The following is a 72,089-nucleotide window of genomic DNA, read 5'->3' as shown; positions in this document are numbered from 1 at the left end:
ACAATAAGGACTCTTGATGTACTATCCCAAATGAAGACTGACTCTGGAGTGAACTCAACTATCTTCCTTGATCCACTATGTGTAATTTGATAAATTGAGAGAAGGTTTGTAGACAAAGATGAAACATACAATACATCATTCAATGTGCCACCCTAAATGGCAACTAAAAATTTCCCATGGACTAGTAGGGAAGTGTTATTCCCCATGAGAATATGAGTAATGGGAGAAGCCTCAATAGTGGAGAAGACCTCTTAAGAAGATGCCATATGGTGAGAAGCACATGAATCCAATACTCAAGGGACCTAGGAAGGGAATGCAATGGATGCTCGTAATGCATGACCCTATCCAAAATTTGGTGTAGATGTCGACAAGATAGAAGAAGATTGAAAAGAATGCCCCTATGAGGTAGAACAGGATGGAGTGGAAACAATGCTCTTCTGAAGAAGAGCTTGCAAATCTGCAATCTATTTCTCATAGCCATCAAATCTCTTTTGAAAAAAATGTGACTCATGATGAGGTTCCTTCTAACAATAGAAACAATTAGGAGTCTCAATCTTCTTTTTCTCCTTCTTAGAAGAGGATGATGAACTAGTAGAGTGCTAAGGAGAGGAATCTAATATCTTCTTTGACATCTGTGTATCCTGAGGTGACTTAGCAAGTAATGCCTATGACTATGAACCTATAAGTGAATCCATTTGAGAGAGCTTGGATTGCTCACAAGTTAACCTATCATAGAATGTCTCAAAAGAGGGCATAAGATGTTGTGCACCTAGATAATCCATAGTGGAGTAGAAGGTAGAAGTGAAAATTTGATAAGGACCTTGAAGCTTTAAGAGTATAAAAAAGATACACTCATCATTTGACTTTTTCCTTCCAGCAACCTATAAAATAGATCGAAGGGACTTGAATTTCATCAAGAAGTACTCAATGCTGGTGAACGATTCAAGAATCAAGGAGTAAACTCTGCATCTATCTATAGAATCCTAAACTAATTCATTGTGCCAAACATGGTGAAAAAATTGTCCCACATAGCCCTCGGTGTATTCAAACCATCTAGGTGAAATAGTAACCCATCTAAAATATTCATTGCAATGAGGCACATTACCTCATCCATCTTATTGTGTTACATAAGAACCTCATAAGGCCTCAATAGAACTAACTGAGTTGCATCAAGGTATGACCATAACCCCTTTTCCATAAGCAATCTAGTCATCTGTCCTTTCCAAGTATGGTAGTTGTGAGGTGTAACGCAGGAAACATAAAAGTCTACCATTGAGAGAAGAAGACAAAAGTAGAAGGGTCGATTCTAAAGTAAACTATAGAAAAGAAAATGCTCTTGCCCACAATGTATAAATATATCCCTCGAAAGCTAAAGAAACAACTACTAAAAGAACAAATATTGAGAAGAAAACTTGGACGCTAGCTGTAGGCAAGGAGAAAATAGAAGCCTAAACTTTAATGCAAAACTTTGGAGCTCAAATGGCCTCATAATAAAATGAAACCTACATAATTGTCTTTGGCTCAAAACCAGTTTTCTACCACTTCTTTCAGATCAAAAAGAGACCTTTGTATGCTCAAGTTATGGCACAGAAAAGAACTACTCCTCCAAAATTAAGCTCACTAGAAAAATATAGTCACTAGGAAAAATTTGACAACCATATGGCCATCAACAGCTCATTGCTGAAAAAAAAAAAATTGGCTACCAAAAAATGATGCTAGCTACCAAAAAGGTGACTTCAGCAGCTAGAAAATGACATCAACATAGAAAAAATATTTGTTGGTTGGAAAGATGATGTCACAAGATGGAATGATGATGTTAGCAACTATGAAGTGATGTCACCTCCTAGAATGATGATGTCGTAGGTGCATGTTGCCAAGTGGTGGTGGCTAAGTGGTATGCCACTAGTAGTGGTGACTAGAGGGCAGCACTATATCGGTGGAGGATGTTGGAGGGTGGCCCATCAATGGCAGTCAGGTGTTGGTCACACTACTAGTAGTGTACTAACTGCGGCCGAGCACTGGTCGGATGCAAGCAACACTATGGTTGTAGTGGGGTGGCACTTTGGTGACTGCTTGGAGGAGTGGTCAAAAAAGCCTTATTTGATTTTCTTAAAAAAAATCTTGAAAATCATGTCCTTACAACCTTGCCGAGGGCCAAATTTTTTTTTCCAGAAGCTACAGTGACTAAAAATTGAAAATTTTATATGACTTTTTACTATACCAAGCCTTCTAAGCATGATGGCATCATCTAATTTTTCCCAAAGTGTCCTAAAAAAATGTGCATCCTCCCAACTAAAGAAAAAACCTCAAAAAGATAGGGGTTTTGTCTCTGAATCATAGCTTCAAAATCTCTAAACCAAGAAGTAGTAGGGATGCACTAATACCATGTAGAAGTTATGAAAACCAACTTCATAAATCGCCAAAAACAACTATATACAAATAACCTGTACTGAAGAGAAACTAGAGAAGGAAAAAGTAGAGCTTGGAAAATCTCAATAGTATGAGAGAGAAAAATGTATTCTAAGATTATGTAAAAGAAATTACAAGAGTTCAACCTTAAAGGTGAACAAAACCCTAAAGGGAAATAAAACTAGGTTGCAAAATATAATTAATATAAAATATTAATTATATGTACCTAAGAGATAGCTTAACTAACTAGAGTAATAGACAACTTAATTAATTAAATCAAGATGATCTAATTAATAAGCATAAAAGAATAATTAATCTAACATGAAAGAGGGATTTAAGGAGATTCATCCTTTTAATTCCAACTCTAAGGTAACTAGATCTAGGAAGATTAGTGCCACCTAAGTGATAAAAGACCACTAATACAAACAAATATCTAATATTTATAGGGTTGGAGAACAGATACCAAGGTCTTTAAAATCCTAATTTAGAAAGATATATAATGTAAAATTAAGTAGATGCATAATGTAGAACTATGATATATATAAAGCATTGACAAAGTGTTTTGCTATGAAAGAGGGAAAGTGATATACCTTGTGAAAAACTAGAAAAAAAGGCCTATCCAACAACCTCTAAAAGGGCCGATTCTTGCATTTGGATTGAAAATACCTTGTAGAAAAAGCTCATAAATCATTCACCTAGATGTTAAAGAAGACTTGTGTAAATCAAGCATGGGTTGTGATCATAGTTAGCCCATCAAGAGCATAGTGCAACCCTAATAGATAGTGTGTGATGCTAATTTGATCTATAACATGTTCATGAATCTAACATACATAATCTACAATTAAAAAAGATTTTTTTTCTCTTTTGATGGGGGGTTTTCCTTAGTCAAACTCTAGTTGTGGAATTAACCTTGAATTAAAATAATTGAATGACATAAAAGTAAAGTAAATGTATGAATTCACCTTACAATAGTAGGATCTCTCAAATTGAATGTAGTGTGGTCATTTCACCAATTGATTTGGATTAAGCAAGTGAAGATGAATGGATGTGGAAGACACAACAAAGCATCTTGAAGACTATCTTTCAAGATAGACTCCTTCAATGGCTTGAATTCTTGAATCCTTGATCTTCAATTGAGAAATTTCTTCAATGATGCTTGAAAACATGAATGCTTGAGTGATTGAGCATGAGTTTTTGATCTTGTAAGTGCTTGATATTATGAATTATTGATGTGAAAATAAAATGAGAAAGCTCCCTTTTATAGAGATCTCAATGTGGTCAATGCCTTGAACTTTAAAATGAGGTGAGACCCATCTTAAAATGGAGTTGTAAATGAGATTTCATAGAAAGGTAAGTTAGGGATTATTAATTTAAATTAATGAAGGACTAACCAAAATTATAAAATCAAAGAAGACACATAATATTAATTTATAGTGGAGATCAACTATTATCTAAGATATGAACAATTTTAAATATTATTTTAAATTAATTAATAACCAAGAACACAATATTTAAGAAAAATAAAGGTCTAACCCATTTACATAAATTCTAAATTAATAAAAGTTACAATGAGATAACATGACTTATTTAAATGTAGGAAAAATAGAAGACAAATGCAAATAAATGATAGCAATGGATTAAATGTGTGTTGAACCTTCATTGAATTGGTGTACTTCAAATTCAAGATGGTAGATTTAGTACCAACATTAGAGAGAGTATGAACCTAATTGAGACTCTTGATAAAGTAGAGAACAAGCCATGAGATAATATTACTACAACCAAGAAGAGCAAGAATAAGCTAAGGCCCCAAGGGATTAATACCTTCTTAACACCAAGATAATAATAAGAGAGAAATCACTAACTAAAAGAAGTAAAGAGAGGACAAGAGTGATCATGTTGCCCACTAGAGTGTTGACCATAGTATGAAGCACATGAAAGAGTTGTTACAAAAGATGGGATTGAAATTGTCTAATAGGGTGGTAACCCACTAGTCAACCCATTAGAAGTCTCATCCATAGATCAATGTTCTTTGTATCACCATAGAAAGGTCCTATAAGATTGTGTTAGGCATTTATGGGACATAGAAAACTATTATGTATTACCCATATACGAGATTTAGCATATGTCTTTGCAAAGGAGAGAGATAGAGACCCAATGTCAAGCATGCTCTCTTCCTACAAAGAACACATATTTTAGGATTATGCCTAATCCATAAAGGGAAAAGATGTGCTAAAAGGATAGATGAAGTAGAAATGCATGGATTCAAGGCTAAGGAAGAATACCAAAAATCCATAGCTAAATTACTCTAATCCATGCTCAAAATATTTATTTACTACTACATAAAATTGATTAGACAATGCACAAGGATAAGTCAAATGGTCTAGTAAGTGTATATCGTGCTAATCAACAAAATCTAGGACATATGAAAATAAGGGATCATGTATGGCCCCCTTAAGATAAAAAAAATATTTGCTGATTTTAACATCACAAGGAAGTGATGAAGAATGATAAAGTTATTTTAGCATCAAGATATATAGTGTCAAAAAGCAAGTCCCAATACAAACCAAAGAGGCCACAACACCTATGAGGTCATGGAAGGGTAGAGTGCAAGGAGACACAATGTAAGAAGTGAAAAAGTAAACACTTCAAAAGGATATCACACTATTATGAGTCTCTAAGGTAATTAAAATATCTGCCATCAAATCTCGGTTGCTAATAATATATGAGTGGATTCAAAATGATAGGCAAATAACACTCAACAAAAGGAAATAGTTGATACTTGAAAGAATAAAAAATATGGATAATGTTCCCTTGCCTCCCAAGCATAGGAAAAAAGAGAAAAGAGAACCTATTGTGACAGTAATAAATTAGACCATGTATGAAAATGAGCCCCCAAAATAGAGAGTAAGACTATTACATGGCACAAAGAAACATAGTATTGGCCTAAATATTAATTAAATAAATGTAGATTAACATTGATCTCATCATAAGAAGATATGTGACTAACCTTATGATTAATAAGTTACTAAATCTTGTAATGTAAATCTTGAATGTCATTAAAATAGTGATGATGATAACAATAATACATACAAAATGAAAGATTCATAAGTTCTTTATTATGTTTCTTTCTACATTTAGTTCTAGTAATCACCTTAGCATGGAGAAGCATTGGACAAACAAGATCTTGATTAGTAGAAGCTGATATAGGAGAGGATGTAGACAAAGGATTAGTTTTTTGAACACATCTGAATGTATGAGCTGCAATGTTGTTCAAAAAATACTTTTGACTCCCACTGCTTAAGGGCATACTAGGTTTGATAGGTTCTTGTTAGCTCATATATAGACCCTTATTTAAAATTTCAAAACTCAAGTAAATTTCCTATTCATAATGGCATGAAATGAAGTATGTGGGCTTTCTTAATGATCCTTTGTAAGAAGAAAATATTTCAAACATGATCATATTCAATTTAAACTCCATTTTCAAAGGTTTGAAAGGTTCACCAAGATCATCAAGATCAAATAGTATGGTAGTTTCAAGATAGGCCAAACAAAACTGGAATGGTTCGAGATGGATTCACAAGGTTCAAGATAGTCTAAATTCATTCACAGAACTTCATAAATGTATAAAGGGTTAAAAATAGTATTATTGGGTTCATCCAGATTTGAACTTGTTCAAACAGGTTCAAAAGATTGACAAGTTCACTATGGTTCGGTAGTCCTGACATGTTCAACAATTGAACAGTTCAAAATTATAGTTCAAAAGGGAACAATTTTAGTGGTTCAATATCATGTGAGTCACAAGTGTTAGAAATAGGGAATATTTAGAGGGGGGCTGAGATAGTATTCTACAAAATTTTGTTGCCAACTAAATATTATTTATTAGTTTGAACCATGCATAAGCAAGTAAACAAGTAATGTTGAACAATAATAGTAACAATGCATAAAGAGAACTCATAACACCATATTTTGTTAACTAGGGAAACCTTGGCCAAGGGAAAACCCTAATGGGGATGATACTGACTAGATGATATACTAATATGAATGTTCTTTGTTAGAGGATGGACCATGTTAGGAGTCTATAAAAGCATTCAGTACATAGGAGTTCCTATTAGGAGACTTTTAACCCTTGTTAGGAGATTCCAACCCTATTAGGAGTTATAGTACAATTAATGCAAGAAGAGCTCACTGCCCAAACATGTAATTGAACTTTAAGTTCCTCAAATATAGATGTATAGATGTTATACCTTCTTCTCAGCTGATCTTTGACCTTGGCTCAATCTTGGACTACAAATTCAAGTTCTCAAAAACTTTTCATATATCGCTTCACAAAAAGTTCACATATCAATCTCGCAAGATATCCTTTGTATAAATACCATGCCTTTTCACAAATTGCTACTAGGCTAGCTAAGAGCACAATATACTTTTCCACCTTAGATAAAACATCTAGGATGTCCGCCCTAATTGGTCAAGTAATTGTTTTGTAAATAAAATAATTCCTTTTTCTTTCATTTCGATGTCTTGTACATCTTAATTATTATTCTTCCATACTATTCAAACTAATGTATGAGGTTATACATGTCATTAAAAACATGTATACTATCTCTATCTGACTTCACTTTCACAGATAACATCATATAAACAATTTATACAACAAATCAATACACTGTTGTAAACTAGTTTCATACTGAGACAATTTTCTATGTAAATAAAGATAAGTATCATTATTTCCAAGGTTTACTACATGTATGTACATCATCTTCTTTCATTAATGAAAAAAATTACATCACTACATATAGCCAATTGTAAAAAATCTACCCCTTTAGCATCGATGGCAACAATGTAAGGAAAATTGGTTAAGTGACAAAACTTAACAAAACTCACAATACTTAACATCTATTACATTAGATATAATTCATATTAAAAATGTTCAATTTCTCCCCCTTTCAATATTATTATTACATACATAAATTAATAGACAATTTTCTTATACAACTTCTCCCCTTTCACATCAATGGCAATGGTTGGAAAGTCAAAATCTATAAAAAAAAGTTCTATATGTCTGCTGTCAAAAACTATCACTATCAAAATATTTGTCTACTACCTCAAGTTGCTATTATCTTCATACTGTCATCAAAATTTGTATTCAAGCTATTCATACCTTTCTCCCATGCATCCTTTGCTTCTTTGGCATTAGTGAGCATTACACATGAGGCATATGATGGAAGCTCAACTACATTAAGGTCAAAGTAGGTGAAATTGGCATAAGTGTTCCTAGCTTTGACACATTCTTCAAACTATCTCTCAATGGATGATATCCTCAAAGCAATAGAATCTCTGAATTCTGATAGCCTTCTCAAAACTGGTTCTTTTTTAAGTTGTATTTTCTTGATGTGTGTGTGAACACTAACAACTTGTCCTTCCAGTTCATCAACTCTGCAAGAGCTTTGTTGTATCTAACTAGTTAAAGCTTCAAGGTCACTCAATTTCCCTTGAATCTTAGTACCTACTATCCAAATCTTGGGTCAACTTATGAGATAAAGAAAATTTGATGTATAGTACCTTTCCAACTCATTGACATCTCTTGAGTTCCTTGATAAAAGTATCAAGAATTAGTAAATCATTCCAAATGTTTTGACAAATGGTGCTAAAAAGATTAGCATCATGTGAAATTTGAGCCATAGACTTAGTAACATTCAACAAATTTGTAAACTCATCATCAAATAATTTTACAACTTCTTTAGCTCTTTGTTTGGGGTTTACTTTTGTGTGTTTTGTTGTTAATGTTCTTTGTAATCTATCATTTACCTCCATTAATGTTCTTTGTAGACTCTTGACTTTTCTATTCTTCTCAAAAAATTTTGTCAAGGATGAGATGAAGTTTGATTGATCATCATCATCACCAACAATTTTAGCAAGAGATATAGGAGAGAATGAGCTAGATGCTTTCACCTCAACTACTTTTTCCCTTTCTTTTCTTTTTCTTTCTTTTCTTCTTTCAACTTCTTCTCTTTTTCCTCTTCTCTCCTCTTTTCTTCTTCTTTCTACTTCTTTTCTTCTTCAAGAAAATTCACATTGGCTTCTTCAATCTTCTTCTTTTCTTATTCAAGCTATCTTTTCTCTTCTTCAATCAATCTCAAGTGATCCTAAATATCTTTGGAATGGGGCTCACACTAATTAAAACATGTGAAAGGGTTATTATTAATGTTAACTGTGACACTTGTTTTATCAATTTGCATAGTATCACCTCTTATTGATACTTTTGAAGTTTTCTGTATAGTCGTAGGATTTTCTTCTACCTTGATCATCATTTTATTGATAGCAAAAAATAGTTTCATTTATTATTACATTCTGATCACCACCCATAAATAGAATTGGCCTCATTTTGTCTTGTAGATAGGGTGATAGTTTACCCATAAATTTCTTTACTTCTTTTTCATCTTCAGTCTTGGACATAGTTCTTATCATTGATTTTTGAAGTTCCATATCTTCCTCCCAAACTAGTGCCTTCTTTGTTATAAGTTTTTCATAGACTTTCTTATTGAAAAAAACTTTAATGTCTTCAAGTTTTAGGTTATTAAGAGTCATATATCTCATAATAGAGATATCAATCTATTCTTCTCAACATCACTATTAAAATCATAGAACATATTCATTTGCACAAGGCTTCCTTCGTTAACAATGGTTGTGTTAATATTCTCTATCTTTCATTTCAAGGGATTCCTTGTTTTACCTACTAGCTACTTGGAAATAATAACTTTCTCTAGCAATTTGTCTTCTTGTTCCTCTTCTTCTTCATCATCACTATAGTCTTCAGTTTTCAACAATGTCTTCTTTCTTTTCTCTCATCTAGTAGCTTGTTGCTTAACTCTTTTTGACTTGTAAGTCTCTACTAACCTTTCAGACTTCCTCTTAGGTTTACTAGGTTTCTTGACTGATATAGCAGCATATGGAATGCATTGTTCTATAGGATTTTTTGGAATAGATACATTGGATGCTTGACCAACTGACAAAGGTGTCACATACACTACACCTTATTAACTAGTTTGCTTGAGTCTTGATATTTTTTGTCTAACTACATGTGATTCTTCTTCTAGCATACCTAACTCAAATAGTGCTTTCCTAAATATAGTTGCAACCTTGTTATGAGTTGCTTTCTCTAATGATATTTGGTAAGCTAATTGAGTTATCTCCTCATACATTCCAAATCTTTATGATGCTTGATCTATATTAGATTTAAACAATAAATCAATATAACCAATAGCTATATCATCACTTAACTCGTAACCTAGGGACTTAAGAAATCTTTCCCAAGGTTCTACTACTTCAATATAAGTTAGGCATGTATCCACCATAAAACATATATCATTCTTAAATATGTCAACAACTATAGGGGTAATTTTCAATCTTTATTTGATCTCATTCTCAAATTTCCTTTTAATCAAATTTCTGTTGTCCAAGATTTTCTTTGTGGGATCACTTTTGCACACATCTATTATTTTGTCCATACTACATCAAGTTCATAGTAAAAGTGATATCTGACTAAGTCTAAGTCTTTCAGATGCTCATATATGGGCTTAATAGTCATATCATGATTGAAAACAATTTTCATATCTTTGTTCATAAACTCACATCTGGAATAGTTTCAAACTTACTACACAAGTAGCTTCCTATGTCTTCCAAGAAATCTACATTGCTTAGAGTTGTTGATAAAGATGAATTAGGGTTTTACTCAAGGGGTTTCACATGAAAAATATTTAATTTGGGTCCTCAACATTCTAAATAACTGACATATCCATGATTACACTGAATATAAATTTATTGAAAAAAATTGTGCGAAAAAATTATAAAATACCTTCTTTGGAGTAAGGTTCTGCTCAAAATCACTTTTGCCAAATCACTTCTAGGTGCTTTAGGCTTCTGAGATGATCACAATGTAGAAATTAATCAAGTTCATATTCTATTTATTCAGATAGAACTTCTATTAATTGCATACTTTGCCAAATTGTAAAAGCTATTAATTTCATCTGAAATAAAATATATACTCAAGATGTTCTATTTGATCTTCTAATGCTATCCGAGGTTCACCATAGATTCCTTTCATCATGAAAATGATCCACAAAACTTCACTCATTGAAATTTTCTGTAGAAACGTAGATTTTATCTATTATCATAGAATAAACTTTATCTGTTATAATAGTAACTCTTATTTCCCTTTATAACTTGTTTTGATAATCTCCAAATTGCAAGTGAGCTTATATACAATGCAAGATCACAAGGATACATATTCTCTCAACCTCACTACTCATACCTTGATCTCTAAATGAAGTTGTCGATTCTAGTGTTGTGAACAAGCTTAATTCAATTAAGTTGAGTGAAACTCCATTGTTGACTTCAATTTTCCTATCTCGACATTATCTAACTTTTCCTCTAAGGTATCTAATCCCTTAAAAAATGTCTCATTAAGTTTTTCTTGAAGTTCAGTTACTACATTTTTTTTATCTTCACTATCTTTATTAGTTTTGAAGTTACTTTCATGATTCATTCTATCATTTTTGAAGTTCCTTCCATTATTTCTTCTATTTCCAAAGTTTCTTTCATGATTCCTCCTATCATTTTTAAAGTTCCTTCCATTATTCCTTCTCTCCATTCTATAGTACTTTGATGTATATCTGAAGTTGTTCAATAACTGACATATTGGGGTTCTACTTCTAGGATTCTATTGATCAATAAGTGCTTGACAAATCTACACTATGTGTCCAAAGTTCTTACACTTATAACACACAATCCACTTTCTTTATTCATAAGGTCTTGTTTCTCTTGATGTTCTTTCATTAGATCTTCTTCTACATATAGAGTTAGTGTTTCTAGACATTCTACTATTTCTTTTGTTATTATCTTATTTAGGTTTCTTACAATCAATTGCTTTATGACCAATACCATGATAGTTATGACAATAAAAGTTCATAACATGATTAAATGACTTATTTGTACAATCTCTTTTTCATATGACCTATTTCATTACATGAAAAATGCTTACCTCAAAATGTATACCTAGTTTTGTTAAGAGATTAAACTTGCTTAGGTTCATCTAATTCTTAGTTTCCTTCTCTTGTCCAACTTATTTGGATTTATCAGAAGATTAATATGATTCAATCTTATCATTAGATTTATCTTTCTCTTTAAGATCTGATAATCTTTTAGGTTTCTTTGTAGATATGCTAAAGAGATAACCAAGGCATGTCTTATCATAGGCAGGTCTTTATATTGACATTGATTCATCAAGATTTTCTCTGCTAGTATAAAGCTTTTCAAGCTATAGCTTGCTCTAAGTTAATTCATCTTTCACAATAGTGTTGTACTTTAGAAGTTCTTCATGATCAACTTTCAATGCTTTAAGCTTTGATGTCATATTTGTTAGATTGGTTCTAGGATCTGAATTTTCAATCTTCAAATCAGATTAAACTTTGCTAGGATCATTCTTTAGACTCAACTTTAGATTGGTAATCTTTAATTCATGTTTCAAGATCTTGTACTCTATTTTCAGTTTTGAATATTCAATATCACTAGGTTTAGATTCAATAGATTTAGGCTTCTATTTGAGATGTTCAATCTTGTCCTTCAATTATTTAATGTATAATTTGGAGTCTTCATACCTATCTTTTATCTTATCTCTTTCTTCAATAAGGAGATCAATTTGTTCAAGTTCCTCTTCAAGATTCTTCATCAACTATTCCATGTCTATAGGGATCTTACTCAAGTTGTTAAGCCTTTTCTAAGTAACTATTCTTTGATACCAATTGTTAGAAATAAGGAATAGTGAGAGGTGGGGGGAGGGGAGTGTGAATCAATATTCTACAAACTCTTTTTATCAACTAGATATTATTTATTACTACAAACCATGCATAAGAAATTAAACAAGTAATGTTGAACAATAATAATAACCATGCATAAAAAGAACTCATAACACCATATTTTGTTAACTAGGGAAACCCTGGCCAAGGGAAAACCCCAGTGGGGATGATACCCACTAGATGATGTACTAATATAAATGTTCCTTGTTAGAGGAAGGACCTTGTTAATATTCTATAAAGGTATTTAGTACATAAGATTCCTTATTAGGAGACTTTGAATCCCTATTAGGAGATTCCAACCTTGTTAGGAGTTGTAGTACAATGGATGGAAGAAGAGCTTGCTGCCCAAACATGTAATTGAACTTTAAGTTCCTCAAATACAAATGCATAGATGTTGTACCTTCTTCTTGGCCAATCTCTTACCTTAGCTCAATCTCAAATTACAAAGCACATCTAGGATTTCAGCCTTAATTAGTCATTGGTTACAAACATCTTGTTAGAAATGTCATATGTTGCAACTTCACCCATATCTTCTTCGCTTGGCATCTTATAGTATTGATTTGTCCCTACAATATCATTAATAATAATAACAATGGAATCAAATACATGAATCTTAAGTATGTGCAACATAATACCAAGTATAAACTTGTGACCAATTAATCTCAAAATGAATATAACGATTTAACTTATTATACTAATCATTATGAACTGCAAATCGACATTGTTAAGAAAATTCCCAAACTAAGGTTAAAAGCAGTGTTCATAACAAATCTTCTTATTATCATACATGCCATTAAACTCGTCTGAGGTGAGACATTTATTATCATAGAACAATAGTATAAAGTCTTGATATATATCTATCATTTTCTTTGGTAATTGTTGTCTTTGATGTAGGAGAATTAAAGCACAAACTATAGGGAATTTTGATGCTAATAATCAAACTTTGCTAGAAAATGTGATAAAAAAGACATCTAAACTCAACTAATATTTCTGTAGGAAAAGCTTGTATAACATAATATAATAGTTAAACAATGACCTAAATTGATTATTTCTTTATTGTATTTGTGGTAGGAAATATACTATTGCATTCATTTTCACTCAAATTGAAGTAGTTTCCACTAATGACAAACTATTTTTTTTTTCTAAATGGCATATTTCTATAGTTTTTATATTTATTTGTATAATTTATATATTATAAAAATCATTTATGTCAAACATGATTGATTGAATTTATTTAGTGTTATAGGACCCTTTTTTCTAGATATATTTCCATATAACATTTTTTTAGGCAAGATTTCTACAATGCACATTACAAAACAAAGATTAATAGTAGTTTTTAATGGTATGTAACCTCTAGATTTAAAAGTTAAAACTAAATATGTAAGATTCAACAAATTTTAATTTTGATTTTTAATATAGTTTTAGTTCCTCATCTAATTTCTATTTATTCTTAAATTGTGTTAATAAAATATTTAATTTACAAACAAAAAATGTTGTAAATATCAATCATAAATAGTATTTAATTCATAAAAAATAATCAAAGTTGAAATCTAAATATTCAATCCTTTCAATACAAATCAATTTTGTATGGCATTTACGAAAATGGTGAATTTTTCCAAATATGCACAAAACACAGAGTAGGTGTCCGACCTTAAAAAAAGATCAAAAACACCTAATTCGCATCCTCAGGAAAAGAACAATCTCAAAAATAATGCAAAGGATCAAGTCTTAACATAGCACCTTCCTACCATAAAAAAATCGACAAAAACAAAGTATGTGGTCAAAGCCATGGATAAATTCTCCATCTTGGAGAAATTGGTGCAAAAGGAAAAGTAGGGACAATCTAATCATCATGAAGCCATGTCCATGCAACAAGAGAAGGCAGGAAAGTAGCTAAACAATCTACCTAAGTTTAGGTGTCCCAAGCTCAAACCACTTTACAGATCTTTAGGTTGGATTGGTTTTCCCATATCTCAGCCAATTATATTTACTATTGACAGTCTAGAAAATCAAATAAGGGTTTTCAATCTCACTAGGTATGCATGTTCAAACTGTTTTGATGTTTCCCATAAGAAAATGAGGTTTTGTAGGTATGATTCCATAGATCAATACCAATGCCATCTAGATCATTCTAATAGGTTATCATTTTCTTGTCCACCACCATTAGAAACTTCTCCTAGATCCTATATTCCCCCACTATCAAAGAGCTCTGGTTGAAAATTCTCAAGATTCATCCATTTTCAATAGGCAATTTGATATTCTAGCCCCATCAAATCCTAAAAAAATCATTATCAACACCAACAATGAGGAAAGCAAAGAGAGATAGCATGAATGTCAATCAGTCAAAGTTTTCACTTATTGGAATGGTCCCAAGAAAGATTTACTCAATCTCTCTAACTAGTTAGAGGAAAATTGTGAAGAACAGGTAAATATCTCTCACTTTTTAGATAGAATTCTCTATTTACACTATATGGATGAATATGTTAAAGAATATTTTATATTTACTTCTGAGTGTTTTTTTAAGGGCCATGCTATAAAATTTTTAGAGTGTTTCCTGGATTGTAGGGAAGAAGATTTAGATTTCATGTTACCAACATGGTTTAGCATACAGTCTCCGCCCCCAGTGCTACTTCACATAGAGATACTTAGGAAATTAGGATTTGCTATGGGAAACCTAATAGTTATTGATTCATCCTTTCAATATTGTAATAATGTTAAGATTCTCATCCAAACTAAGATCAATCAAGCTATTTGTATACATAGGAAAGTAATTACAAAAAAAGCATCATATGATCTAAATCTACACAATTTTGATGGTTAAATATTAGAGATTATAAGATTAGATGATGATAGAAAGATCGAATTCAAGACACTACCACTTACCTTAGATTTTAGCAATAAGTTCCCAATGATGATAATAAGTGTAAGGAAACTTGGCAAGAAATAATATAACCATTTCCACATAACCTATAATAGATCTGAAATAAATACAGAATTAAAATCCACATGCAAGAGAATAGACAACATACCCACAAAATTGTGACACAAGATATACCTTGGGAAACCCTCATTGAGGGAAAAAACCTAGCCTCCAAAAGCATCCATAACCATATATTATTCTGCAAAATTACCATTGCAATACAACCATGGAAGCCTTCATGGCCATAGCCACAACCGAGCAAACTATGTGAAGAAGCATGAATCCACACATCCCATGCCATGCTTCCAACCTTCACAAATGCTCCCTTGGCTAACCCGTCAAGCCTTGTCCTACTCGACTCTTTCCTTTTGTCTTCTCCTTGTCACACAACAATGACCCTTGTGGCTGCTTATATAGTAGCAAGTCCCACAAAACTACTAAGTGGTATTACGTAAACCATGTGCCAAAACCATGTGCTACCTAACCCACCGACCCCACATTTTATATTGAGCATTTAATTATTTTTCCCAATATTAAATAATTACATAAAATATTATCACAATGTTACAATACAACTCATCAAGTATATCCCATGAGAATCTTTACATGTTGCATGTCCATCTAGGTACAACATTACATAATAAAATAAAATAAAATATAACAATATTATGCAATGTGTGGAACACCCATTATCTCAACAATCTCCTTGTTGTTGTATACATTGCATAGGGTCAATCCATAGCCACATAAATGAACAAGGGAACAATCCCTCCCAGCAACATCCACCATCATGGAACAAAATACACCAAGTGCTCCATCTTGGTACCTGTAACAAAATCAAAGTATCCAACATCTCAAACATGAATAATCTCACCTCCTCTTAGTCCATTGCCACTAGACATACATAGAAGCCATCCAAAGAGAAATCCACCCAACCTGTCGCATTAGAAGATCATAAAATCCTATACCAACTGAAATTCCATGCGCACAAAAAAAACCTGATCCAAAGGTAATCACATGTATCCATAGTTGTCAAAATATCCATAGCTTAAATAGCACCCATAGAAAGTACCAAACCCATCCAACTATCCATACTTCAAAGGTATAATAAGTTAATCTCATATCACTAACATATCCAACCTATAACTTGCAATCACAAGCCTCAAGAGCAATACCTGCAACATATATCCCAAGCAGCTCCCACTGCAAAAGATAATGTCAAATCTATAACCAATCCACTCACAACATCTCAAAGAAGTGAATTCATGTAGTGTCAAGGACATCCACAATACATATATTAATTAACTGCAAGAAAAACTCTTATAACAATTCTCCAATGCTCTCCCAAGTTCTCCACAACCAACAGCGAAAAGAGATAAAGTAATAACCATGCCATCTCTCACATGACATACATGAGCACAAACTAGTGATCACAATCTCCAACCAATCTCAAATCCAATATGGGTAAAACTAAACATCCGTGAAGATAACCAAGACCAGAGAAACCATGCAAATCATAACCTGTATCATGTCCTTCTACACACACCTCTAGATGCAAATTGTGCAAGTATGATCTCCTCCATAAAACTCCAACAAGAAGCCTCAACAACACCCAAACCATACCATATAACTAATCATGGATGTAAGCCTCTCACAAGAAGATCATACTCAATAAACCCATTCCTAAACCAAGGAATAACCACTCCTAATCCAAGGAATATGCCCAATATAAAACCATCTCCCAAACTCAACTAGCATAACAACATATGCAAATGGAGATAACCAATGCTAAACCATCTCTCAAATGAACCCTCTAGAACTAACTCATGTACCATAACTCAAGATCCATATCCATGAAAGACAAGCATAAATATAATGCAATTAAGAGAAAAAATGATGGGCTATACCTCTCAAGTAGCAAACCACTGAGTAGACCAAGAGTGGAGAATGAGAATGCTCATCAAGATACCCAAGTCTCCAACCAAGACTCATCTAAGAATAATCTCCTCTCAAGTCCATATTAGGTGACTACCCCTTGAACTTCCTACTAAAACCATCAACTATCCCAACAAATACTTCTTTAATTCAAGAGAAATCAACATCACCATCGTCTCTAAGTATCCATGAGCACCTATAACCAATCAATCTATGCCAACTCTAAATGCAACATAGAAATATCATGAAGTATCTAGCTTTTGATCAGTGTACTCAATACTAAGAAACTAAACCAAGATCAATGCCAAAGTTCCAACCATGGCCTCAAAAACATAAACATGACAACATGATCTAACCATCTCAACCAAAGAGATAACATGCTCCACATGAACATACCATAACATGTCACAACTTTAAACACGTATCAAGAGTATACCATTACATAATAATGAAACCATCCTCATACTAAGGATAACATGCCAAATAAAAGTATAAACTGTACTTTTATCAAGAACCCCATAAGTCCTCAAGATGCAACCATCTACATACACCATGAAGAAAACCATCTCCACATACTAGGAAGAAAAATCTCCACACACCATGAAGATAACCAAGAACTCCATGAGTCCTCAAGATCTAACCATCTTCACACACCATGAAGATAACAAGTGCACCATGCAAATGTCAAAGACACTTCTGCAGCAATAGGATCTAAGACAAACCTCCAACATCTACAAACACTCAATAAATATATCAATGCCAACAACTTTGACTCAACTATGGTACCAAGTCATCGATGACATCATAAAATCCATCTCCTACATGAAGATCCAAATCAAACTAGGAACTAATCCTGCACTGTCACAAGCTCCCACTAAACAGTGTATCCAAGCTATCCATGACATCATGATGAAAAAATCTATCCTCTAAACATGAGAATCAACCAAGGCATCAAACCATCAAAAAACTCAAAGTGCACATCATGAGCTCCTAAAAAAGAAACCAAATAACCATGATCCTCAACCAAGAAGATATACCACCATAACCAAATTAGAAATCCAAGCTAATGAACATCAAGGATGTACCTATATATCCAATCATTTCATGCCAAAATCCATGACACCATGATCACATCCATGAACCGAGCATTTGTCTCTCAAAGTGTCTGACTTGACAGCATAAAATAGTCAACCACAATCCTCTACCATGACTGTACCTGGTATCAACATCTCATCCCTTCTACATGAAATTTTTTTTAGTAAATCATGTGACTTAGGGCATAGACAATCCAAATCCAAGCCACCAATCTGAATATGCATCAATAATGAAAGATCAATGGGCAAAGACAACCCATAAACAAGCTATAAATGCAACCCATAAGTATAGACCACTTACAACACTACACAACTTGTAGATCCAACAAGTCATCATACATATTCAAGCCAAACACTGATAACCATATCATCATGAGACCAATCTGAATAATGAACTGAGTATACAATGACATCAAATCTTAAATCTCCAATGCCATAAACTCACAATGTTACCATAGTCAAAATATACCATAAATTGTTCAGATAAATATATCAACAAATAAATAATGCCAAACTGGCACCAAATCTAAACCAATGTGTAGAGCTCTCCAAGAGCTTTCCGTTGACTACTTGAAGTCCAAAATCTGACTTCGTATGCCCAAGTTATACCCTAATCTGTGCTCAAAATAAATAAGATCTAACTTTAGGGCTCTTAAAACCTAACATAATGTCAAAATCACAGAACCAAACCTACACCAAGTTGTAGTGCTTTGAATTATCTTTTTACTAAGACAGCCTTTTTAACCATTTTCACTGCGATTTTTCATTTTTTATTGTGATAAAAATTTTGATGGGATTAAATTTGACAGCCATCATGGGCTAAAACTAAAAAACTCTTTCATTTCCTCTGAAAATGGCCAAACTAGGGCATATTATATATCAAAATTTATGAAAATATCAACCTGGATCCAATGGTGAGGTCTGTTTTTACCCAAGAGGTCATTTCTGCAAGCTCCCCCTAAAACTCTCATTTAAATGAAACATCCAAAAAATTCTTTTGTTCAAAAAATTTCACATACCCAAATATTTTAACATCCCATCATAATAGAAAACACAAAACCCTCAGATCTGCAATTAATTATTCATATATCTTGCCCTTTTCTTTTATCCTCTGATGCATTCCCATGGATTCAATCCAGGGTTACAATAATGAAACCATAGCTTTGATACCACTTGTAAGGAAACTTGGCAACAAAGAATATAACCTTTTCCACATAACCCATAATAGATCTAAATCAAATACGGAATTAAAATCCACATGCAAGAGAATAGACAACATACCCACAAAATTGTGACATAAGATATACCCTAGGAAACCCTCATTGAGCGAAAAAACCCGGCCTCCAAAAGCATCCATCACCATGTATTATTCTGCAAAATTACCATTGCAATACAACCATGGAAGCCTTCATGACCATAGCCATAATCGAGCAAACTATGTGAAGAAGCATGAATCCACACATCCCATGCCATGCTTCCAACCTTCACAAATACTTCCTTGGCTAACCTGTCAAGCCTTGTCCCGCTTGACTCTTGCCTTTTGTCTTCTCCTTGTCACACAATGAATACCCTTGTGGCTGCTTATATAGTAACAAGTCCCACAAAACTGCTAAGTGGTATTACATAAACTATGTGCTACCTAACCCACTAACCCCACATTTAATATTGGGCATTTTATTATTTTTCTCAATATTAAATAATTACATAAAATATTATCACACTGTTACAATACAACTCATCAAGTATATCCCATGGGAATCTTTACATGTTGCATGTCCATCTAGGTACAACATTACATAATAAAATAAAATAAAATAAAATAAAATATAACAATATTATGCAATGTGTGCAACACCCATTATCTCAACAATAAGAAAAAATATGTTTATGCCAAATGATGGTTGAACATAAGACTCCTACACATTCTCAAGAGAAGATGGACAGTCAATTAAAACTTATATGCATAGAAAGGATAGAGAATAGAGGGAAGGGGAAGTCGATACCAACAAAAATTTTAAAACTCAAGTCAGTTCTAGTGGCTAATCATAAAGAGTTCAGTACTTAAACAAGCTAACAAGGTAATGGGAAAGCAAGGATTAAATAAAGAAAAGCAAAGAGATTCCAAAAGTAATAAAAGTCAGAGCAAGAGTGCAACAAAAGATATAGAAAGTAGTGGGGAGAAAATTTTACAAAACTCTAATGGAAAGTCAACATCCAAAGAAATGGGAAAAGAGAAATCTAGATCCATTGACTATAAGAATCAAGAACTAAATATAAACTCCAACATAGACAATATGGACAAAGATTTAAGGCTAACAGGTGAAGAAATCAAAGTCAGAAAGAACCTAGCATTACAACAAACTAATGCATTATTTGGAAATGGAAAAGGTAGTATAGAGGATTTAGAGAATTCATTTCTATTTGAACTAAATATAGAAGATGAAGAGAAATAAAAAATACTAGTGGAATAAATTAAATCTGAACTAATTCATGTGTAGGTTATAAAGGATCAAATAGTAACACCTATCAAAGAGGTCCCAATTAGGTGGTTCAAATTTTGGTAGACTCCATCTGCCTCTATCGGTTCACTGTTTACCCCAACTAGTAATCAAAGGAGAAGAATGATGATGTGAAGGGTGCAAAATAACCTATCTCTAAAGATATTTAGACCATATCAAAATGAAAAGAAGATAGCTTTGATTGACTAACCAAAGAATTAGTTCAAGTGTTTAGCTATGAGAATATTGATAAAAGCACTATAGCTCAAAGAGAAGATTTAATACAAAGAGTACTCATATTAGGTGGAGATAACTATATAGGTGAAGATCTGAAAAGAGACTTGTTGAACATAGAGAATGAGGAAAAAAATAAGAGACTTTCTTAGATTAGTGAAAATGGAGTAGATACAGAGCACAGGGATAAGGTCATGGGTATGGACAAAAAAAAAGGTTTAGATTCATATATGGGAAAACAAACAAGACTAATAAATAAAATTCTAACAGAATTGGAAAATGGGGATGCAAAAAGGAAAGATAGCAACAAGCTGACTGCAGCTCAAAATGTAAGAAAAAACATGGAACAACTAGGGATCTAGATGAATCAGGAAGGTTTAGACTCACTTATGTGCAGCAAAGTCAAAGGTAAAAGAGAAATAAAATATTTGAAGGAACTCAAGGAAGTTGATGGCCAAAATAAAGAACAGCAAAAGATAGATCAAATATTTCATAATGGGGAGGGGAAGTGCCTTCCAAAGGATCCATGAAGATCAAAACATGGAATGCTAGGGAAAGACTACTAAAGAGAAACCTAAAAAAATTGAATCTCAAATAATTTTATTACAAGAAACAAAATTAAATAACTTAGAAGGAATTAAATTAGGAAAGAAGTTAGGTTTTTGGAGTATTTCTCTTCAAGAGTCTTTGGGTGCTTCAAGGGGTTTAGGATTCATTTGGAATCCTAGGAGAGTAGTAGTAGATATTTTAAATAGAAATAATATCTAGATTAGTGGCATAGTCCAGAGTCTAAAATCTAATCTCAATTTTATTCTAGTCAACATTTATGGTTAATTAAGCAACTTGGAGACAAGATTAGTTTGGGAAGATATCATTTTATTTATAGACGAATATAAAAATAGTCTGATCATAGAAGGTGGGGATTTCAATAATATTGTAAACTTAGATGAAAAAGTAGGTGGAGTGCAATAGATCATGCAAGCATCCAAAGAATTCAAAATATGGTGTGACTCCCATAATTTGATTGATATTCTATTCACTACTGGGAATTTTAAATGGAATAATAGACTGAAGGATTTTTCTTAAATTGCTGAGAAATTAGATAGGTTCTTCATTAAAGGTGACTTGGATGTTAATAATTTGAATTTCAATGCTTCCATTTTGCCAATTGTGAGGTCATATCATTTCCCATTCAGAATTGAATTCTCTGAGCCACATAAACCTACAAAGAATATGTTTAAATGCAAGAAAATGTGGTTTTTAGATTAGAATTTTTTAGGAAATATTTAAAAATGGTGGTCACTAGGTGATTTTGAAGGATCTAAGATGTCTATATTTTTTTCCAAAATGAAAATGCTTAAGGAGAAGATTCTTAAATGGAACAAAGAACACTTTAATAACATTTTCGAAGAAAAAATTGATATTGAAGAAAGGTCAAAGGAATTAAACTCTAAAGTAATTAAGAATGGCATGAATAATGATAGCTACATTTTAGAAAAAGAATTACTCGCCAAAAAAGAGGAAATTTTATCCAAAGAAGAATTTTTTTGGAGGCAAAAATCTCAGGAGAGATGGCTAGATGAAGGGGATCGGAACACAAAATTCTTTCACAATTCTACCCTCTATAATAGAGATAAGAATAAAATATGTAGCATTAAAAACCATTTGGATATATCAAATGAAGATCCAAACAAAATTGAGAATATTTTTGTGGATCATTTCCATAAAACTCCAAAAAAAATTGAAGGATCAAATAGAGAAGCTCAATCTAGTTTGCTCAAAGTTATCCCAAAAATTATCATAGTAGAAGATAACAAAGGTTTAAATAAACCTATCGCATTGGAAGAAGTTAGATTGGTGGTATTTCATATGAATCTGGATAAATCCCTAGGTCTAGATGGTTTTCATGCCTTCATTTTCTAGAAATGTTGGGACATTATTAGTCTAGATCTATGGAAAGCTATTGAATCATCAAGAAATGCTAGAGCACTATTATCAAAAATCAATCATTCATTTCTCACCCTAATCCCCACAAAGGAAGAGCTTGAGTGTCTTGGTGATTTTAGACTAATTTTTCTACGTAATGCTATTTATAAAATATTTTCCAAGATACTAGCTAATAGATTAAAGAGTATCCTTCTTAAAATTATATCTGAGGAACAAACAAGTTTTATCCTAGGTAGATATATTCTTGATGGCATCCTTATCATTCAAGAGACTATTGACTCTACTAGCAAGAATAAAGAGGCTTGCATGTTCATGAAGCTTGACATCCTAAAAGCCTATGATAAGGTTGATTGGCAATTTCTTTGTAAGACCCTAGAAGCTTTCAATTTTTCCAACCAATGGATCAACTTTATCTTTAAATGTATATCTTCTACTAAAATTTCAGTGCTTATTAATGGGTCCCTTGGAGGTTTTTTTGAAACCTCGAGAGGTATTAGACAAGGAGATCGTTTATCTCTCTCCCTCTACATTATTATGGTTGAAGCCTTCGGGAGAGAACCTATTGAGGTTTATAATAATAAGAAAATTGGAGGCATTACTGTCACTAAAAATATTTCTAATATCACCCATCAACAATATGAAAATGATACGATTCTACCTGGTATTAGCTTTGTTAAAGAAGCACATGAGTCAAAATCCATCATAGAGTGTAACATGGTAGCATTTGATCAAAAAGTTTTTGAACTAAAATCCAAGATTTACTTCCTGAATACAAACCCAAAAAGAGAAAATCAGATTTGCAATATCATGGGATACAAAAAAGGCTTGTTCTCATGTGAGTACCTGGGCATCAAGTTAGAGAAAGGAGTAAAATCTAGTAAGGTATGGGAGAGTACTTTGGAAAAATTGGATGCTAGGATTGGTTATTGGAAAGATAAATGGCTCTCAAAAGTTGCTAAGAGTATTAAGATAAGCTCTATTTTGTTAGCTATCCCTACTTACCCACTTTCCTATCTACCATTTCCTTCATGTCTCCTACATAAATTTGAGGCTAAACTTAGAAATTTTCTTTGGAGTGATTGTGAAGATCACAGAAAACTAGCTCTTATTAAATGGGATAATATTTGCAAACCTAAGAAGATGGGAGGACTAGGGATTAAGAATGTACAATAGCCAAATGAAGCATTATGGGCTAAACTCATTTGGCACCTTTATGAGGAGAGAGAACATAAGTAGGCAAAGATTATGTATAACAAGTATCTTAATCCTGATGATCCCTATCTATTTTCAGAATGAACACCATCCCTAAAGGGTCAGAGAGTTGGAATTTTATGATTAAGTGTCAACATCTAATTAATAAATATCTAACTTGCGATGTCGATAAAGGTAATCAGGCACTATTTTGGGAGGACTCTTGGGATGGGCACCCTCCATTAGACAATAATCTCAACCTCGTGTTACTCAAATAAAAATTAGTCAATCTATAGGGTAACAAAGTCAGTAATTATAAGACAAAGATCACAACGGAAGAATCTTCAAGATGGATATGGAAACCTCTTGATGACATAGATTTAGATCTGGTTGTAGTTAAGGCTTATGAAGAGATTATTCAAGGTAGGGATGTTAAATAACTTGAGAGAAATGATAAGTTTATTTGGGTAGCTTCGAATCATGGACACTATAGTGTGAAAGATGGTTACAAAGCAGTGATACACTCACAAAGATGGGAGAAAGTGGAAATTCTGCTTAAACTTTTTTGGGAACCTACTTGTTTGCCAAAGGTAGGTTTTTTCTTATCGCTAACATTCCGAAATAGGATTCTAACAATAGATAGATTTCATAAATTAGGCTATGAAGGCCCATCTAGGTGTGTTTTATGTAAGCTAAATAGTGAGGATTCTGATCACCTACTATACAACTATCCTTTCTCCCAATCATGTTGGGAATAAATCAAACATATGTTAGGTTGGTTGACGCCATTGCCTAAATCATTTAGTGATCTCCTCAAGGGTTGGCCTTCCAATCTGTGTAAAGGCATATACAATAATCTTTGGAATATTGGCCCTTCTATTCTGATATGGAAAATTTGGAGACAAAGGAATAGAAGAATATTCTATGACTCAAAGTTAAAGCCAGAAGAGTTAATACTAAAAATAGAAGCTAGCATAATTGAAACTACTAACTACCATCTTAGAAAATTCAGAAAAGAAGAAGGATCCTTTTCTATTTGGGATGATCACATAAAAGAAGAATTGGCCAAATCTGATTAACCCTCCTCTTGTTTATTTTAAGGAAAGTAAGGAAGCAAGGAAAACATGTAAATGGGTTCCCCCTCTGAAGGGTTGGGTGAAACTCAATTTTGATGGGGCAGCCAAAGGAAACCTAGGAATAGTAGGTATTGGTTGCATTATTAATGATGATGCAAGTAAATGGATTTCCAAAAAAGCAATGTTTATTCTTCCTACCTCTAACAATTTGGCAAAACTCAAAGCATTAGAAAAAGGTTTGTAGCTTTGCCTAAAGTTAGGATTATCAAAAATAGTCATTGAAGGTGATTCAAAAATAGTCGTAAATGTGATATGGAAATGAGCAACCCCCAACTAGTTCCTTAACTCTAAGTTAGAAGAAGTTGTTAGGCTCATAGATCGATTTGTAGAAACATGGCTATGTCACATCTATCAAGAAAGTAATCAGAAGGAAAATTATTTAGCAAATGAAGAAGCCAATGGTGCTAACTCCTTGGTTCTTAGAGATATGGTATAAACATCTCCAACTATAGGTTTTTCTTTATTTTTAGTTTCCTCTCTTTAGGTTTTACCTTTTTAAAGTAATTGGTATTTTTAGTACAGATAGTTAGCAGTTTTGAGTTAATCTAATAATAAATGTAGAAAAAGGTAAGTATATCATTATATAGTGTATATATTTCCACCATCCATGGTATTTTTCTAGGTTAGCAGTTATAAGTTAAGTTGCAAAGCCCCTAGATTTGTTACATTACCATATTCAATGGGAACTCTTAACTCTATCCTGGTTACATAGTGCTTGTTATGATTAATCCTCAGATGGCTATTCATCATTAATAATATAAGATTGGTGTCTTACTACTCTAGGGTATTATGACCCTTCTTTAAGGACGGTTGGTGGATGATTATATTTGAGTGACGTTAAGCCACAAAGACACTAGAGGAAGCATTGAGATGTTTCTAGAGGATTTGAGGTGATTTTGGTTTGTCCTTTTGTTTCGGCTTTTCTTGGTCCTTTTCACTACACATGTTGCTATAAAGATGGATACATTCATTTTTGTCTTCCATACCTCAAAAGTCCACACCATGGCCTTTTGGGGCAATATTAAATTAGAAAGATGGAATAGGGTGCTAAGGCAAATGGGTGGGATGATGCACATTGTAGTCAAGAGGGCACTAGGAGAGGGCTTCTTCAAATATGATTTCACATGAAAAATGAATAGAGATATCATCAGGATCTTCATCTGGTGTATGGCAAGAGCTGAAATAAGAAAATGGGAAATAGTAAGGTTCTGTTTGAATATCTTTGATCCTACCTGGTGCCATAGTTTGATAGAAGTAGGCACAAGACTAGACAAGATGCTGAGAGTGCCCCTACCCGAAATTTACATGAATCACCCTCCAGGGAGCTTCATCATGGCTAATATACCATGGTAGCCAGCGCTGGTAGTAATGGACAAGGTAGCCTTCAATAAGGTATGGCAAAAAATGGAAGCTTGTTTTCATTTCCTACTTGGAGAAAAATTAGGATGGATAATAGAATTGACTGGCTCAACAACTACCTTAGTTTTTTTAATGCTTATGTTCACTCTGGGGTTGGATTTGATAATCTAGAAATATTGGACTTTTGTACTCCCAATATCAAGAAATCTAGCAAGGAGAAGTCCACCTTTGAATTTGGGATGGTCTAACTCAAAATTGTTTCTAGTCATCCTTAGAATAGTAGGCTCACTATGGTGGGATATTCTATTTATTATTATCCTATTAGTGAAAAACTCTAAAGCCCAGGGCACCCACTTGAACCTTGTTCACTAGATCGATGGGTCCTAGGCACCTAGTGGGGCTCCTTCTAATTCTGTCATAATGCATCTCTCCTCCCCTACTATTTTAAGGGCTATATAATTGAGGTTTCAATTAATAAACATCATTTGATCCACCCACCCCAAAAAAATTAATCTTCTCATAACAACCATTCAAAATGAAGGGAGCCAGAAGAATCTAATAATATGGGCTCTGATTAGAGAGTCATGATTGTGCCCCTACTCTATAATAGAATGGGGGCCTCAAGGAGGAAATTGGAAAACCCTAATAATGTTGCAAAATTCATTATGGTGTTTAGAAAGAAATAGGGTGTGTTTAGTTTATAATAAGAGAGCTATGGTTTTCGAGTGTGTCAATTAGTCAGTTAGGTACTATATGTGGGCATAATGTTGTCTCATTGAAAAGGATTTTTTTGATATCCTATTACTTCTAGATGTAGCTTTAGTATAGTAGATATTTCTTACTTCCCATCGTGTTCCTACCTACCCGTTTCGGATTTTGCATTTTCTTCATAATGTATAAAAAGGGGGGATAGAGTAGTTCAATTTGTTGTATAGAGGACTTTGAAATATGTAAATTATGCTACCCCTAATATATAAAGTGGATATTATTAGTTATTGTGGCATCTTTGAATTCTAATACATGGCAAGGTTTTAGCAATTTTTAGTTAATATTAAGATTATGTGGTCTAGTTCTCTCTGATTGTAGTATGGGAAGACACTCAAAAATTTATGGACGGATTTATTTTGGTTTTATAGTAAATTAGTTTAAATTATTTGACCTTTTATGTTAACAGCCATGGGCATCGTAGCAAGGAGCTTTGATCACATATGAATTAGTAATGTAGTTCTATTTTAGGTATGGCTAGTGATTGATTTTCAATTAAGAGTAACAAGTCTGGCTACTCTCTTAAGCATGTTAAGGTAATTATTTGATCGATATGGTATGTGTAATCTCTAGTAGAATGTTCGTTCAAGTTAGTTTGTTACTTTGATTTTATTCAAATTTTCAGCATGCTCGAATGGGCCATAAAGATCTATTGTCTATGGATTTTGATTTTTTTGGTTTCAATGGAGGATGATAGCAACTTATGGTTCTCTATAAGTATAGAGTGATTTGTTGAACTTTGTAATTGTTTGGTAGTAGAGTTATAAGTTTTAAGAGGATTTTTAGAGCAGTTTAGTCTTCTATGTAAGGATTGTGATTAGTTTTTATTCTAATAATAGATTAATGTATTGATTATTCATATAACGTATGAATTTTCTATATATATGTCAATGCTGATTTATATTGACAATATTCTTTATAATTTATCTTAGGAGGAAATGATAAAGCATTAAAATGAATGAGGGGAGTGATTATGAGTAGATTTGGGTGGATAAAGTAGAAATAGTCTAATTGATCCATCCCAGATTGCTTGATTGTTCAATTAATCAGGTAGTTTTTGAATTAGTTACTTCTAACATATCTGATTGATCATATGTAAGGAATCTGTGTCTTTAGCACTCAGCCATATGTGGAGCATATAGTATCGGTTGGTATGGTCCATAAGAAACAACACATTATATGATATTAGATGTATAAATATTGTAATATCATGGATATTATCCATCTTGTTGTAACAATATCAGTTATGTAATATTTCTACTCAGCTATGCCCCTCTCATTTTGTAATAAAAAAGGACCACGGTCCCAGGCAAGACTAGAGGTTTTCTTCTCTATTCTTTCCTACCAATGCCTATTTGAATGGAGACATTGTGATGTATATTATTTTAATTAATAAAATCAAAGCTTTGGCCATTTATCGATCAAAAATATTTTTAAAAATCCTTTCAATACAATAATTTTATTATCTAATTATTGTATATTTTACAATTCTATTAATACATTATAATAGCTATTAAATCAAATTAATTAAATTATTATTATTAATTAAATTATTATTATTATATCAAACAAAACAAAAATTATATTATGAATATGAAAGTCAAATTTTCTACATTTTAGTATCCTCATTATTATATTTTTAATGAGTATTTTTTAGTTTAAATAAAACATTAATATTTTAAGATATATTGAAGTTAGTTATAATAGTAGGATGACATTTATATGATTAATTAGATATTGAATTCAATTTTAAAAATTATATTTTTTTCAAATGTTTAATTATTTAAAATAGAATGATGAGTTTTATCTTTCTAAATTAAAAAATTAGACTATTAATTTACTAATTTACTTAATTAAACTTATAATAAAACTTAGTAGTTTTATTGATACTATTCTACTCTACTTTCTACTTCATTAAATATTATCAAATTTAAATATTACTATTCTACTTAATTAAACTATAACTTGACGACAAACTTGTTAAATAATAAAGTAAACCTTTGAAATAAAATAGAAAATAAGTTTGTTCTAACAAACAAACATTTCTATTGAAATAATATACGTTTGCTGAATAATTATTTTAAACCTTGATTTGATAAACTGTCCAAAACATATCTATTTGCTAAATAATTATTTTAAACCTTGATTCCATTAACTATCCAAACCATATCTATTCATAAACCAGAGGTAAGTAAACAAATAAATCCATAGCACCATAAAATTAACCCCATATATTCCTTGAAGAATTAGTTTATCACTTTCAAACGACATATTTATTCTGTAAGATATAATTTAAGATTACAATACTAACTTAATTGGTCAAATAATTGTTACTCTGTAAGAGTTCTAGTTTCTGGGTTAGATTGTGTGCAGTTTTTTTAATCATCAATATCCAAAGTAGCTGGTAGAATCTTAGAAATCTCTGAAATTAAACAAGAGTCATAGATCAAGCTGAAAAAAATTATTAGACTGAATGGTTTTATTTTCATGTACGAGAAGATTCAGGATCAGGGGGTACCGTAATGTCAATAGTTCCTTCAAGCATCCGCACTACTTTTTTCATTGTTGGTCTGAGAAGGTAATCTTCTTGAATACACCAAAGCTCAACCAACACCATTCTTTCCAGCTGTGCTGCCTCAATACCTTTGCATTCCTGATTCTCAATCAACTTAACAAGTCTACCACATTTGAAACACTCATAAACTCAATCAGCCAAAATCATTTCATTTCTGGAACATTGATCTCAAAAAAATTTCTGCAACAGATAATTTCCAAAAGCATCACTCCAAAGCTATACACGTCCACTTTGAGAGTAACTGCATTACTTTTCTGCAACTCAGGTGCCATGTAAACGAGTGTTCCATGGGCAACAGTAAATGTCCTCGTTTGTTCTGCGCCAATCAATTTAGATATTCCAAATTCAGCTATCTTAGCATGGTAATTCTCATCCAGCAGGACATTTTGTGGCTTTATATCACAATGGAGGATAGGATCTGTGCACTCATCATGCAAGTAGACGATTCCTCTTGCAGTTTCCAAGGCAAATTGAAAACGCAGATACCAATCAAGATCTCTCGCCCCTTTAAATAAAACTTTGTCCAAAGAACCATTAGGCATGTACTCGTACACAAGAAGTCTGTGGGAGCCCTCATGGCAGAAGCCATACAGTTTAACAAGATTTTTATGATGGCTTCCCCCAATTATACCCATTTCTGTCCAGAACTCCTTTTCACCACTTTGTTGGTCTTGAATGACCTCTTTATCAAGTCTTTTCACAACAATTGCTCTTCCATTAGACAAAACACCGTTGTAGACCTTCCCAAAAGCTCCCCTCCCTATTTCTTCCTTAAATCCTCTAGTTGCGGTGTCAATCTCTTGGAGACTAAAGGCTTTCAACCCCACTGAATCAAACTTGTCATGTACTTTCAGGGCTCTCATCTTGGGGTGGCATATATAAAACCAAACAAAAACCAAGAACACCGAAAAGAGAAGGAAGCAACTGTTACCTCTGGTTTTACCGCCAAGGATTTAAATTTGAATGCGTGGCTCGTGCAACAGTTAGTCTTGGATTAGTATTACGACCAGCGAGTTTCTGGCCATCAGATCTAAGCGGTACCGACGGTTGGCGCCATCGTGCTATAAAGGAAATGCACAATATTTATGATAGCGTGATGACACCCTGTTGACATGTTGTAGGGGTGTATCCGGCGTTCGGCAAGTCAGAAAAGTTCTTTGATGCCCTTGGCGCTATGTCGCTATCGCATATCGGCTGGAAAATCTCCATAGCGACATAGCGCCCGGTGGAAATATTCACAGCGGCGAGTTTCAACGACCGGCAGAATCAGGGGTCATGGCGACAAATCAGAAGGAACCACATGTGCCAGGTAAGAGTTTCTGTCGGCACAGCTAACATAGTCGGGGTTTACGATCACCACCGTCGGATCAGCTTGGATCAATGGTAAGTGCCATCGTGCTATGGAGGAGTTGCGCGAAGGTTATGACAGCGACATCGCGCCCTGGTGACACGTGTCAGGTGGGGCCGTGTCTCAAGGCAATGCCAGGTGTATCGACATGGAGGGCGGAAGCACGAAGTACGATGAGTCCTCACGATCGTCGGATTGGTTCGCATCGACGGATGGCGCCATCTCACTATGGCGGAGATGCACAGATTTTATCATGGTGACATAGCGACCATCTGCCACGTGGATCGACAAGACCAAGTCTCACCAAAGATTGCCAAGTGTCATCCAGAGTGCGGTGCAGTTGCAGACATGGCGCCGAGTGGGATGGGTCCGGTCACAGATCGCAGAGTACGGCAGGTCAGAAGTTTCACGGCGGTGGGCAAACAAGTTTCACGGCCCGGAGGTTTCAAAAAAATGGCGAGGTGCAATGGCGCCAACGGAAAACCAATGCATTTTCCGATGGCGACATAGCGCCCAAACAGAAAGTTCACCGTGGTGAGGAATGATCAGACAGATGGGTCCCGCCGGTACTCTGCAGCACAATTTGTCAGCCCGGCATCAAGATAGCGAAGCAGATGGGACACGTGTAAATCTCAGGGCACGTGTCAGTGGGCGCTATGGTGCTATGGGAATTTGGTCTCAATTTTTGCATAGCGACATGGTGCTTAGCCGACATGTGGTCGCTCTGCGGATCAGGTCTTGGGTTGCCAGCAGATGTTTCGCCGAACCAAATACAGAAGTGCCATGTGTGTATGAGTCAGTGCACAGCGTACAGCAGGCCCAGTAGTCTCAGAAGGAATGGCGAGTCTTCATGATCGTCGAATCTGCAAGGATCTATGACTGGCGTTGTCTCGCTATCGAGAACTGCCTGGGAGTTAACATTGGCGACATAGCGCCCATGTGCCACGTCTCCTAATGGGGCCACATTTCATGTCGTCGGTGTAGTTAGATTTAAGTAACCATCAGACCAACGAGGAGACGCCACATATCAGTGGGCCCGGTGAATCAATAGAGAAGGAGGGTCGCGGGAGGTCAAGTTTTGTGACCATCAGATATACGGAGAACAGCGGCGGGCGCTATCTCGCCATGGAGAAACCGCGCGAATTTTATGATAGAAAGTTAGTGCCCGTGCACCGCATGTCCTCGTGGGCTTGAATTTGGAAGTGTAGTAAGTAGGAAGGTTGGCGGTTGGCGGTCATTGCGATCGTCGTAGTCGACGTGGCAGTTAACGTGAGGTTACAGCAAGATGATGAAAGGTGGCACAGTCAAGTTGAAACCCTTAGGCGCTATGGCACTATCGTGATCTTTGAAGACTTTTTCGATAGTGAAATAGCACCGAGTCGCACGAAAAGGGTGGTAAGTGCCCAGTCAAACGTAAAGGGACTGCTAGGGTGGCGAGATCGAAGGTGTGATTGGCCTGCATGGTCCAGTTGGCTTGTCGAACCTGTTGACTGATCGATTCGATGGATGCACGAATCATGAATGATGAGAAATCCAAGTTTTGCCACAATCCGATGGTGGGATTAATTGCCACCAACTCGGAATGAATGCCAAGCGCAGGAAGACACTCCATCCATCCGATCGATCCATCTACCATGTCAGGGAATGTTGCGGCACCGTTCCTGTCTTCTCCAGGCTCTTTCTCAAAGGGCTATCAAATTTCTTGGTATGCAGGCCATGCTCAATCAGATCTTTGATTGGATTCTCGGGACGGAAAGTTAATGCCATTAGGTGAGAAGTGAATGTAATGCAGAAATCTTCAGTTATGCCTAATCTATAAAGGCAATTTGGTGATCTGTTCTTAGGGTCGACTCTTCCTGATTTTCTCTGCTACTGCTTGCAAACTTGCAGTGTAAAAATCCCTTTGTCTCTGAGCTAGATAAGCATCCTGTATCATCTCTTTCAGCCATCAACGTGTATGTGTATTGTTTTGCCTCTCATTGATGTATTGTTGAGATCAGTGGTCTGCATACTGTATCTATCTTTGGCCTATTGAATAATATACAAGTGAAATCTTCTGTTCCTAGTGTTATTCAGTTGGTCTCCTGATCTGTATGTGGTTGTTGATCGATATAAGTCTGAATGAATGTATGACTTTGGATGTTACCCTAGTTCTGTAGTGCATATATGGGTAGAAATGAGTCTGAACACTCTGTTTTGGTGCATCACCACCTTAGATTAGACTAGGTAGATTTGCTTTAGTGCTCTCTTTCTCCCTTTTCCTTCTGAGAATAGATAGGTGCGCCTTGACAGTAAGAGGAAGCTGGCCTTCTCCGGAGACTCAACCTCGCAGTTCAAGTCCCACAGCTTGGAGGTTGTTTCCATGTTTCACTAGGTTGTCGTCGTGCATAGGCCTTGGACAAGGGTGCAAACCTAAGTGACAATAGTTTTTGGCATGCTCGGTGGGACTCATATCAGAAGATTTCAGGTCTAGTAGTGTCAAGAAGAAAGAATTCCAGAGATAAATGCTAAAGAAGTAGTGATGGCTTCAATTTTCAAGCCTTCAATAGGCTGATTCTTCAAGTACTTGGTGACTCTGAACATCAAAAAAGTCTAGTTCTAGACCAAGTTTGCAGTGATTCATGCCTAGGACTGAAACAAGGGCGTCTTCTAGAGGTAAATTTCAATATCAAGAGCTTTCTCTTTCAAATCCTAGGAGAAGAAGGACTAGAACTTCATTATCACCAGTTAGGGGTAGAATAACAGTTGATATACCTGTAAGATCTGTCTCTACTCCCCCTACTATTCGAACTCAGCCTAGATTCCCATCAACACTCATCAATAGAACACTTGTTTATATGGCACAGCTAAGAGTTCATGCTCTTGCCACCTTTAATGGTGGAAGTCCTCTGCTATTAGCCCAAAGACATGATATACCAGTATGTGCACTAAAAAGTATACCTGATTTTACTGGTGAAACTTCTATTTCCCCTTTAGAGCATATCCAAGAGGTAGCGAATGTTTGCAATATTCATGGTATTACAGAAGGTGATGTTGCTGTCAGACTTCTAGCCTCATCCTTAAAAGGAAAAGCATTACAGTGGTATAGAGGCTTAGCTCATGGTTCCATAACTGATTGGGATGGACTAGGAGCAGGATTATGCAAACATTTTGAGGATAAGAGTGACCATTTGTCACTACTAGAGCAGCTGACTACAATAAAAAGAGCCCCCCATGAATGTATGACAGATTTTAATTACAGATTCCAAAAGACATGGGATAGAATACCTACTATAGTGAAACCTACCCCTGGTAATGCCTTCTTGCATTACCTTAGAGCTTTCAATAGTGACATTGCCACTACAATCCAGACTATGGGAGGAGATACATTATCGAATGCTTATGAGACAACTATAAAAGATGAGAACATCCTAATACAAGGAGGAAAGTTGGCTCCAAGGCCTCCTATGTCTTTCTTTCCTGATGTTCCCAACCACCAACCAGCAATAACCCCCCTTCCTACAATTTCTACATCACAAGCCCTTACTCCAGTTCCCCAAGCGTCCACATCCTCAAACGGAATAGATGAACTCAAGGAAATGCTCCAAGGTCTAGTGCTGAATATAGATAAAAGAGAGAGGACTCTGGATAAAAAATTGCAAGAGCAGGGGAAGGAGTTGAAGGACCAAGGGAAGAGATTAGAGGATAATTTTTCTCTAATACAAAAAATGAGTAACAACGTGGTGGCCTTAGAAAGGCAGCAAACCCAAAGTGGCAAGCCTCCCCAATTACAACATCAGGCTCCAAGTGGTGGTAGGCCTCCTAATCATTGGAATAGCTCTTTTGATCAGAATAGGCAAAATAGTCATGCTGCTGCTTCAAGCTCAAATCAGAACAGAGCTTTAGTTCCTCAAAATAACTTAGCCCAAGATCAAGACTTCTGTCCTTCATGTAACTATTCTTATACCTATTGCCTATGTCAGAAGGTAGAATCTTATTTGGCCCTAACTATCTAGGAGCCCGCAATAAAGAAATCATACAAGGAAGATCATCCCAAGGAGGTCTCATATATTCAGAGGCAGGGTGATTGCTCTTTTATGAATCACCAGATGGAGGAGCATTGTAATGTAAACCAGGACTCCGTTGCTCATAACACAAGAAGCAAGAAGAGAGCTATGGAACATACTGCCCCCCTTTCTCCTAAGCAGGCCTCAACTTTGAGTGTTACACCTCATACACAAACAACAAGTGAGTAGACAAACACTTCACAATAGCAAAGGCAAGGTCCAAGAAAGGAGGACATAAGTGATCCCTATGTTGCTCCATCTCAACCTCTCATGAGTACAAATCCCAAAGTTTCCGCCAAAATTCCTAATGCACCCTTGAGTGTGGTAGAGAAAATGAAGAAAACCAATGTAAGAATTTCCATGTGGGATGTCGTTGCCACCATACCAATGCAGAAAAGGATGCTGCAGCAAGAATTGGAAAAGATTGAACCCAAAGATCAGTCATCTACCATGGAGAGTGACACTAGTTTAGTACAACCAGTGGGTGATGTGGAGACAAATAAAAAGGTTAGACCTCCTCAATTCTATGTTTCTCTGATTATAGGGGGAAAGTTAGTCCATAATTGCATGATACATTCGGGGGCTAGTAGCTTAGTAATGCCTAGGTGTGTTGCTGATGCTTTAGGAATGAAATATGAGCCCATTATTAGGGATGTGTTATAACTAGATGGGATTCCTATCAAAACCGTAGGCATCCTTAGAAATGTGAAAATGGCCCTACATGCATGCCTTGGTTGTACTGTGATTCAAGACATATCTGTTGCTGAAGTCAAGCCCTATTTTTCCATCTGTCTTTCAAGAGACTTCACTGCCCAAATAGGTGGATTCATATCTGTTGATTGGTCTTATATGTCATTTAAGACCAGATATGGGGCCAATGCTTCAATTAGAGCAGAACCTCAAGCCCTTCATCACACTGAACCCTACACCCCCAACTTCATTAATATGAATTGCCCTATTCTAGAGATGGATGAAAATGACATAGTAAATGAGCTTGCCACCTCCATAGCAGAGATTCTTGATTTCTTCTTAGATGAGTGGGCAAATACATGTCAGTTTGAGCCTATGTCAAAAACTCTTGAGACAGGGCTTAGTACATATTGCATAATAGAGAAGGAGGCTCAAGTTCCTGATCTTGTTGGAGCTAATGATGACATAAGTGGAATATGGAGTATGTACTTTGATGGCTCAAGGAATAGAAATGGATTAGGGGCCGGTGTTATGTTGATCTCTCCTGCACAAATTAGATACTACTTCTCTTTTAGGCTCCAATTCAGTTGTACCAATAATGTGGCCGAGTATGAATCTTTGATCCAAGGTCTCCTACTTGCCCAAAAGAGGGGAATTCAAGCCTTGAAACTATATGGAGATAGTGAGTTGGTAGTGAACCAAGTGAGAAATCAGAATATCACTAAAAATGGCTTGCTCAAGTCTTACAAACACAGAGTCTGGGATTTTCTTGAGGGTTTCCAAGCATTTAATATCCAAAGCATTCCTAGGAAAGAAAACAAATATGCTGATAGACTTGCAGCAGTGGGTGCATCTTATGATGTGCCAAGGAATCTTGAGGAAGAGAAGAAGCAACAAATAAAGGTGGTAGTAAGGCCTACTGTTCCTGATAATAATACTCATTGGCAAGTGTTTGAGTCTGATGAGCAGATTGTGAGTTTCTTGCAGAATGAAGCAGAATTTTCAGAAAGAAATCAGTCAAGACTACAAGATCAGTATGGTGATCAGATCATTCACCTCAGTTCCAACAAACTGCCCAAGGGTCTCATTTCCTTGGAGAGTTTCTTTAATCTTGATGATCAGTCAAGAGGCAAAGGAATAAATCTAGCTGCAGAAAAGGATGATCATGCCCCAGTTACAATTGCTGATGGAAAATCTCTTAACATGGGGAAGGTATGTTCGGAGGCTGAGCAAGAAAATTTCATTCATCTCAAGAATTTAATGATGTGTTTTCTTGGACATATGATGACTTCAAGGGGTTTGACCCTAGTTTGTTTTAGCATACCATAGATTTAGTTGATAGGGTCAAACCAGTAAGGCAAAAATAGAGGCCAGTGAATCCCAAGATTGAACCCTTAATGAGGAAGGAACTATCCAAGTTGATTAAGGCTAACATAATTTTTCCTATCAAACACTCATCATGGGTAGCTAACCTGGTCCCTGTAAGGAAGAAGAATGGAGAAATCAGATTGTGTGTGGACTTTAGGGATCTCAATCAAGCTTCCCTTAAAGATCACCATCCTCTCCCTTCTATGGAGCAAATTCTATCTAAGGTCAGTGTGTCAAGGAGGTTCTCTTTTCTTGATGGATTTTCTGGTTATAACCAAGTGTTGGTTAAAGAATCTAACAGATATAAGACAACATTTACTACTAAATGGGGCACCTATGCTTATTGCAAGATGCCATTTGGACTAACAAATGCAAGTGCCACATTCCAAAAGGCAATGGAGGTGGCTTTCAAAAGATTAATTGACAAGCTTATCTTAGTATACCTTGATGATATAACTATATATTCCAAGAATGTAGAAGATCATCTTGAGCATTTGAAACAGGTATTTCTAAGATGTAGAGAGTTTGGGGTTTCCCTCAACCCAGCCAAGTGTGTCTTTGCTACAAGCCAAGGAAAATTACTGGGACACATTGTATCTAAGGATGGATTGACCATTGATCCAGAAAGAACAAAAGCAATACTTGCCCTTACTCTCCCTAAACACAAGGGGCTGCAAAGTTTCCTTGGTAGGATAAATTTTGTAAGGAGGTTTATTCCTAATCTTGCCATCATGGTGAAACCCCTTACAGCCATGCTTAGGAAAGATATGGTCTTCACACGGACCAAGGAGGGGAAGGAGAGTTTTGAAGAAATCAAGGCAGCCATAGCCTTAGCCCCCACTCTCATAAACCCAAATTTTGAGAAAGATTTCATCCTCTACACTTTAGGTGGTGAGTCAAGTATTTCTGCTGTCTTGACTCAGACAAATGACAAAAATGAGGAGCAGCCCATAGCCTTCTTTAGTGAAGGACTCAAGGAATATGAAGATAAGTATAGCTTTGTTGAGAAGCAAGCCTTGCAGTCATTAGAGCCTTGAAGAAATTTAGACACCTCTTATTCCACAATAGGATCCATTTGTTGTTGCCCCATGCAAGTGTAAAAGACTTCCTATTAAGCAAGGACATCAGTGAAAAGAGAGCTGGATGGATCACTAGGGTAATGGAATATGATGTTGATATTCAGATTACCAAATTGGTAGGAGGGAGAGGATTATGCAAAGAAATTTTATCAGGTCAGGATTCAGATAAAGAAGTTGCTATGGTAATAACAAAGCAGTAGGAGGTAAGAAATGGTAATGGTCCTAAGAGTTGGATGGATGACATGAAGAACTTTTTATCAGGGAATGGATACCCTCAGGGATTGGACAGAGCTAAAAGAAGACAATATAGGCTGCAGTCAATTCCCTATGTTGTGATTGATGATATCCTATTCAATAGGGATTTTAATGTGACCCTGTTGAGATGTATTGAAGAGGATCAGGTTGAGAGGATGATTAAAGAACTTCATGATGGCTCTGATGGTGGCCACTTCTCTGCAAGAACAACCGCCATGAAGATCATGAGGGCTGGATATTACTGGCCATCAATGTTCCATGATTGTTATAGGTATGTGAGAAATGTGAGAAATGTGCTTTTTTTTTCAGGCAAACAGAGGCTTACAGCTCTTCCTCTTCATCCTGTTCAAGTGGATCAGCCCTTCGCCCAGTGGGGGTTGGATTTTATAGGCCCCATTAATCCTCCATCTAGTGTAGGTCATAAATGGATCTTGGCTGATACCGATTATTTCACTAGGTGGACAGAGGCAGTTTCCTTGAAGGATGCTACAGAGCCATCAGTTGTTGAATTCCTTGATGGAATTGTATCTAGGTTTGGTGCTCCTTCTACTATCATCTCAGACAATGCCAAATCTTTTGTTGGAACCCAGATTTGTGCATGGGCAATGAGTCACAATATCTATCTGAGCACATCATCAAATTACTACCCCAGGGTAATGGTTTGGCTGAATCTTCCAACAAGAATCTGATCAGAATCATAAGGAGAACGATAGAAGACAATCAGAGAGTCTGGCATAAAAAATTAAGGACTACTCTGTGGGCTGATAGGATAACACCCAAGAGATCTATTGGGAATTCACCTTTTGTGCTGGTATATGGTAGGGAGGCCACACTTCCAATCTCATTGGAATTCCCATCCTTGGAGTTGGCTCATCAGCTCAAATTGGTTGAAAATAGTTCCAAGTCAGTGAGAATGGCAAAATTCATTGAACTGGAAGAAAAGAGAAACAAATCTATGCAAACTCTAGAGATACACCAGCAGCAGATGAAGAAGAGTTTTGATAAGAAGGAAAGGGCCAGAATCTTCAGAGAAGGAGATTTAGTTCTCAAGTGGGACTCAGACAGAGCAAAATTAGGAAGGCACTCCAAATTTGATCCACTATGGAGTGGCCCTTATCTAATCTCCAGTTGCAAACAGGCCAATGCATTCCAGCTAAGCAGGCCAAATGGTGATATTCTGCCCATTCCAGTCAACGAGATCCATCTGAAGCCCTGTTTCTGAAAAGGTTGTGAATCCATGTACATAGTTAGTCTAGTTGCTTCCTGTTTGTTCCTATTTTGCAATAAGTGCGCGTGCACATGGCTCACTTCTTGAGTCACTAGTTCCCAAAGTTTTGACAAGTCTCAGGTTGCTGAGGAGGTCCTTTTTTTGTTTCCAAGTTATAGAGATAGAGCCAGAGTTTTGAGGGTTTTCAATGTTTTGATTTCCTCATTAAAGGTTAGGGTTTCTTGCAGCTCTCGGTTCCATACCTTCCAGGTCCTCTTTTCTGACTCCATGGCCCAATGGATCATTCTCAGGCACTAGTCATGCATTGAGCAGGCTCATGCCCCCTGCGAGTCGCCAGAAGTGTTACCTCTGGTTTTACCACCAAGGATTTAAATTTGAATGCGTGGCTCATGCAATGGTTAGTCTCGGATTAGTATTACGACCCACGAGTTTCTGGCCATCAGATCTAAGCGGTACCAATGGTTGGCACCATCGCGCTATAAAGGAAATGTACGATATTTATGATAGCGCGATGATGCCCTGTCAACATGTTGCAGGGGTGGGTCCGGCGTTCGATTGGTCAGAAAAGTTCTTTGATGCCCTTGTCGCTATGTCGCTATTGCATATCGGCCAAAAAATCTCCATAGTGACATAGCACCCAGCGGAAATATTCACGACAGCGAGCTTCAACAACCAGTAGAATCAGGTGTTGCGGCGACAAATCAGAAGGAACCACATGTGCCAGGTCGGAGTTTTTGTCAGCACGGCTAACACAGTCGGGGTTTACGATCACCACTGTCGGATCAGCTTGGATCAACAGTAAGTGCCATCATGCTATGGAGGAGTTGCGCGAAGGTTATGACAATGACTTCATGCCCATGTGACACGTGTCAGGTGGGGCCGTGTCTCAAGGCGATGCCAAGTGTATCGACATGGAGGGCGAAAGCATGAGGTATGATGAGTCCTCACGATCATCGAATTGGGTCGCATCGACAGATGGCGCCATCTTGCTATGGCAGAGATGCACGGATTTTATCATGGCGACATAGTGACCATTGGCCATGTGGATCGACAGGACCAAGTCTCACCATGGAATGCCAAGTGTCATCCAAAGTGCGGTGCAGTTGCAGACATAGTGCCGAGTGGGATGGGTCCGGTCGCAGATCGCAGAGTACGGCAGGTCAGAAGTTTCACGACGGCGGGCAAACAAGTTTCACGGCCTGGAGGTTTTAAAAAAAATGGCAAGGTGCCATGGCGCCAACAGAAAACCAATGCATTTTTCGATGGTGACATAGCGCCCAAATGGAAAGTTCACAGTGGCGAGGAATGATTAGGTAGATGGGTCCCGTCGGTACTCTACAGTGCAATTTGTCAACCCGGCGTCAGGATAGCAAAGCAGATGGGACACGTGTAAATCTCAGGGCACGTGTCAGTGGGCGCTATGGCGCTATGGGAGTTTGGTCTCAATTTTCGCATAGCGACATGGCACCTAGCTAACATGTGGTTGCTTTGCGGATCAGGTCTTGGGTTGCTAGCTGATGTTTTGTCGAACCAAATAGGGAAGTGCCATGTGTGTATGAGTCAGTGCACAGCGTACAGCGGGCCCAGTAGTCTTAGAAGGAATGGTGAGTCTTCATGATCGTCGGATCCGCAAGGATCTACGACTGGCGCTGTCTCGCTATCGAGAACTGCCCAGGAGTTAACATCGGTGACATAGCGCCCATGTGCCATGTGTCCTGGCGAGGCCACATTTCATGCTGCCGGAGTAGTTAGATTTAAGTAACCATTAGACCAACGAGGAGACACCATGTATCAGTGGGCTCGACGAATCAATAGAGAAGGAGGGTCGGGAGAGGTCAAGTTTTGTGACCGTCAGATCTACGGAGATCAGCGGCGGGCGTTATCGCGCCATGGAGAAGCTGCGCAAATTTTATGATAGCGAGTTAGCACCCGTCTGCCGCATGTACTCGTGGGCCTGGATTTGGAAGCACAGTAAGTAGGACGGTTGGCAGTTGGCAGTCATTGCAATCATTGTAGTCAACATGGCAGTTAACGTGAGGTTACGGCAAGATGATGAAAGGTGGCGCAGTCAAGTTGAAACCCTTAGGTGCTATGGTGCTATCGTGATCTTCAAAGACTTTTCTGATAGCGACATAGTGCCTAGTCGCACGAAAAGGGTGGTAAGCACCGAGTCAAACGTAAAGGGACTACTAGGGTGGTGAGATCGAAGGTGTGATTGGCCTGCATGGCCCAGTTGGCTCGTCGAGCCTGTTGACTGATCGAATCGATGGATGCACGAATCATGAATGATGAGAAATCTGGGTTTTGCCACAATCCGATGGTGGGATTAATTGCCACCAACTCGAAATGAATGCCAAGCACAGGAAGACACTCCATCCATCCGGTCGATCCATCTACCATGTCAGGGAATGTTGTGGCACTGTTCCTATCTTCTCCAGGCTCTTTCTTAGAGGGATATTAGATTTCTTGGTATGCAGGCCATGCTCAATCAGATCTTTGATTGGATTCTCAGGATGAAAAGTTAATGCCAGTAGGTGAGAAGTGAATGTCATGCAGAAATCTTCAGTTATGCGTAATCTATAAAGGCAATTTGGTGATTTATTCTTAGGGTCGACTCTTCCTGATTTTCTCTGCTAGTGCTTGTAGACTTGCAGTGTAAAAATCCCTTTGTCTCTGAGCTAGATAAGCATCTTGTATCATCTCTTTCATCCATCAACGTGTATGTGTATCATTTTGCCTCTCATTGATGTATTGTTGAGATCAATGGTCTGCATACTGTATCTATCTTTGGCCTATTGAATAATATACAAGTGAAATCTTCTATTCCTAGTGTTATTCAGTTGGTCTCCTGATCTGTATGTGGTTGTTGATCGATATAAGTCTGAATGAATGTATGACTTTGGATGTTACCCTAGTTGTGTAGTTCATATATGGGCAGAAATGAGTTTGAACACTCTGTTTTGGTGCATCACTACCTTAGATTAGACTAGGTAGATTTGCTTTAGTGCTCTCTTTCTCCCTTTTCCATCTGACAATAGATAGGTGCACCTTGACAGTAAGAGGAAGCCAGCCTTCTCTAAAGACTCAACCTCGCAGTTCAAGTCCCACAGCTTGGAGGTTGTTTCCATGTTTCACTAGGTTGTCCTCACGCATAGGCCTTGGACAAGGGTGCAAACCTAAGTGACAACAGCAACCCCTAAGGCTTATTCCAATGACCTCAAAAACCTTCCCCTTCTCTACCTTAATTTTTTGGTTTGGTGCCATGGTCAGAACATTGTTGCAGACTCAAGTATAAACTTTTACAAAAGTTATCTGTGTAAAGCTTACACGGTCGTACCCTATAGGAAGCCTATGCTTCCAACAATTCATTGTTCCATCTACGATGGCATAGATGACTACTGTACAAAAGCAATCAGCCAAGCATGCCTGTTGGCAAGCAGTTGCATTCATGGATGTGAAGTGCTCATATTTGCACCCATTCCAATCTGTCCAGTCGATCAGCTGCATTTTTGTGCCACTCCCATTGCAGTTGTGTAGTTGGGAACACAGTATTTGGGATTAATTCCTATTGCATCCATTTATATGGTTATCATTATCTACAAAATTGTGAGAAATATAAATCACAACTTTAAAATTTTCACTCGACACTCACTATTGCTGAGTGCCAGTTTGCTTGGCACCTTAAGGAGCCGAGTGGCAGTTTGCTCAGCATGTGAAGGTGCTAAGTGACAGGCAGCAGGTGCCGAGTAACTCAGCACAAGAGGAAGCCGAGTAAGCTCGGCACACAAAGAAGCCAAGTAAGCTCAGCACACAAAGGGAAAGCCAAGTAAGCTCGGCACTCAAAGGGAAATGCTAGGCTGCAGTGGATGCCGAGTGAGCTTGGTTCAAACTGGAAGATAAATATAACTTAGAAGAATTTCAATGTGAATACTTTCACCATTAAAACTAGAGAGCCAAAGCTTGAAGCTTCCAAAAAAACTTCTCAAATGCAATGAATAGAAAAGAATGAAAATGGATTCAAGTATGCCTGCTTGCTTTCTATTCAACTTTGATTAAACCATTACAAAATCTCAGAGCATACGGCTTCAACTAGAAAACCCTAAACTAGTAAAAACTTCAAACTTCAATAAGCTTTAAACTTGTAGCTCTAATGGTTGTAGACAATGGTGCCTAGAGAAATCACTACTTCAACAAGACAAATCCAACAACAACGAACTTACAAAGTGAACAGGGGAAACACATGCAACTGGAGACATTAGATCTACTAATCACTTTCTTCTTCTTCCTTCTCTCTGCTCTACTCTGATGAACTCTGAATTCTCTCTTCTTTGTTCTACTGAACTTCAACTTCTCTATCTTCTCTGAATGAGTGAATGAATGAAGAAAACATTCCTTTTGTCATATTTTTTCACCCTCTTTTCTTGATTTAAAAATTCACCCAATGCATTTATATTTTATGTCTGTTCTAGAGTCCGTCAAGGGTGGTAGGTGGGCGTTTGGCTCCAGGGGAAAATGACCATTGCACTTAATATTCCAACACTCCCCCTTTGTCCCAAGCCAAACAAACAAGGATCACTACTAATCCATATCAACTACACCAGGACACTCTCTTATGTGTACAAAACTTCCAATGCATAATGGCTTGGTAAAAATGTTTGCTAGCTGCTGCTCAGACTTGCAAAACTCCATCTTGATATCCTCATTCTCCACCAACTCTCTGATGAAGTGATATATGATCTCTATGTGTTTTCTTCTCCCATGGAAGACTGGATTCTTGGACAATGCAATTGATGAAATGTTGTCACAATAAATTTTGGTTCCATCCTCTTGCCTTTCATTCAAATCTATCAAGATCCTCCTTAGCCAAATTGCTTGACATGCTATTGCATTTGCTACTATGTATTCAGCCTCTACTGTAGATTGAGCAACAATAGGTTGCTTCTTAGATGCCCATGAAATTGCACCCGATCCCATATGAAATACATATCTGAAAGTGTTATTCCTATCATCTATACTTCTAGCCCAATCACTATTAGTATAACCTATCAACTTAAATTCATTTGTTGTAGTATACAAAATCCCAAATCCTTTGGTACCTTTCACATACCTTAGGATCCTTTTTCCCACTTGCCAATGGGAATCCTTTGGTGTTTCCATAAAGCTGAAAATCAAACTTATTGCATGCATTAGGTCTGGTTGAGTTGTAGTCAAATACATTAAACTTCCAACCATACTCTTGTATAGTGTTGGATTCACACTCTTGCTAGAGTCTTCCGTGCTCAACTTCAGACCTACTGCTATTGGTGTTGGGGCTGCCTTACTATTTTGCATTTTTAATCTCTCCAAGATCTACCTTGCATATTTTTCTTGAGAGATGAAGATGCCATCATGCATTTTTTTTACTTCTATGCCTAGAAAGTACTTCAAGAGACCTAGGCTGTCATTTCAAATCCACTTTTCATGGCCTCTTTGAACTCACCAATAAGAGCCTTTTCATACCAGTAAAAATCAAATCATCTACATAAAAGACAACAATCAACACATTTCCATTTGTTGCCTTGATGTAGAGAGTAGGCTCATCATTTCTTTTGCTAAAGCCATTGCTCATCAAATATGAGTCAATCCTAATGTACCATGCCCTTGGAGCTTGCTTGGGCCCATAAAGAGCTCTTTTCAATCTATATACTTTGTGTTCTTCACCTAAAAATTCATAACTAGGTGGCTACTCCACATATACTTTTCCTTTCAATATACCATTTAGGAAGGTGGACTTCACATCCATTTGAAGTACCTTTTATTTGTGCTGAGCTGCAATTGCTACAACAGCATGCACGATTTCCATTCGTGCAACTGAGGCATATGTCTCATCATAATCTCTTCCATACTATTGTTTGTAGCCCTTAACTACAAGCATTACCTTATGCCTATCAATCTTGCCTTCAGTATTACATTTGGTCTTGTAGACCCATTTGACTCCAATCACTTGATTTTTGGGAGGCAATTCAGTTAGCTCCCATGACTCATTTCTTTCTATAGCATCTATTTCCTCATCCATGACCTTACACCATTTCTTCTCCTTAATAGCTTCTTCAAAATATATTGGATCACTATGAGAAAATAATGCAAAATTAACACTCTCATCATAATCTTCATACCTTTCATCTTGGTATATCTCCCTAAGACTCTTGGTTTTTCTTGGTAACAGGGAGGAGAGTGTGGGATCAGAATCTTCACTACTGCTACTTTGCCGACTAGTTCGATCTTCACTGGTAGTCGGCACTGACATTGAGTCATGCCTAGAGGAGCTAGGCAATGATTGAGGCTGCTTGCCTTTTCTTCTTTTTGCTCCTTATTCTTGTTGTTCATCAGCATCTTCTTCACTCACAATTGGCACTTTACTTGAAGTGCTCACTGACTCATTAGTTGGACCATACCAAGACTAATTTTTAAGAAATTCCACATCTCTTGAAGGGTCATCTTATTGTTCAATGGCTCATACAATCTATATGCCTTTGATTCTGAGTTGTACCTTGTGAAGATGCACTTCACACCTTTCTCATCCAATTTTTGCCTTTTCTCTTTAGGCATATGCGCATATGCAACACATCCAAACACCCTTAGGTGTTCAACTGTCCATCTTCCTCGTGACCTTGCTTCCATTGGAATTCTATCACAGAATACCTTTGTAAGACACCTATTAATTAGGTAAATTGTTGTTGCCATAGCATCTCCCAAAAATTCAGTTGGGAGACCTTTCCCTTTCATCATGATCTTTGTCATTTCAACAATGGTCATGTTCTTTCTTTCAGCCACTCCATTTTGCTGTGGTGTATAGCTGGTTGTGAGCTCTTTCTTTATACCATGTTTCCTACAAAAATTTACAAAATAATTGGAGGTATACTCCCCTCCTCTATCTGATCTTAGGACTTTGATATAGTTCCCACATTCTCTTTCAGCCTAAGCTTTGAACTCAAGAAACTTATCAACTACTTCAGATTCAGATTTCAAAAAATAAACCCATGTCCTACAACTAAAATCATCAATGAATGTCATGAAGTAAGTACTCCCCCCAATGGAAGTAACTTGCATAGGACCGACTAGGTCAGTATGCACTAACTCTAATGGATATCTAGCCCTCCTAGAATTTCTAGAATGAAAGGAAAGCCTATGTTGCTTACCCAAAATACAAGCCTCACACTTGTCACATGAATTTCCTATGCATGGCAAACCTTTTACCATTCTTTTATTTGACAAAAAATTTAAACCAGCATAGCCAAGATGACCATACCTGAGGTTCCATAGCCATGAGGGGTCTTCAATCACACTCCTTAGAGCTGATTGTGTGAGAGGTGTAGCACTAACTTGAGATAAGAAACATGTCTCAATCCTCAAGAGAAACATTCTATTCTTTGTCATTTGAATTGCTGCAAGTAAATTTTTGCTCCCATCCTTTTCTCGAATGATACACTTGTCATTCTCCATCAGCACTTTGTATCCATTTTGAACAAGCTGACCAATGCTCATCAAATTGTGCTTCATACCAAGGAAATTACATATTTTGTATTTCCTTCTTCTCACCTTGCTTGGTGTGGACCATAATAGATCCTTTGCCCACAACTGGTAGGGTTCCATTGTTACCCATTTTAATCTCAGATTTGAAACTCTTGTCAATGAATGAAAACAAGGTTTCATTACAACTCATGTGGTTTCTACATCCACTATCGAGGTACCAAACCTCAAGGCTTCCTTCTTCACCAACATTACACATGATGAAGGCAGTGGCATTGTTTCCACTTCCCATGTTCACATCAGCCACATTTTCTTGTCCTGACTGATCATTTTGCTTCTTCTAGAATTCACTTGCATAATGCCCATATTTATGACACTAGTAGCATTCTACATTACTCCTATTTCAGTTGTAGTTTTTCTTACCTCCTATTCAAGTATTTTGTGAGCTACTTGCTCTATCTGCTCCTCTTGAGCTTTCTGCTGTAGCATTTCTTTGTCCTCCATTACCTCGGCCTCTACCTTTGGATTTTTTTCTTGAGCCATTTCTTTCTCTCTCCCTTCTTGTTGGATTTGATTGAGTCTTAAATGCTTGCTCTTGGGAAGAAGAAGATGCAAATCTATTGATCCTATGCTAATGGGTTTGAAGAGTACCCATCAACTCATCCATTGTCAAAATTAGTGAGGTCTTTTGCCTTTTCTATGGTCATGACCAAGTTGTCATATTTACGAGGTAAACTCTTCAATATCTTTTCCACTATCCTCTACTCTTGATAGTCTTCTCCATTTGACTTCAGTTGGTTAATCACATTGGAGGTCCTTGAACTAAAATCTACAATTGATTCATTTTCCTTCATCTAAAGGTTCTCAAATTCTATCCTTATATTCTATAGCTTTATAGTATAGACTTTATCAGTCCCCTTGAAGTTCGTCTTAAGGATATCCCATCCTTCTTTTGCATAAATTGTTGCTTCAATCTTGGGAAAAACAGTTTCTATCATTACTGCCTCAATAAAACTTAATGCCTTAGCATCTTTCCTCTTTGACTCTTTCATCTGAGTCTTTTGATTATTGGTAAGAGCAGCATACTGAGTTGGGTCTGTTACATCATTGAATCCATTAATTACATACTCCCATAAATCATTTGCAACCATTATGGTCTTCATTTTCTTTGCCCATGTATCATAATTTTGTCCATTAAAGGATGGTGGTTGCTGCCATATCTTTCCTGTATCTACTGATAAGTCAAATATCCCAAGAAAATAAATGCCCTAACTCACTATGGATGTGGAGCCTAAAAGCACTGATACCATGTGAGAAATATAAATCACAACTTTAAAATTTTTGCTGGGCACTCACTATTGTCAAGTGCCAGTTTGCTTGGCACCTTAAGGAGCTGAGTGGCAGTTTTCTCAGCACGTGAAGGTGCCGAGTGATAGGCAGTAGGTGTCGATTAACTCAGCACAAGAGGAAGTTGAGTAAGCTCGGCACACAAATAGGCTGAGTAAGCTTGGCACTCAAAGGGAAATTCTCAACTGCAGTGGATGCCAAGTGAGCTTGGTTCAAACTATAAGATAAATATAACTTAGAAAAATTTCAATGCGAATGCTTTCACCATTAAAACTAGAGAGCCAAAGCTTGAAGCTTCTAAACAAACTTCTCAAATGCAATGTGTAAGACCAAAAAAATGGGTTAAAATGCATAACATACTATGAGCAAATCACAAACTCAATCAACATATATTAGCACCCACTAGTCTACCATGAAAGCCAAACTAATCAAAATAAAGCAAACATAATTAAAAATTCCCTTTTCCGTTTGTAGCTTTCATGTCCTTCTTTCTTCTCCAAATGATTGTAGCACCAATTTGCCTATAGTGCACACAAGATTGAAGCAAGAGCCTATGATAGGGATAAAGCCATGAGAATACTTGGAGTGTGATTTTATGTGAGAGAGAGAATGCAAAATGCAAATTAGTAAAGACTCAAAAACTCAGAGATTCAAGGATTCAAGACTTAAGCATTCTAGCCCTGAAATGAGAGGAAGGGTGTCCATTTTATAATTTTCATGTAGGGTGAGAGCATTGGATTTTTCACCCATAGACATGCGATGTGGCAAGAGATTCCTATGACCCATATGATGGAATATGCCAAAAGTAGGATTCGTATGACACATGAGAGTCAAATTTGGAAGAGAATCTATGACGTGTCATAAGATTACTCAACCCACTTAAAGCAAAGAATCTATGACGAATAAGCCAGATAGGGACATGCGTAAGAGGTTATAATATTTGATTATGACAAGTCTCAGCTAAGTGTTAAAGGAGAGTCCACGAGGTGTCACATCCAAGTGTCATGATGACGCAATATTTTATGGAATATTTGAATTAAAAATCCTCTTATTCCACAAAATAAGAATTAGTAGAAAATGGATTTAATGATGAAAAATAGAACTTAGGAAATTAAGAATTTCCATGGCTTGCAGATAATGAATCAATTAATTAATAAAATTAATTAATTGAGGATGATAATTGGGAAGAATAATTAGAAAGAATAGGATTAAATTATGGGTTATTTAATCCTATAGAGAAAATTAACAGATGATTGGCCAAATTGATTAAATGAATGCGACTGTATCCTTTGATGAAAATGTGACAATGATGGATATCGAATTAGATGATGAAAAGGTAGACCAAAACCATGGTCAAATTAATTGATAGATCAAAATTGATAACATGCCAAGGACACATGACATGAATAAATTGATATGTAACATTTAACCGACATTGTAAATGCTACAAGATTGAAATTGATTGATAAGGTTCGATCATAATAACACTAACGAACATTGTCAATAATATTAAAATGGTTGATGATGCCATGATCTAACATTGAAAGTCTCAACAATGTCAAAGATTGAATGACATGAATGATATTTTGACCTAGCAGTGAGAGCCATAATAGTACTAAGGTCAGACTAATGAGATGTATAAGTTGATAGGTTTCCAAGGCACTAAAAGCCACAACAATGCCTAGGAGCAAATAAATGATGATTGATTTGGGATGTTTGATATGTTCTGGGTTGATTAGGATCGATTTCGAGTGATTCTGAGTTGATTTGGGGTGATTTCGAGTTGATTTGATATGATTTTGAATTGATATGAAATTGATGTGAAAGGGGATACAAATGACGAAATATGGTCAATCTGGCCAAAAGATCGAAGTTAGTAGAATGAGAAAATGGGACAAATTAGTATGAAGAAGTGATGAGGTTATAGATGTGAACCATTTTTGAGCGTCTACATTTTGCCCCTCTTTGATACAATGTGATTTAAAGCATTGTATCAAAGAATAACTGATGAGAAAGCAACAAAATACCCTAGTAGGGATGATATATATGGTTGCCCCCTCGAGATATTGACTAAGATAAGCATATGATAAATCAATTTATCGACAACAAGAAGACAAAACCATAGCAACTGATGGAATGACCTGAAACTGTGCGTGCATGCCCAAAATGATGGAAAGATGTCAGAACATGAGGGAAATCATAAAAAATGGTCATATTTGGTCAAATATGATCAGAAAATTGTTAGACTGAGGTTGAACTAGGTGGAAAGCCATAGAAAGTTGATTGACAGCATAGGATGATGCAAGAATGCAAGATGAAGATGATTTGGTGAATCAAAAGACATGATCATGTTGATGGAGAATGAGATGATGAAGCAAGATGAGATGAGGAGATGTTAGTATGATGGAAAGAATTTTGCTTCTAAAAAGTGCACTATATGTCAAATGGAGCTTTATTTTGACATGGCATAAAGGGCCAGAGTGCAAATGCAAGCCTTTTGCGTAAACAAGAATGATGCAAACAAAGAATGACCTTGTCCTTCCTAAGGCATATGTACATGCCCTAGACTCTCAAAGGTACATTGTAACAGACAGAAATAGAAAAAGATGACCATGAACCATCTTGGCCACTCTCATAGATCAATTTATATCATTGAGTAGCATAGGGACATGATCAAAGAAAAAACAAAGCAAAAATAAATCACTCACTAAACAGCATTAGCCAACAGCCATTCTTGTCCATTATTACGTTCTTGTTAATATTTTAGGTGTGTAGGTAGTGTTCAACATGTTGATAATGTGATAGTTCTAGTTGTGGATACAGTTGATAAGTTCATAGTGACTGGTTGGATTGATTGTTGGTTCATGTTGCACAAATATTGTGATTGGTACTAAAGCATAGCACTTTGATTTTCAGTCTACAAAGCGCAAGTGTTTATGCAAAAGGGGTGGTTATCCACAGTGAATATGTACAAGGTTTATTGCAAATTTTTGACGGGTTTTGATTTTTAGGGTTTTTGGGGATTTTTGATTTTTTTTGTGTGACTGATTTCTTTAGGTCATTATACAATTTTTAGGGTTTATCTCAGGACATTTTATGATTTTTAGTGCTTTTTTCAGAACATTATGATTTTTAGTGATTTTTTCAGGACATTATGTGATTTTTAGTGATTTTTTCAAGACATTTTATGATTTTTAGGGATTTTTTTCAAGATCGTATAAGCATATACAAGTGTTAGCTCCAATTTTTTATACGATAGGTCCAATGGATAAAAAGCACTTAGGGGTATGCCCCCAGTTCAATTTCAAACTCATGCACCATGTAGGTAATATGCCCCTAGACAAGACGCAAACTATGTACGAAGGCCAATGACAGAGTGTGTGTGCAGACTGGTGATGCTTAGGCAATGTAACAAAGGAAATTAACAAGTTTGTGAGCCATGATAAGGGACCAAGGATGCCTTGCAGCATGAAGGATATGATCAAGGAATGATGGAGGGGAAAAAGACCAGATGGAATCCTGATAGATGGAGGAGCAATAACTGATTACACATGGCGCCTGTTTGCTAGGTTTTCACCATGGTATTTGCCCAAAGCGCGTGTTTGCCAGGTTTTCACTTTTGGATAGAATTTTTCTCTTGACTCAAATTTTTGTGCCAAGATGCCTGTTTGCCAGGTTTTCATCAAGGCATCCATTTTTTCATGACTTTTGTTCACTTTTTTCTTTTCTTTTTTCATGACTTTTTGCTATTTTTTTGGTATCTTTTTAGGACTTTTTGCAATTTTTTTGATATTTTTATCATGACTTTTAGATGGAAGCAAGAATGTCACTGACAAATGCTGAGAAGATATCTATTGTTGATGTTGCTAGCTGATGAGCTCTAGATCCATGACTGACCATAACTATGGAGGATTTGTTTCGAGTTTGTAGCTAAAATCAAACCACCAGAAAGGCCTTGAGAGATACCATCGCGTATCGTATGTAAGACAATGGCTATCTCTTTTGAATCAAGGCATTTGAGGATAATTGGGTCAATAGATGTAGCATGTGGGATGTCACTGATGATGACATATGCAAAGGCTTGTTGGATAAAGGACTGATTTTGGTTATTGGACAAAGTAGGTAGTTGGATTTGGGGATAAACAAAGGGATATAAGGGAGGGTTGGGAGGGTTGAGACCAATGACCTTTCGCATGAATGCTGATTGAGAGAGCTCCAAAAGACTTTGTGGCATGTTGAACACTGGAACATTGATATTCATGGCATCATATTTTTCATTTTGTATCATTGGGAGTTGCTTAGCTTTTGATTTTTTATAGTCTAACGGTGCCTTTTGATTTTCACCAAGAGACCTATGCTTGCTATCTTTTTCTCTTTTTGCTTTGTAGCTAGAAAGTGGAGTTGGCTCCCCAAAATATGCTAATGTGTTCTCTTTAGGAGAAACTGCTTCTTTATGATCTTCAATCATAATGCCTTCAAATTCTATTATAAGAGTGCCATCATTGTTGAATTGATCAAAAATTGGTGGTCCACATTGGTCCCAATCCAAAGGTTTAGGATAACTTGAGGAGATGTCATCATTAGTTTTGAATGGGCTTTGGTTGAAGGTAGATATATGGGTAATTGATTCAACTGGGTCATTGTGGTTATGCTCAGAGGCTAGGGGATTGTTCGTTTCAAGTGGGATATCCTCAGATGCCTTTTCATCGTTCGAAACATCCATAGCCTTACATGTAGGTACCATGGTACTAGGAGGACCTATTCGTAATGGTTTAAATCCAAGCCCCAAACTAGGAGGTTGTCCTTCTATAGTGATAGGTTCAATGATTCCTTGTTTCTGAGATCCAAGACCACTATAGCCATCATAGCCTTGTTTTTTCATGATAGTAAACCCAAGTCCATACTTGCTAGGACATATCAAAGTGGGTTCTCGTTCTTCTTTTTCTTTCTCAATAAATACAGATGTATTCTCATTGATAGAAATATCATTCTTCGTACTGATGGGAGGAAGTGGTGACTCCCTAATGTGAGAGACTTGAGACATAAAGTACTCTCCACACCCATTGTCTTCAATCTTCATCTTTTCCTTGGCTTTACTGAGTACTATATCCGTATCCACATACTTAGAGGAATTTGTGGGTTGTGCTTCATTTTTTGTTGGGATTTGGAATGCAGTAGCATCTCTTAGATTAGCACAAAATTTAAAAGGATTTGGATCACCAGGGATGGTAACCTCTACATTGTGATAGGAAAACTTCAGACATTGATGATATGTAGAAGGGACTTCTTTCATAGCATGAAGCCAAGGGCGTCTTAGTATCATGTTACAATTCATTTCTATATCTAGGGCATGGAACACCGTATCTTCAATAGCTGGACCAACTCTGATAGGTAATGTGATGATGCCCTTGGAGAAGCGTTCACCATCATCATAAGCTTTTATTGTGATTCTTTGAGATGGATCTACATCATCTTTAGAATAACCCAAATTTTTGACAACCTTAAGAGTATAGATGTTCAGTCCTGCTCCTCCATCTAATAAGACACGTTTGACTTTGGCATTATGAATGAAGACTTTGAGATAAAGGGGATCATTATGGTTAGTTTTGTCCTTAGGAATATCTCGGGGTGAAAAAGTGATATGTTGTGATGCAAATAAGTTCCCAACCATGGCTTGGAACTGGGCAACATCAATGTTATCTGGGACAACTGACTCTTTAAGGGCTTGATCCAAGATCTTCTAATGTTGGGGAGATGCACACAGTACGTCCAAAATGGATATTTGTGCAGGGGTTTTTTTGAGTTGTTCAACAAGGCTATAATAAGATGAAGTAGGAGCAATAGGTCTACTTGGGGGTGCAGGCCTAGTAGAAGCAGTAGGTCTAGATGGGGCTCCAGGTAGGGTGATCTTGCTACAGTGTGTAGTGACAACACAACGAGGGTCTTCACCCTTAAATGTGACTATGGATATGCGAAAGTCAGACTCATTAAAGCAATTGATGGTGTAGTCATAGCCAGTACATGTGTAATTCACATTACCTTGCGATTTTGAGTGTGAACTTGAGGGTTTCTCTTTGTCATGATTACGCAAAGGATCTTTGAAAATAGTGTGATCAGAGTTGGATGCTAATAGTGAAGGATCAACTGTGATGACACCACCATCAATAAGGTCTTGTATTGCATGTTTCAGTTGGAAGCATGATGAAGTCTTATGTCCTTTGGTGCGATGGTAATCACAATAATTTTTTTCATCCCACTAATCTGCTTTAGTTAATGGTTCATCTTTGATTGGGGGTAGCTATAAGAATTTATTACTTAGTAACTATTGTAATACAGTCTCAAGTGGTATTCCCAATGGTGTGAATTTCCTGTCTTTGCTTCTAGGATGTCTTTTGTCTTGTGTGGAAGTCTCAGTTTTATGTTGTGGAGCTGATGTTTGATTAGAGGTTTGTGAATTTGTAGGGTTTACACTTTTCAAAGTCAGTTGAGGTTGTGTTGTACTAATCGTGCGGGCATCTACAATGCCATCATTAGTCACATTCTTGTTTCTAGAGAAAAAAATTTCCTTGTTATTAGACGAGTTGGTGTTTGTATTTTCTTTGTTTATCTTGAGTATTCCCTTATGGATAAGAGCATCTTCAATACTAGCCCCTTTTTTCATTAGTTTAGAAATGGTGCTTGGACTCTTGATTTTGAGTTCATACATTAAGTCCGAGACTAAGTTTTCAATGCACAAGTTTACTTGTTGTTCTTCAGGAATGTCTAGTGGGCATTGACTAACGAAGCTTCTCCAACGCAGTAAGAATGTGATGAATGATTTTCCTATCTTCTATTTAGTTGAGCACAAATTAGAAAGTGTCACCTCATTTGTAATGTTAAAGGCAAAGTGGGAGATAAACTTGTCTACTAGCTTTGACCAAGATTTGATATTACCAAGAAGTATGGAGTACCATTCAAGTGCGGGACCACCTAAAGAACGAGGGAACAATCTCATAAGGTAAGTGGGTTCATCACTAAGTTCAGTACATGAAGCACAAAATTCTCAGATGTGATCAATAGGGTTGCCTTTTCCTCGGTATTTTTCAAACCTTGGAGCTTCAAAGTGTTTCGGGAATGGAGGCATATACAGACTTTTATCGAATGGATTATGACGTAGGTCCCTTTCTGTATATAGAGCCTATTTCTTTTGGACTCCCAATGCCTCAACTTGTTTGGAAAGTTGTTTGAATTGTTGTAATAGTTCCTCATTGGGGTTTTGCATGATGGTCTTTCCTTCAAGTATTTTGTGTCTATGAGTAGACCCTTTGCTGTGGCGAGAACTATGTCTACTTGGTTCTGACATTTCTGTGTCTAATGAGTCTGATGAAGTGTCGCTAGGTGGTGGAGGTATGTTGGCACCTCGAAGACAGAAAGGTCCCTATTGTTGGGGAACTGATTGTGGTATTTGATGTGGCATTTGTTGTGGGATTGACTATGATTGTTGTACCATGTGTTGTTGTTGTGTCGTGTGTTGTGGTTGTTGTTGGGATACCTCTGTTGGTTGTATGTGAGACCATGTGCATGCTTGTTGTTCTAGAGGTATTTGTTGAGGTTGTTGTGGCACATGTTGTTGTTGTAACAAATGTTGCTGGTATGCGATTTGTTGCTCAAGGCATCTTTGGTATTCCAACTGTTGCTTGAGTTGCTCTTGTTGTTTATAAAACATCATTTGTTGTTGTTGGAATTGTTTTTGATATATTGTGTGCAAGTCAAGTGGGTCCACATGGGATTGTGTGTTAGGAATGTTGGATGTTTGCCCCACTTGTGGTTGTTGTTGGTGTGTTCGATGTTGTTGTTGATATGTGGGATGTGTGTCATGTGGGTGTAGACTTGGTTGTGCCTTGGAATTGTTGAGTCCTTGTACCATTGTAGGTTGTTGTTGTCGTGGGGGTTGACTAAGTCCTTGAGAATTGAACGGCATCTTTGTATTGTTGTTTTGGCACCTTTATGTTTTAGATGTTCCTACTTGCGACATCATATTGACTTGACAATGAGATACATTTATATTGGGAATGGGTGTAATGTCAATAAGACTTTTCGTTTGTGTGTCCATAGGGATGGTTGCACTTGATGTTTCACATGTTGTATTTATGAGAGGCTCCATAGTATTTGATTTCGTAGCACTGGGTAATGTTAGGAGCAAAGGTGTACTTTGTTGATTTTCCTCCGAAGAAGGTATGTCTGGCATCCCTAGAGCACGGGTCCCTTTAGGTGCATCTTGTTGTTGCATCATGTGACTAAAATCAAGTCTTAATGTCCTTTTGGGGTGTTTAGGGATTGGTGGTATTTCATCAAACAAGGGGTTGACATTGATGTGTTCAAATGTACTTTGGAGGATTTCAATTGTTGGTTCTTGATGGGACCTTATAGGTGTCATTATTGCATTTGAAAACTCTGAAGGTTGTTTTCCCTTGTCTAAGTCCAAATTTATCGTGGGTTGGATGTTTTCAATTGTTGTGTTGGTTTGATTTTTGGACCTAGGACCTTCCAAGTTTGGGTTAAATTTGATAATTTCTTGTGCTGCCAAACGTTTGAAGTTCTTGCGAATTTTTTTTTCTTGACATGCCCTAGCCATTTCCTCATCAGTGATTCCATAATCAGTGTTAGATTCATCACTTAGGTATACAATACCTTGTTGTATGTTTGATGTGTTAGGTTGGCTGAATTCAAATGCATGTGATTGTTCATCTTCAGGTGAGGTTGGTACACTTCCTCCTCCTAGTGGCATTGGCACGAATATAGGTTCAAATGTAGGACTCCATTGAACCATCCCATGTGTGGGGGAAGTTTTTTGAGGAGATCTCATGATAGGTGCATTGTTCAAGGTTTGTTGTATCATAGCTTGATTATGAGGATCTTGCGGATACATATTTAAAGGGTCTGATAGTAATGGTTGTGATGCCTCAACTTGGTCTTTGTCAAAGGTTTTTTGGATTTTATTGCTCTTTCTTTGTCTTGGATGAGGTTTTGGTTGTGCTTGTGCCTCAGAAAACAAAGGTTGATAGAGTTCCTCTAGTCTCTGAGCTACTTGTCTCCTAGTAACTGCTGGCATGATACCTAAGAGTGCAAAGAGTGGTGGGTATGCAAGATATGAGTGTTTTTGGGATTTTTAATTGTTTAGGAATGTTATGCAATGTGATAAAATGCTAGATGAATTATGGTTTTGATGTGCAAAGTGTAAATGTCCTAGGGATGTTATGCAAATGCAAATGCAAGGTGATGTTTTGAAGTTTGACTAGAGGGGATGAAAATGACTCTAAGGTATGCAAAATGACAATTAGGGTTATGTTTTGGACTTGGTAATGATACTAAAAGTAGGTGTATGCAAGGTATACAATGAAAAGGATGGTGTTCTATGGTTCGTAATGACTTTAGGGACATGCAAAATGAGGGTAAATGCTCAAGAAGGAAATTTGGTTGATGGACAATTTGATAGGGTTTGGTAGTGAAAATGATGTTAAGGATTTTGATCAACACAATATGAAGGGTATATACCACTAGGGTAAGTCAAAATGATGTTTGGGGATGCTAGGGATATGATTATGTTATGACAAGGGTATATGGAAAGTTTTGAACTTAGATAAAACCTTTTGAAAGTATTTTGCCTAAGAGTTTAACCTTGTGATAAAGGACTTTGGATCTTGACCAAAAAATGATAAAAGATGAAAAGATCAAATTGCTAAAAGATGACAAGGTCAAATCTATCAAAACATAGACAGATTTTGACCAAAGAAAATGACAAGCAAAGATAAAAAGACTAGTCAAGATCCATTATCCATCAACACTAGGAGATACTCTAAGACTTATACTTTTTCTAGATTTTTGACTGAATTCAAAGGTTTTGGGAGTTCAAAATGATGTTTTGAGGACTCAAAATGATGGTGATGCTGAGCAGATATGTGATATTGACAATGCCTATGATTGAAAAGGGGATTTTGAGTGCAAGATGCAGTTCTGGGTCAAGTGCAGAATAGGGAGGTCTAGAGGCTCCTAGATGCAATTTTGGGGTCCTAAAGTGCAGTTCGAAGGCGCAAAATGATCATGTAGGTACCTAAGTGTGCCCTAATAGTGCCAAGTGTGCCCTAATAGTACCAACTACATCATTGACATACTTGGAGCCAGTTTGGGCGCAGTTGGTAAGCTAGGAAGAATGTTTGCTGATTCTGAGGGGTATGGTTATCAAACTGACATGCCAGGAAGCTAGGATGCTGGGGTTGATGTTAGGATGGGTTGGGAGATGCAAAATGAAGGTTATGACATATATAATGATGTATTAAGTGAAGGTGATGATGATTAGGTGCTGTAGAATGCAGATCTGGGCAAGCTAGTGCAAGGGGAGCTAACCAGGTACCTAAGGACACTGTTGAAGCCCCAAAATGTTACCTGGAACCCAAAACTGGATCTTAGGATCACCAAGTGCACCCAGATAGTGTAGAATATGTCAATGATGTAGTTGGGGCCCAGTTGGGTGCAGTTGGTAGTTTTTGGGCATAGTTGGTAAACTGGGCTGAAACTGAGGCAATTCTGGAAGCTATGGTTTTAGGATTGATGTCATAGGGAGGTAAATGGTAGAGGAAAGTGTTAGGGCTAGTGTGGATGCTCAAGATGATGATTAGGAAACCCATAATTATGGATAAAGTGGTCAAGATGATGAATAGGTATGCAAAGATGTAAGGTGGTGAATGCAAAGTGTTGATTCTAAGATTGGAATGCAAAAAACTAAGGCAAGTAAAACTGAACCTAAATGGATGCAATATGAAAAGTAATAGATACTAAATGAGGACTAAAAGGTGCAATATGAATTCTATATGATACAAGAATGAAGCCTAGACTAGGGTGAATGCAAGAGAAATCTATGCAAATATGAGATCTACGTTTTGCCAAGCACATTTAAGAGCACAAGTCACCATGCTTTCCAAGGTTCGAGTGTGCTGAATCAATGTTTGCAAAGTTTGATATGGTTGAAATTTTTTGGCAATGTGATATGTTTTGACAAGTTCAAATGATATCCAAGGTGTAAATTTAAAAGTTTGGCTCTTATCTTGATTATGTTTTACACACACGCAAGACACATTAAGACAAGAATAGCTATTTTAAAAGTTAACAAACACACCACAACCTAGGCTTTTAGGACTGTATCCACTGAATTCCTACTTGAACCAAAGTTTAGCTATGTTTATCCAGAGTGAAAAACCTAGGATCTTGGCACCACAGGCTCCCCCTTACAGTGCACTCACTTCTCGGGGCTACCAAGATCCGCTTCCCAAGGGGCATGACTTCCCAAGGGACTGTTGCCTCTACTAAGGACCACGAGAATGTAGGATGTCTTCATGAGCATGGGTGACCCCTTGAGCCAGTGGATAGAAAGGATTTTGGCCGCTAAAACATGGTTTTTAGTAAGGGCATTCTGTTTGGCATGTTAATGATAAACTTCCGCAGAAGGTCTCCCAGCCCCGAGAATCGGGGTTTGACACACCACAAGGGTACTGGAGGAGAGCTATCACGTAGCAATACCGCCGACACAGCTTTCACTATAATTGAATTTTATATAGCGGCTGGAACATTGACCTGGCTTTGGCCCGTTACTGCTCTGAGGTCGTCCCCTGGCATACCCAATATCAAGTATCTTGGTCCAAGGCAGGCCTCCTATAGAAGTTACATGAATTTATCTTACACCCAAGATCCATGAATGGTGAGGGGAGAGGATACATCCAATGCAACTCCTAGGGATCTAACACTGTAGACACGCCAGACAGAAAAGAAAAAGGTTCTTTTTAAGCACGAAACAAAATGTTATCTAATCTGGGAAATCCACACACATAGTTTTGAAAGAGACACAAAGTCTTTGACAACATCCTATAAAGCACACATTAGTAGTTTTCTATGATCATATCTTCATCCAACGATCGCCACATGCTGCAAATAGAACATTAGTAACACAAAATCACCTAATCTATGTCCTAGAGAATGATAGGAGCTTGAAATGTAGATTTTGATTGGTGCATGTGCTTACTATGAACCTAGGTGTGCTCTGACAGTGCAAATCTAGGTGTGAAAAGGAAGAGCAGATAGTCATTATACCCTTCCAAGTGAGCTCCTTCCTTGCACCTACAAGCACAAAACAAGAAAACCCAAGTTAGATATGCATGATTCACGACGGGTTCATCAAATGTAAGACCAAAAAAATTGGTTAAAATGCATAACATACTATGAGCAAATCACAAACTCAATCAACATATATTAGCACCCACTAGTCTACCATGAAAGCCAAACTAATCAAAAGAAAGAAAACATAATTAAAAAACTCCCTTTTCTGTTTGTAGCTCCCATGTCCTTCTTTCTTCTCCAAATGATTGTAGCTCCAATTTGCCTATAGTGCACACAAGATTGAAGCAAAGAGCCTATGATAGGGATAAAGCCATGAGAATACTTGAAGTGTGATTTTATGTGAGAGAGAGAATGCAAAATGCAAATTAGTAAAGACTCAAAAAATCAAAGATTCAAGGATTCAAGACTTAAGCATTCTAGCCCTGAAATGAGAGGAAGGGTGTCCATTTTATAATTTTCATGTAGGGTGAGAGCATTGGATTTTTTACCCACAGACATGCGATGTGGCAAGAGATTCCTATGACCCATATGACGGAATATGCTAGAAGTAGGATTCTTATGACACATGAGAGTCAAATTTGGAAGAGAATCTATGACACAACATAGGATTCCTCAACCCACTTAAAGCCGATAATCTATGACGAATAAGCCAAATAGGGACATGCATAAGAGGTAATAATATTTGATTATGACAAGTATCAGCCAAGTGTTAAAGGAGAGGCCACGAGGTGTCACATCCAAGTGTCATGATGACGCAATATTTTATGGAATATTTGAATTAAAAATCCTCTTATTCCACAAAATAAGAATTAGTAGAAAATGGATTTAATGATGAAAAATAGAACTTGGGAAATTAAGAATTTCCATGGCTTGTAGATAATGAATCAATTAATTAATAAAATTAATTAATTGAGGATGATAATTGGAAAAAATAATTAGAAAGAATAGGATTAAATTATGGGTTATTTAATCCTATAGAGAAAATTAATAGATGATTGGCCAAATTGATTAAATGAATGCGACCATATTCTTTGATGAAAATGTGACGATGATGGATATCGAATAAGATGATCAAAAGGTAGACCAAAACCATGGTCAAATTAATTGATAGATCGAAATTGATAACATGTCAAGGACACATGAATGAAAAAATTGATATGTAACATTTAACTGACATTGTAAATGCTACAAGATTGAAATTGATTGATAAGGTTCGATCATAATAACACTGACGAACATTGTCAATATTATTAAAATGGTTGATGATGCCATGATCTGACATTGAAAGCCTCAACAACATCAAATATTGAATGAGATGAATGATATTTTGACCTAGCACTAAGAGCCATGACAGTACTATTGGTCAGACTAATGAGATTGATAAGTTGATAGGTTTCCAAGGCATTGAAAGCCACAACAATGCCTAGGAGCGGATAAATGATGATTGATTTGGGATGTTTGATATGTTTTGGGTTGATTAGGACCAATTTCAAGTGATTCTGAGTTGATTTGGGGTGATTCCGAGTTGATTTGATATGATTTTGAATTGATATGAAATTGATGTGAAAGTGAATACAAATGACAAAATATGGTCAATCTAGCCAAAAGATCGAAGTTAGTAGAATGAGAAAATGGGACAAATTAGTATGAAGAAGTGATGAGGTTGTAGATGCGAACCATTTTTTAGCGTCTACACAATGAATAGAAAAGAAAGACAATGGATCCAAGTATGCCTGCTTGCTTTCTATTCAACTTTGATTAAACCATTACAAAATCTGGGAGCATACGGCTCCAACCAAAAAACCCTAAAATAACCCTAGAAACTGGTAAAAAATTCAAACTTCAATAAACTTTAAACTTGCAGCTCTAATGGCTGCATACAATGGTGCCTAGAGCAATCACTACTTCAACAGGACAAATCCAACAACAATGAACTTACAGAGTGAATAGGGGAAACACATACAACTAGAGAGATTAGATCTGTTGATCACTTTCTTCTTCTTCCTTCTCTGCTCTGCTCTACTTTGCTAAACTCTAAACTCTCTCTTCTTTGTTCTCTTGAACTTCAACTTCTCTATCTTCTTTGAATGAAGAAAAAATTCTTTTTGTCATATTTGTTCCCCCTCTTTTCCTAATTTCAAAACTCACCCACCACATTTATATTTTATGTTTGTTCTGGAGTCTGTCAGGGGTGGTAAGTGGGCATTTGGATCCAGGGGCAAATGGCCATTGCACTTAATATTCCAATAGAAATGGTATCTAGGTAGACAAGTGCAATTGTATGAAAGCTTTGCGGGTCTACAAATTCCATAAAGACCACAAAGCCCATGTCCTATACCATCGCCTGCACAAAGATCAACCTGTTGCTTAGACAAAATGCTAACAATGAACACAAGGTAAACAACATATATGAGATGAAGCAGTATGTTTCTAGATCCCATACACAAAGGAAAAGCCATAGCTAATACTAGACTCCAAACTGTAAATCATTATTTATTTGAATCAAATAAGTCTTGTTTCTAGAGGACGAAGACAAGCAATGAATAGTATGGAGTACAGAAAAATGAAATGCCCTAGCCAATGATCTTACAACACAACACAATGAGTGTGGAGGAAGTAAGATATGAAGATTTTTGAGGCCCTAGAACATTTTCATATGTTTCTTCTTGATTGATTGTTTTAGTCATTTCGAGGATTTCACTAAGCCATTGAAACGATACTTTTATCAACTCTTTTTAAATAATATAAAAAAAGTGTACGAGATGTTTTCCAAGTCTTTTTATTTTAAGAAACATGTACTGCATTAGACCACAATAGGTGGAGTGAACTGTACAAGTAAACATGTGTCCTTTGACTCCTTGAAATGTACCAAAATAGAGTGATTTTAAAGACACTTTTTTTTCTTTGTTTTAAAGACACTTTGTTTTGTTTTCTTAAAATTTTGAATTTCAAATTGAAATTGGAAATGAAATGAGTTTTTACAATTTCACTTAAATAGGTTGAATTAGAATACATATTTCTATTCTAGTTTTATTTATTTTAGAAAAATTAATTTTTTGGGTCCATGAATTCTCCAACAAATAATGTTGAACCAAACACATAATAGGAATATGCACCCCCATTTTCCATTCCAAAAAGAGGTAGTGCTATGTCAAGATATGTAGAAGGGGAATAAAAAATTTGACATTTAAAATAAGTTAGAAACTTTAATAATTTGTCTTATCTCCACATTTTAATTTCTTCATGTCCTAACATATTTTATCATAAACTTTATTTGCATCTTCTAATTTGAAACTAGGACCTCCCAAATAAGAGTTTCACAATTTACCATTGTATTATAGGCTCGTGCCTTATTCATTGAAATAAATATCAATTTCTATATTATACTATGTCTTAAACTTATTTTTCCTTTCATTTCTTCTAATAATTTTCATTTTTTCAAATTTCAAAATACAATTTTTAAACTTTACAATATGAAATGTTTAATTATTATAAATATATATGAAGAAGAATGAAGAAGCTGAAATATGGGCATAGATAGTTGCATTGTAAATTTCAATGTTATGCATATAGTCTGCATTGTAACAAAAGGATTGTTTCATCATCATGGTTTTAAATGAAGGAAAGAAAGAGTGTCATGTAAAAGGGATAGCCATTACTATGATGACAAAGTAGTGATTATATAAATGAAGAATTTCTCCTTATGTCGATTTATGAATCAAAACCATAGATATGGTTTCATAGATTACTTGTGTGTAAGAGATTCATTACAATGGCTATTTTTGTTGAAGCTTAAGTGGTGCATATGTGTTCTATGTATGTATTCATTTGAATTAATAACCAATACAAGTAAGAGTTTCATTCAAGAAATTGCGCTATGTTTCCATTCAAGGAGAAACCTCATTTAAACTTATTATTGATAAGGAAGATGAACCAAACAATTATATAGTAATTATTTTTTTTTATCACTTAGGTTAATGTTGATGTTGCCTTCTAATGATCTATATAATTTCATAAATTAGTCATTTATAATGTACTATCAATTAACATTATACCTCTTCTACACCAAGAACTATCATAAAAAAATTAGGTAGATAGAATGAATCAATAGATAGAAAGGTATAAATATATTATGAGAGAAAACATGTTGTAGATGCACATTTTATTTCTCTAGAGTTTGTATGAGAAAAGTGAAATATGACTCCTAGTAATACAGTCAATAAAATAATCAGATATCATGCTTCATAAGAAATAACAATAAAGAAATGCTCCTAACCTGAAAAGCCCATATATATATATAAATTAAAAACCTAAAACAAAATACCTAGTACAAATCACGTGATCATAGAAGGAGTAAAACATACTCAACACAAGAGAATAATATATATCAAATGTACCCTTACCATTAATGTTATTTCCCGAATAAAAGATCGACCACATAATCATTAGGGGGAGGGAGGGACCTTTTAAAGGTTAAAAGCATATATATATAAGAAAAATGGGAAAGTGGTCCCTTGATCGATGACCACTCCTCATACACCATCGTACTTGTAGAGGGGTCAAGGGTCAGTAATGAAGACACCATCTACCGTGCAACATATATGCACCACTATTCAAAGAAAATATTAAAGACTTTAACTATTTAACATTGGCTAAGGGTGCATATAAGTTACCCCGTAGCCACTACCTATCCCCAATAGATATGCCTTTTGACATTCATAAGCACTGCGTGATCTGATCCAGCTTGGACCCGGGCCTGCTTGAGAATTAGGAAGATCTGATATAACTCAAAGTGTTTAGTGCAACACCATCTATAGACCCACAACATTTCCAAGCCACACAAAGCCTGATCTCTGCCACATGACAAATTGGGTGAGGTTGATTACCCCCGAGGGCCATGCTAGTCATTTGTGTCACACAACGGGTCCATCTTGTAGGACATCCCAATCGGTGATTCATACGCAACGGGTCCATTCAAGCAATCCAATCCACCGAGCATCGAGCAAGAAAAGAAGTCGTCTGAGGCCCGAGTACTATCTGTGACCTCAGATCTACAGATCCACACTGTTGCAATACCACAAGAGATTTGATCATCAAGCATTGGCGACGAGACTGGAGCTACCATTTGTGCCTTGGCTTCCTTGCCAACAAGGCGCTCATCCAAGCTTGACCCAAATTTTGGTTTTTGGAGAGTCTTGGAGTGTTACATTTGGCACCTGTTAAAGTGTCATCCAGGCCATTTTTATTGTTTATTCTGACGACTTCAAAAACATCAAATTTAATTTCATGCCTACATCAGTGTTAGACCTGCTAAATTTGAGCTATAATTAACAATCACTTCTGGACCATTTTGAATTGCTACAATTACCGCTTAATTGTCAATCTCAATCATATAGAGTTGATGACATCACTAAGTTGGGAAATCAACAGCCTTGATCATATTTGGTTTTAGGTGTGAAGTCTAAATTTGGAAGGCTCTAAACTGCTCATTTTAACTACTTCTGCGCAATATTTTTATTTTGGGTGAAATCTTTTAAATATTTTAGTGGTGTAGTTTGTTTCTGGTTTAGTAAAAATCATAGATTTCTAGAGACTGCAACTGATCAATTCTTGACTCTGCAATTTTAGAGGCTTCGTTTGAGCTCATCCAAATGTATTTTTAGGCTTTTTTTTTTTTTTTTTAAGTGAACACTTTTTTCTAGCACTTTTCAGATTTTAGATATCAAATTATAGGTCCTTATTTGGGAAAAATATCACTTTCAAATATAGGACCTTTTTTGAGCTTGTATGATCATTGTAATGCTTGGAATTTGATTTCATTATGAGCAATATTGATTTACATCTCTTTTGGCCTCATTGATGTGGTTGTAATCATCAAAATTAAAAGTCTAGTTTGGCCCAATTTTGCTAGTGGAAAATGTAAACACACTATATATAAAGTGCCATAAGCATCACTTTTGGGGGGTTCTTTGATTGAGTAAATCATGTGGTCACATAAAAATCCACTTTTAACCTCACAAAATTATTTTACATAGAAATATATTGTATGGAGTATATAAATGGAAAATGGTTTAAAACAATACATTGATGGTACAATTACAAAACCCACCAATTCTGATGCACAAGAAGATTGGAAAATTAAAGACAACATGACTTTAGGAATTATTAGGTGTTGTGTTTGTAGAGATCTCTTCTTCCACATTTCCAACTTTAAAGATGGCAAGGGTGCTTGGGAAAAGATTGAAAATTTGTATGGTAAGATGGATAATGGAAAGGGGTTCCAAATTAAGCATGATATAATTCTGTTGGATCCTAAGAAATATGACATAATTCAAGACTATGCCAATTAAGACAATGAGTTAAAGAGCACTACCTAAGGACTGTGGCAATCCCATGAAGGACGATAGAGTGATTAATTGAATCTTAAAGAGGCTAACTTTAGAATATGCATCTTTTGTTTCGAGTTACAATACTTACAAGTTGGCCATGGGAAGTGCCTTCACTAAGACTCCATTTGAGGCATTTTAAAAAATGTTGTTGATGAAATAATCCAAGTTGATGGATATGATTATTCTCAAGTCTTCAAAGTCTAACATGTTGGTGGCTAATATGCGAATGAAAGAAATCAAGGTGACAAAAGTTTCAACAAGAAGAAAAAGAAGTAAAAGCCAAAATCACAATCAAAGACACAACAATCTTCCTCCTCACACGAAGGCAATTCTTCTTCCAACAAGAAGGGGAAGAAAGAAAAGAAGGATAAACTCTTTTGTGCATATGGCAATAAAGAAAATCATAATGAGCATCATTCCAAGACTAAGAGAATTGATTATTTGGAAAAACTACTTAGGAAGAACAAAATCAATGTACCAAATGCTTCCAAGGATTCATTTGCATCCACTTTAAAGGGAAAAGGGAAATAGTTAATGGAAATTTCAAGTTCTTCAAGGGAATGGATTCTTGACTTGGGTGCCACACATCACATGGATTCTTCAAAGAGACAATTGCCTTCATTGGAGACATCTAAGGTATCTCACATATTTGTAGGGAATGATACACAAGTGGAAGTTGTAGGAAAAGGACAAGTTGAGATGGAAAATGAAGAGTTCAAAGATGTTCTCTATAGTCCTAACCTTAGCACCAATCTCCTTTCAATTTACCAAATCACATAGTATGAAGGTAGAAATAAATTAAAGTTGAGTTCCTTTATGATATAGTAATGGTACAAAATCTTTAGGATAATTCATTGGTTGTAGAGGATAAAGTTAATCATGATACAAGGCTTTATTTTTTCTCACACTTTCTGCCTAAGTCTCCTTCACATGCCTTGTTGACACATTCATAATCACAATAAACTATGGCATGTGTAGTATGAACTATGGCATGTGTAGTATGAACATGTTTCTTTCTTCTATCTTTATCAACTTAGCGCAAACATATGGTCAAAGGTTTACCTAAAATATAATAAAAATAAGGGTTGATGTTCATCTTGTTTAATAGATATGCATGTAGAAGATAAGGGAAGTCTTGGAGAGAATTAATTGTTCTTGGGTTGGTTCATAGTGTTCTAGTTGACCCATTTCTAGTGACATCAATAAGAAAGGATTGCTATGTTATTAGTTTTATTGATGACTTTTCATGCTACCCATGGGTTTAGTGTCTTAAGCACAAGAATGACATGTTGGATAAGTTTCTAGTATTCAAGAGTCATATTAAGAAGAAATCAAGTAAAGCCATCAAGTTTCTTCATATGGATAATGAAAATAGATATGTGAACTCAAGACTTTTAGACTTTTTTGAACTTGAGGCTATTGACCTATAGATACTAGTAGCATTTAGTCAATAATAGACAACCATTGCAACAATGAGGATTAGAACTCTTTAGTTAATGACAAGCTATATGATTCAATCCAATTCTCTTGATTCATAACTTGAGGTAAAAGCTATAATTAGTGTCAACCGCGTCTTTAATAGATCTTCTTATAATGTTTTAGATGGCATGACTCCTTTTGAGGCATGGTGTGGATAAAAATTGACTGTGAAACACTTTAGAGTATTTGGTTGTCCAACATGAGCACACATATCTTCAAAGAAATGCAAGGCACCACCACTAAGGCCTTATAAATTCATTGGATATGAAGAAAGTGCTAAGTCATATATGCTTATGGATCCAAAGACTCATCAGATATTCATAGAGAGGAATGTTCACCTAGATTATCCTCTAATCCTCTTCATACTTCATACGTTGTGGAAATTGATAGTGATGATAGTGATAGTGATTTAGATGGTTCCTTTACCTCAACCTTGATACACATGATTACACCTTTGCTTGGTAAACTTAAGGTTGAGGATAGTCCATTATATTCTACTAAAAGATGTTGGTTTAGATAGACATTTGATTTAGTAGGTTCATGTAGGGTATCCTTTAGATAGTCGAAGAACAAGATCACTACATCATTACATTCCACATGCATACATTTCTATAGTGATAGGTCCATGTGATTCATTATAGTTGGGTATGCTTTTCCTTCTTTTTCTAGCTTCAAGAGATGACTACTTGATAGATGTTGGTGGTTTATTTGTAAAGTCCTACACATCACATTTATTGCGGTAAAACACTTTGAACCTCCTTTCCATTCTCTACATGATCAATCTTTTGAGGGTAACGTGATTGTGGAACCTTATGTACAATAGTTACAAGAGATCGATTTATCATTTGTGGAGAAATTTGGTTCTTTGGGAAGTGTTCTACGTTCATCTTTGCTAGAGCCTAACATTTTCCTTTCAACAGTGTTGGAAGGGGCAACCTTCAATATTGGCACATGGACAGTTGAACAATTTTCAAAGAGAGCATTCATCTTGAGGTTTCTTTCTACTCATGGGGGAGGCATATGATATATGCCTAGGACAGTTTTTTCTTCCTAAGGGAATGAACATTATTCAACATTCATGGATCATCTTCTACATTCATCTTGGACCAGCTATCATTGATGGCCATTTTAAATTGAGGGGGTGGAGGATACCTTGTCTCCTTTCTTCTTCTTCTACTTCTCTCTTATGGGGGAGAATTTTTCATCTTAATGTTTTTTTCCTTCTTATACTTCTCTATATTTCTATACATGATGAATGTTGTAATGGGGGTATTGATTACTCCACCCATCCATGCATCTTATTTTTTTCATCTCTCTTTTTGGGGACACATTTTTCCCATGAAGTTTTCCCTCTTTCTCCACTTTATGAGATATTGTACATTTTGCATTTTGTAGATGGGTACCTAACATGTGCTAGTAGTTGAGACCCATCAAGCATTTTCATCTACCTTTTGTAAGGTTAAGTGTATTCTCCTATGTTTCACTTATGGAGGGGTGTTGGTGTAATAAAGTATTTACTAATTACACCTACTTAATTTTACTTAGGATCATGAATTTTCATATTAGTTTTTATGTAGGCATCTAGGAGTTTGTCCTTATTTGAGAACATGTTGTCTCACATCTCTTATTGTGAGATTCACCTTTGTGTTCTTATCACATTAGGATCCTCATTTTTGCACATATTGTACATACTTTGTTACATAACAGGGGATGATTTACCTTTAGTAGACATGTGATTCCACCTTGTGTGGTTGATATCTTATCTCTATTATTACTCTTAGCTATCATGTATTGCCTATATATTTAGGTACATCTATGATGTAATAGCCTAGTATCTAGTCCATTATCTATTATTGATTTATCATCATAGAATCTAGTCATTTGAGGATCATATATTTTATCTCTCTTATGCTATCTAATGAGCTTCTAAATCTTGGCATTTCCATTCATTGCATTAAGAAAATTATTACTAGTTGTTTGATGTCACTTCATTATCAAGTGTACACACAAAATCAGATTACATCTAATATTTCTTGACTTGCAAGTCTATAACTTAATACTAATATGGTTGGAGTTCAAACTTAAGTGTTTTAATCTTTGTTATGCTTGATCTTATTTAAAAGAAATTCTTGTACATATTTTTAGAGGCTCTTCTCTAGTTCTTTGTAGGAGCATTTTCTTAAGTTTGTATGTTGAACCTAATTTTATTATGAGTGCTATGTAATTGAATACACCTTTCTTATAGATCTCATTAGTTCTAATTTGCATACAATTTTTTTAGGAAATAAGAATAGAGTTGGGTGTTGTGTATGTTTTGAGATTTTTATCAATGTATAGTGTAGTCCTAGAAAGAGAGTAACCAAGATTTAATCGATTGCATTGTCCCTTTCCCTTTTAGTATTTAAATTTCATACATTCCTTCTCTCTTTTCTCTCAAAGTTGTAGTTAGATGCATCCTAACTCCAAGGAAGTTGGCCTTCTCCATAGATTCAACCTCAAAGTGCAAGTCCCACACTTGGAGGTTGTCTCAATGTTATACAAGGTCACTTTGAGATAATATGTCAGACATGGGTGCAAAAAAAAATTTCAAGAAAAAAAATAGACATACATATTTTGGCTCAAATTTTAACTACGCATGCACCACATAATTCTTTGTCCATCTCTATATGTACTTTGAGGTTTATACTTTCTAGATTAGTCAAATAATTGTAGTACCCCCTCTACTAAGGAAATTCAAGATTAAATCACAATAATTGATATCCCTGAGTAATTAATTAAAGAATAATATGATTATTTTAATTATCTATAATAAATTATTTACTAAATAAGATCCAATCATTTCACTATAGAACATATTAACTATTTAAAAGATAATTAAATACTAATCATTAGATTAACAAATGAAGGAATCATAAATCAATAAAAATACTATTAAATTAATTATTAATATTACTAGTCATATCAACCAACTAAGTTCATATAATGTCAATTATGGAAAAGCTAACATCACTCTTTAATATCAAATCCATATAGACACCATGTCAGCATTTCATAGGTCACAACCAATGATTGGTTAGGTATACATATAAAAATCCATACTTGATGGTGGAGAAGGATCATGGAAAAAAATATTTAAAAATTGTTCCAAGCTTATAAGCATTAAATATACAGGAAGAGGGCAAATCCAAATCTTGCAAGCAACATGGAAAAAGCCATTAGCGGGAAAGACATGGAAATATCATGCATGACAAACAAGGACATCAAAAAACACAATGAATTATCACCAAAAA

At 36.1% G+C, this 72,089-nt stretch overlaps 1 pseudogene; it reads right to left on the bottom strand.

Moving 5' to 3' along the window:
* Nucleotides 1-29,736: 29,736 nt before the first annotated feature.
* Nucleotides 29,737-63,390, bottom strand: LOC149547244 (G-type lectin S-receptor-like serine/threonine-protein kinase LECRK3; annotated as a pseudogene).
* Nucleotides 63,391-72,089: the final 8,699 nt, after the last annotated feature.

This window comes from Cupressus sempervirens, chromosome 7 (genome assembly GCF_028749045.1).
Source record: "Cupressus sempervirens isolate cs-2001-9-10 chromosome 7, ASM2874904v1, whole genome shotgun sequence".
Taxonomy (NCBI): Eukaryota; Viridiplantae; Streptophyta; class Pinopsida; order Cupressales; family Cupressaceae; genus Cupressus; species Cupressus sempervirens.
Note: the sequence above shows the minus strand (reverse complement) of the source record. Positions and strands in the feature narration are given on the sequence as shown.